Source organism: Sceloporus occidentalis, unplaced genomic scaffold, assembly GCF_023333645.1.
Source record: "Sceloporus occidentalis isolate IW3139 unplaced genomic scaffold, rSceOcc1.0.p SCAF_6, whole genome shotgun sequence".
Taxonomy (NCBI): domain Eukaryota; kingdom Metazoa; phylum Chordata; class Lepidosauria; order Squamata; family Phrynosomatidae; genus Sceloporus; species Sceloporus occidentalis.
Window position 1 is genome coordinate 92,149,116 of NW_028316986.1, and position 72,089 is coordinate 92,221,204.

At 39.6% G+C, this 72,089-nt stretch overlaps 1 protein-coding gene across 1 annotated transcript; it reads left to right on the top strand.

The window, feature by feature from the left end:
• Positions 1–1,542: 1,542 nt before the first annotated feature.
• LOC149311106 (DBH-like monooxygenase protein 1) lies at positions 1,543–58,258 on the top strand. Its single transcript, XM_089529481.1, has 12 exons — positions 1,543–1,833; positions 16,127–16,273; positions 18,382–18,549; positions 18,674–18,757; positions 40,986–41,165; positions 43,185–43,287; positions 45,288–45,454; positions 46,662–46,853; positions 50,820–50,879; positions 52,699–52,841; positions 56,299–56,467; positions 57,831–58,258. The coding sequence occupies exons 1-12, from the start codon at positions 1,543–1,545 to the stop codon at positions 57,993–57,995; spliced, it is 1,869 nt and encodes a 622-aa protein (XP_089385607.1). The 3' UTR covers positions 57,996–58,258.
• The last annotated feature ends 13,831 nt before the right edge of the window (positions 58,259–72,089 follow it).

The window sequence follows — 72,089 nt, forward strand, 5'->3', positions numbered from 1 at the left end:
CGGAAAAGGAAGACCACCACTGGTCACCCTGGGATAAAAACACTCATATAGAAATGTAAATCTATGCTTCTGAGTGGTGCTCTAAATGGAGAACCTTTGGGATTCCTTCTGGGAGGAAGAAAGTTGAAACTCCAGCCTGGAGGGAGTGAGAGGGTGGGTCCAACACCATCGGGACTGCCCTGAAGGGACAGAGCCCTCCCTCCACGGCCAACTGTCTTCGTCCAGCCTGGAGGGAGTGAGGGGGTGGGTAGGGGCTAATTTTGTATTGCAATTTTTATTGTACACCGCTATGATCATTGCGGAATAGCGGTCTATAAATAAAACATATTATTATTATTATTATTATTATTATTATTATTATTATTATTAAATGGAAGGACAGATCCTGGTCACCCTGAGGAGAAATGCTGTTTAGTTAGTCCTGCTCCTTTGGGGATTTCTCTTTGGACAGAAGAAGGTGGAAATGGATGATGTGACCTGGAAAAAGGAGGACCATCTCTGGTCACCCTGAGGTGAAAATTGTCAAAGCATGTTTCTGAGTGATGCCCCAGATGGAGGGTCTTTTGGAGTTTCTCCTGGACAAAAGAAGGTGGAAATGGAGGGACAGGTCCTGGAACAGGAGGACCACCTCTGGTCAGACTGATGTAAAAACACCCAAAAATGTCATCCAGGGCAGAAGCAGGTGGAAATGGAGGGACGGGTCTTGGAAAAAAAGAAGGAGCACTTCTGGTTACCCTGAGGAGAAAACACTCCTACTAGAAATGTCCATTCTCCTGGATTGGAGAAGGTGAAACTGAAGGGACAGGTCTTGGAAAAGGAGGACCAACCTCTGGTCACTCTGAGGAGAAATATAGGCATGGTGATGCTCCAAATGGGAGACCTTCTGGAGTTCCTCCTGGGCAGAAGAAGGTGGAAATGGAGGGGCAGGTTCTGGAAAAGGAAGGCCACCTCTGGTCACTCTGAGGTTAAAACCCCCCCAAAATGTCATTGCATGCTTCTTATTGATGCTTCAAATGGAGGGCCGTTTTGGAGTCTCTCCTGGACAGAAAGAGGTGGAAACGGAGGGACAGGAGGCCCATGTCTGGTCACCCTGAGGCCAAAACACTCCTCTAGCAATGTCCATCCTCCTGGATTGGAGAAGGGGTAATGGAGGGACAGGGCTTGGGGCAAAGGAGGGCCATGTCTGCTCAAAAGAAGAGCTCTCAAGGCCTGCTTCTGAGCGGTGCTCCAAATGGGGGGCCCTCTGGGAGCCCCTCCTGGGCGGAGGAAAGGGGAGAGGGAGGGAGACGAAGGGTGTCCCTGCCTCCTTTCCTGGAGGGCAGCCACGAAGGAGGGGCGGGAAGCAGCAGCAGCAGCAGGAGGAGGAGGAGGAGGAGGAGGAGGCCGTGTCCCGCCCCGAGGGCGACCCTCCTCAGCCGCCGCCGCCGCCTCTCCCTCCTGCTGCTGCTGCTGCTGCTGCTGCTCTGGCTGGCTGAGGCTCCCTGCCTGCCTCCCAGCCTCTCTGACTCGACGGCAGCCCTGCTGCTGCTCCGCGGGAGGAGGATGCGCCTAGTCTTCTTCTTCCCCCTCTGGCTCCTTCTCCCGCTCCTCCTTCTCCCGGGGCCGGGGCTGCTGCTGCTGCTGCTGGGGGCCCCGGAGTTCCCGCACAGCGCCGTCCTGGACGGGGCTTCCCGCTTCCGCCTCTCCTGGGCTCCCAGGGGCTCCGGCGCCCTGGCCTTCCGCCTGGAGGTCCGCACGGGCGGCTACGTGGGCCTGGGCTTCTCCCCGACGGGAGCCATGGCTTCGGCAGACCTGGTCCTCGGGGGCGTCGAGCGAGGGAAGCCCTACCTGCAGGTGAGCCCTCCTCCTCCTCCTCCGAGAGAGAGCCAGGCCGGCTGCTTCTTGGGCTCCCAGGGCAGCAGGACCTTCGGGAAAAAGAAAAGCTAGAAACGCCCCTGGAAGTCTCCATTTAGGCTTCTTGGTTAGGCTCCAAGTGGAGGACTTTGGGGGCAAATGGAGGACAGGAGCAGATCAAAGCTAGAAATACTCCTAGAGATATCGACCCAGGCTTCTTTTAGGCTCAAAGTAGAGGACTCTTTGGACAAATAGAGGACAGGACCAAAGAAAAGCTCCAAATCCAGGCTTCTTAGTCAGGCTCCGAGGGGAGGACCTTTGGGGATCAATGCTAAAAGCCCCGCTGCTAGAGATGCACGTCCAGGCTCCTTAGCAACGTCCCAAGTGGAGGACTTTGGGGCAAATGGAGGACAGGACCAAGGAAAGCTACAAATGTCAGTCCCGGCTTCTTAGTCAGGCTCCTAGCGGAGGACCTTTGGAAGAAATGGAAAAGCTAAAGAGGCTCCTAGAAATGCCAGTCCCGGCTTCTTAGTCAGGCTGCATTTGGAGGGCCTTTGGGGGATTCCTCGCGGACTGGAAAAGGAGGACGCCTGGTGGCCCTGGGCCAGGGGAGGCTGCTTTATGGGAGGAGCCGCACCAGGCGGAGATGCCCCTTGGGCAAGAAGTCACACTCTCTCAGCCTCAGAGGAGGGCGAGGGCAACCCCCCTGAAGACAGCTTGCCAAGGAAACCCTAGGATAGGCTCACCATAAGCCCAACATGACTTGGAGGAGGCCCATAACAACAAGAAACGATAAGTAAGCAGAGGGGGTGATTGTCTTTGCACATTAATTAAAAAAATGTGAGGGAACCCAAACCCCAAACCCTCCCCATTTAGGACGCTGGGCTGGAGTTGTTCACTGTGAGAGCCCTCTGTGCATGGTCAGAGATGCTCTTCTCTTCTCACGAAGGTCATTCCTTTGGTGGTGCTTAAATATTAGCAAGCACTGCTTTCCTGTAAGAGCTGTTCAACAGTGGAAGAGAGAGCCACAGAAGGGGCTGGATTCTCTCTCTCTCTCTCTTTTAGGGGTTTGTGTGATAAACAGAGGTGGGTCTTTCACTTGTGTGTGAGAATGTCAATTGAAACTTAAAACCTGGTAGGGATGGGGATGAGGTGACAAGTTCACTTTTAACGATAGTTGCTGGGGAACAACAAAGCAGAAGGAAGCCACCTTATGGCGGTTTGTGACAAGGAAGGATGGGGTATTAAGGTTTGATCCATGGCATCATGCTTGAGATGATTTCTCCAAGTGTGCCTCATTTCATCTCCTGGTGCTGATAGGCCTATTTCAGAAGAGGAAAGACCAAAGAAGTGTAAAGTGTACTGATACTTTTCATATATACATATACATATACATATACATATACATATATATATATATATATATTTGTGAGTTTTCTATCTTACCATTAAATAGAGGCAATATTTCTTATATGTTACTAGCATTAAAATATGCCATGGTGTTCAGGTGATCCCTGGTAGGTGTGACATTTTTAAGGGTTGGCACTCCCACACTGACAAAAGCAGAAGGGTTTAAATGGTTGTAAACATGTGAAATCTTTTATGTCCCTGGGCTGAATCCTGGGAGTATATAGGTCTGGGTGCTTCTGGACACAACCTGGAACCGTTTCAGTCCTACAGCAGGGATGGACAAAATGGCAGTCTTGTTGGACTCCAACCCTAGATCTTGTTGGATTGTAAACCCCCCCCCCCCCATCCCTCACTATTGGCTAGGCTGGCTAGAACTAGGCTGGCTAGTTTCAGTCCAACAACTTCTGGAGCACTGCATTTCATCCGGCCCTGCAGTAAAGAGGCAAACCTTCACATATGTGTATAGGTCCTACCTTTCTGTCTTCGTCTCACATTGACATAGCAATCCTGTGGTCCTTATTAAGTAAATGTGGCCGTGTTCAGGGGCACAGACTCCTGAAGTATGCATAAAATTGCAGCTCCCAATTTAGTCATTTTAATGATGACAGACAAGCTGCAGCATTCACTTGAATGCTGCACAAATTCTTCAAGCAGGAGCTCCATCAGGAATCAGTGTTGCCAACTATTTGTTGGTAGATAAGCACAATAATTACTGAAACAAGTGACATAGTAGAAGCAGCAACTCTGTGCTTGGAATTAGTCCACAGTTCATATTTTGTGCCACTATAAATCACACAGGTCCTGAGAACTGGTTCTGCAGTCCTTACATATTTTAAACTTGTCTGGGTCCTCAACACAAAAACGGTGTCTCTATTACATGATGTAGTACAGATACAACCTCAGAACAGTTTCTAATGTGTGCAGTGCACTCTGCAGGATTACTTATATATACTTATCCCTGCCCATTTCTTTTTATGTACAAAGGGGCTATATGATCAAGCACTCCCAAGATGGACTGTCTAAGAGAAATGTGATTCAAAGAACATTGGACAGTTCCTGAATATCTCAAAGCCTGGACTATATTCACCTAGTATTTATGCTTCCTTCCATTCACAACGATTTCATCTTACTTTTAACTGAGATAGGTTGCACTTACAAATTTAGAATTCTAGAGAAGTAAAATGTGAACTTGATTTAAAAACAACACAATCAGAATTTTCTATACCAAATAATTAGAAGATAGATGATTTTTTTAAAAAAACAAACAAATTGTAGGATTTTTGGCCTGACATTTTCTAGATATATTTACCATGTTAGTGGGGGGTGATGGGAGTTGTAATCTGTTAGCTGGAGGGCATCAGGTTCGTGAACACTGCTATACATTCTTTTGATGTTGTTAATTGCTGGCAAGTTGACTTTGACTGACGGCAACCTCATGAATGAGAGACATCCCAGTCACTCTGTTATTAACAGCCTTGCTCAGGTCTTGCAGAATCAAGGGGGTGGATTATTTGATTGAGCCTACCCATCTGTAATGTGGTCTTCCTCTTTTCCTACTGACCTCTACTTTGCTAAGCGTTGTTGTCTTTTCTTGGAAGTCATGTATTCTCATAATATGGCAAAGTACAATGGTCTCAGTTTAGTCATCTTGGTTTCCAGGGAGAGTTCAGGTTCGATTTGCTCTAGGATCCATTTCTTAGTCTTTTTAGCAATCCACAATATCTGCAGAACTCTTCTCCAGCACCACATCTCAAATGAGCTTATTTTCTTCCTGTCTGCTTTCCCCACTGTCCAGCTGTCACAACCATATGTAGTAATGGAAATAAATAAATAGCTGGATAAAGCTAACTTTAGTATTCAGTGATATATCTTTACACTTCAGGATATTGTCTAGTTCCTTTATAGATGCCCTTCCAAGTCCTAGTCTTCTGATTTCTTGACTGCAATCTCCATTCTGATTAATGACTCCGCCAAGGTACAGAATATCTTTCATTATTTCATTGTCTTCGTCATCTGCTTTAAATCAGCCATGGTCATTATTTTTAGAATAAAAAATATTTTCTTAATGCACAACCGTAAACCTGCCTTAGCACTCTCTTCTTTGACTTATTTCAGTCATTGTTCCAAGTCTTTGGTATTTTCTGCTCGCAGTATGGTGTCATCTGCATATCTTAAGTTCCTTCCTACAGTTTTCATGCCTCATTCCTCTGAGACTAATCTTGCTTTATATACAATATTTTTGGCATACAAATTAAACAAATGGATTGATAAGATCCAGCCTTGCCTGACCCTTTTGCCAATTGGAAAGGCAGTCAAGAGTCTAGGAAGCCAGGAGCCAGATCTACTTCTCCATATTCTGACCTGATCATAGCCTCTTGCCCTAAGTACAGGTTATGTATCAGAACAATCAAATGTAGTGTCACATCTATTTTTTAAAGAGTGATCCATAGTTTCTCATGCAAAACACAATCAAAGCCTTTGCTATAATGTATTGTTATTATTATTATTATTATTTAATGTTTATTTAGAAAGCGCTGTAAATTTACACAGCGCTGTACATACAATCTTTTTAATAAGACAGTATAAAGCACAGGCTAATTTTATTTTGAAATTCTTTGGTATGTTTTATTATTCAGCTTATGTTTGCAATATGATCCCCATTGCCTCCTCTTTTTCTGAATCTAGCTTGGATATCTTGGCATTTCTCACTCCATATATGGCAAAAGTCTTTGTCATAGAATTTTGAGCAGCATTTTGCTTTCATAATAATGCAGTGGTCCTCCTGAGGTCACTGCAATCTCTGGTATACTCTTTCTTGGGGATGTGGATATATATTGAGTATTTCCATTCTTAATTGGGACTAATTCCTACTGAACTCAGTGGAACTTATTTTTTTGAGTAGACGTGAGTAAGATTGATTGCTTAAGATTAGAAAAATAAATGATAGAAGAATAAGCTTTGGTGGAGGAAGAATTAGAAGGGCTCCTGCATAAGGAAATTGTCTTATCCACCTTAGATTCTTTGACAGTGTCAACAAGCATGTAAATCTAGAGGATTTAGCCCTCAGAAAAATTCCATGACAGTGTCTCCGCATAGAATGCTCATAAATGAAAGTAAAAGTTTACCACAGGATAGGAAGACTAGAAGTTTATACCAGATTAAAATTTTTGTCCACCTAGCTTTGTATGTTAATCTTGATCCAAAGCTGCATAAGAATACTAGGGCCTAAATCCAATTACTAGTCCAAACTAGAGTGCATTCGTTGAATGAAGTACTGAATGATAAGTCAGTAGAGCAAATCAAGCCAGAACTCTCCCTAGAAGCCAAGCTGTCAGATTGTCATACTTTGGACATATCACGAGCAGACATGACTCGTTAGAAAATACAATAATGTTTGGCAAGGTGGAAGGCAGTGTGAAAAGAGGAAGACCCCATTACAGGTGGATAGACTCAGGCCCTGTACAGACCTGCTTGAAGGCTGGCCTGGGGACAAAATCAGGGCATTGCATCCAGATGACACATACCGTGACTCTGCCCCTAGGGTGCCATGATGCCGTGCGCTGCTTCATACGGCATGTGGCATCATGGCGCTCCTCCTGTGTTGAATCCATACGACACAGTGCTGAAGGAGTGTCATATAGACACGCTGCTGCAGCTGTGATGCCTTTTTCAGGGTGCAAAAAGGAGCCACTTTTTGTGGCTCCTGTCATGGCCAGCCACGAGGAGAACTCGGAGGAGGACTCAGAGGACTCAGCTGCTCAGGTGCAGGAGGAACCTGAGGCTGTGCCAGGCCCCAGTTCTGCCCTGCCAGGCCCCAGGTCTGCTCTCCCAGCCCCAGTGGTTTGGGCTCAGACAGACCCTAGTTCTCTGGGGTCTTCTCCAGTGGAGCCTGTGGCTCAGCAGCCCTGCCTTGCCCCAGTAGAAGGGCCAGACTTGGGAGACACAAAGCAGCAGAGCATTGAGGTTCCTACCTTTAGCCAAAGGAGTTCAGAAAGGGCATGCCCTCGCCGTTCCAAGAGGCTTGCTGAGAAACGCTCATTAAGCAGTCAGCAGCTGTGATAAGGGAGCTAGATATAAGGCACCTGGCACACATTGAGCTCTCTTGCCAGAGACTAATAGTTATCATTAGGGAATGCTGCTTGATCTGGCTCCTGGCTTCCTAGACTCTTGCCTGCCTTTGAATCCTTGACCTCAGACCGGACACTTGACAACCCTCTGGTACTCTTGGCCTCAGACTGGACTGGTACTGTGGCTCTCTGTAATCCTGAACTTTGGACTGGCTAGTGGCTTATTCTATTGGACATTGTTTGACATTGAGGAGGAATTACTGCTGGCAGCTCGGCATGTTTATCTTGCCCAGCAGGCTCTTATCAGCTGTGTGAGTGTCTGTGTTGGCAGGCAGCATTCCCGGACAGCTCCTTTTTGTGCCCTCAAAATGCTGAATCAGGGCCGCAGCATGAGGTTGCCATGGCCCCAATCCAGCTAGGAAAGGGTCAGTATCCCACCGCCCCTTTGGGGCGGTCTGTCAAGCCCCTCAATCAAGGAAGTCATGGCCCTGAGTCTGCAAAATTTGAACAGGGCAGTTGATGACTGGATTTCTTAGAGGTCTTCTATTCATAGGTCCCCATAAGTCAATGTCAATTTGACAGGAATTAACAACAGTTGGTTTAATTGACTTACTCTAGTGGGACTAGTAAACTGAATTTAGACCAAAGTAGTATCAGTATCAAAGAAACTCTGTTTTTGCATAATCTTTGGTCTGCAAGAGATCACTGAACAAGTTGAAAGCAACACCAAAGAATTCAACAAGACTTATTCATAGGGAAATGGGTATAAGATGTAAGGTTGTTGCACAGAAACAAATATCTAAGGAAATGGATTGTGTTCCATAAAAGCTCCTGCTAAAACAAATCTGCTGCTCTTGAAAAAACCACAAGACGTCTTTTGTACTTTTTGTGCTGAAACAGACTTTGCACTGCTACAATACAAGCCTATGAGGCTCTTTTTCATAGTAGGGCCAGGGCTTACTGTGTGCTAAGTAGGTCTAGGATTCTAGCTTTAAGAAAGGTATTACACTTTACAAAGTGAGTTGGAGCAAGTGTATAATGGTGATTTTGCCACTGAAAATATGTTTGGGGGAGGGGGGGGAAGAGTTTTCAGATCTTTCAGTTTTACTCTTACTTTAGCTCTTACTATGTCCCACAAAAGCAGACTTAATGAGAAGAAATCTTATACAGTACTACACTGATATTACTGTGCCTAATTATAAAGATTAAAATAAGATGGTAAATGTTTTCAAGTCTTCTTGAAGAGCAGAAACAGATGGACCCATACAAATAGTGGATGCCCACATGAGAATGTTGTAAAATTGCCATTTTTTATATAGCTTGACTGCAATTGCTTAGTGAGCAGCATTGGTAAAATTGTGTTGGCATTAATATTCAAAAGTGACAATATTTACCTATGACATAGATACTACATTTTAGATCTTCTGAATGTTTGGCTTTAATTGTTGTGTAACTGGTATCTGAAAGTCATTGGCTACAGTGCAACACAGAATTAGATGGGTCTTAAGTGTGCATCAAGATATACCTCAGTGTGGCTGTTCACAATAAGATCCCAAATAACCTTATCAGGGCAGCCAATTAAATCATGTTTTCATTGAGTTATGCATGTGTGTCTGTTGTTCTAATATTAAATCAAGGAACATAAAATAATATCAGTAAAAAAATATCCCAATAGTTGTTTTTTTAGTGCCATGACAATACAGGCTTTATATAGTTTCATGCAAAAAAAAAGAAAAGAAAAGAAAAGATAGGAGCTTGCCATTTGTATGCATTGTGAAATAAATCTATTTTGCTTCTGTCAATGTGATGATAGATTAGCCTTGTTAAAAACAAACAAAATCCTTGTAAATAAAAAGTGAATTTAGCCTGCAGAATTTTTACAAGCTGAGCAAGAGGCTAGGTGTCTGTATTTCTATGCTGCCTTTGTTGGAAAAGATGTACAGGTTAGCCCCTCGGCACAAAAACAATGACTTCTAACCAGTGGACTAGCAAAGGTGGACAGATCACTCTGTTTCTCTTTGCCCTTCCCCTGAATATTCATGCTGTGAGATAGAGACTTTACTTCTTCTACAAGCATCACACAAATCAAGTGAGTTTATGCAGGAGGATGGAGGAAAGCAGACCTCCTTCATCAGCTTACTGACCCGCCTGCATTGAATTCCTAGTCACCTTTGGCAACTAGGTGTGTTGTTAAAAGCAAGGCTGATATTGACAAATGAAAAAGGCTGATACAAAATATTACACTGGAAGGGGTGAACTTTAGGTGAAAGAATATCTACATATTGCTATGAAAAACACACACATAAGTAAACACACACATTATTAGATCACAAACACTTCTTAAAAAACATCTGCTAAGATCATCTTTCTCTCTGGGACTCTTAAAGTGACCATTTGTGTTTTACCTGGGGCTTTTGCTTCAGTATCTGGCATGATGGAACACAACTTGAAAGACTATTTTATTACCTCCTTGTAAACAAATCAATCAGGTTGAAGGGTGCAATTATGTTAAGGAGACAGAAAGACAAAAAAGAACTTTACAAAGGGCTGACACATTCTTTAAAAGTGTGGCTGAAGGGAGAGTGAGCGGGGACTGATGCATTAGTGGCCAAGCATTCCAGGAGTTCAGAGATTAGAGTGGGAACCCAGCACTAACTATTTGGAAAGTGCAAGGCTCATATCTAAATAAGAGGGGTCTCTCAAGCATGCCTAATAGCTCTTCTGTGAGGGATGGGAAAAGAGAAAAGAGTGAGAGTGGAGCTAAGGGGGGGAAGCTTATATAGAACTGTGAAGTGCTGCTATATAGCTAATCACGGGCATATTTTTAGGCCACTGGTCACCATGTAGCTGCCGACTGGTGAGATTATTTTGAATAGGTTTAAGGCCAGGGAAAAAACCTGCACATACATCTCAGTGCAGTGAAGCAGAGATGCCTGATGGAGTAAGGGTGGGTGCTGCCTCAGAGAAATTGCTCAGTCTCTTCATGCCTGTGGTCAGATTGCCCTTGCAATATTGCCCAAGTAAGTTTTCCAACTCATTGCTTGCCATGAGAGTGCTCAAGGCAGCTCAAAGTTTTGCATCTTATTTTAAAATCCAGCAAACACTCTTTGTCTCTCTTTTGTGCTCATGAATTGACACAGCGTGAATTTTCCTGCCAAGTTGTAGGCCTTGATCTCTACCCCCATCTGGAATTGTGCATCCCCACCCACAGCAAGTAGTGGCTGAGAGATCCATTTTGCAGAGAGTAATCCTTCATTATGAATGCTTGTTTTGTGCAAGTTATACAAGAAGGTTGCATTGTAAAACCCTTCTGCTGAACTCTTACACAAAAATAGTCTTTACTTGGGGCATAAATCCTTTTGTGAATAGCTCTTCATTAGTACTTGAGAAGTCCTGTATGCTTTACAACCCTTGCTCATTAGCCAGTATCCTGAATAAAGAATATTGGTTAGTCAGATGTAACCCATGCAGTTAATTTAGGGATGCTTTAGAGAAAAGGCCAGGAAATAGTGAAGATAACCATAAATTACTTTTTCAAGGCACTCACCTCATCAGCAGAAAAGATATGTTTAGAAAACAAAGACAGCAAAGGAGAAGATGTCACTGTGGCACACATTTTATAGTTCAGCTGGTGCTTATCTGGAAGCTTTTCATGATTTTGGGTTACTTGGGGAAATAAGTGCATCTTTAAGTATCTGTTTGGGTGTTGGTCTTGGGCACATAGAGACATGGTCATATATTGTGTCTGATAGGAAGCCATTGTACTGTCTCAGCACTGACATTAGAATAGCAAATGGTCAAGAGGGCTGACGTTCTTGTATTTTAGCTATATCATGAGAAGAAAGGACTCACTAGAAAAGACTATAATGCTTGGTAAAGTTAAGGGCAATAGGAAAAGAGGAAGACTGCATTCCAGATGGATAAATTCAATCTGAGAAGCCACGACCATGATCAGGATGGTTGGTGATGGCGTGACCTGGAGGTTTCTCATTCATAGGTTCACCATAGATAGAAGTCAACTTGAAAGTAGTTAATGACAACAAAATATAAGCCAACAGTTCTCTCAAGTACACGAATAATCAGTGGGCCCTAAAGCTGATATTTGAATGTTAGTCAATCCCATCCCATCGCTTATTCCCTTGTAAAATGGTTACACCTTAACTTGGTAAGTGCGTCTGTGGAGAGATTTTCACAGGCAGGGATGTCACCACTGGAGGATCCTTTCCTATGTTACTGCCCTCTGAGGAAATGCTCAAAGAAAGATCTCAAGGAATGGGCAGATTAATGATGAGAAACGTGTCTGTCAAACACTGGGGTCCAGACCTGTAGAACGCTTTGAACATTAAAACTACTGCTTTCAATTAGCCTTGGAAATGCATCAGTGTTTAGAGCAACTGGGTCAGAAAAGTGCAACTAGGTCAGACATTATAGTCCCCATTATAAGTTTGGCTAGTGCATTCTCTACTAGATACATTTCTGTCTTCATATATGCCACAAATTTAAGTCTTTCTAGATGTGTGACTCATCACATTTTAACAGGATGTGATGATAGTTTGTGACTATATTAATTGTTAAGGACTACTCTAAAAATATAGGTCTATTAAAATGGAATGTTTTGAAGAATAATTCTCAGTTTTTCAAAGCTGGGTATTATATATTTGAGGCTGAATTCTCAAATACATTGTTTCAATTCTCAAATACATTGCTTTACCATGTTAGTGTTTCTGCAAAGACTGTAAATTATAAGTGGGAACATGACTATAAAGATGCTGTTGCCCTTATGTCCTGTTTGTCGCTTCCCATCAGCATTGTGAAAACAGGATGTGGGACCAGATTGGTTTTGGTCTGATCCAGCAAGGGTCTCAGTGTTGTGAGTATTGTTCATCCAATCCCAACATGTGCCCATAACAATCAGATTCTATGATATGAATGACAGCTGTCAGTGACAGCCTCTTACTTGTAATATAACAAATACCTAACAAGCATAATGGCCCACATGTACTGATTCAATTGTATAATCAGGCTACCAAATTATCTTGTGATTCTTTGTGGTTTACAGCCTAAATGAACATTTCTCATTTACTAAAGGGAAAAGGAAAATATCTTGTAGGTTGTCAAATGCCTGAGGAGCTCTTCTCCATATAAACACCTGTTCAAGCATACAATGACATCTGTGTTTCCCCACACTCAAGGTTTCTTGTGCAGCTGTGCTTACATTCTTTAAGGATAAAACAGGCTTTTTTACATCTTTTTTTCTACCTCCATAAGAAATTACTCCCCCTGCCATTTTGTATAGCACTCATCAGAAACTATATCATCTGCAAATGCCTTTTGAGAGAATGAGAGCAGGGTCAAGAGCTTGTGAGGAGCAATTCATCATTAATGCCTTCATCTGCAGGAAATTATACACCACATCTTTTATGATACATAAAATCAAATTACCATGTGTTGCTTCAATTTCTAAATGACTCCCAGCGACTGAAAGGCACATAACTGTTTGATTCCATCTACCCACTAATACTTGCTTGTGGTAATTTTTTTTTAAAAAAATGCTCACTTCAGTCATTGCCACCAAACATGTTAAGATTTGTTATAACACAGAGATCAGAAATCTATGACAAGTAGCACATCATTCACTCTGTGACCAGAAAGGATTTAAGGCCCTATTAACAAATTACTTTGAGCTCACATGTTTGTGTGTCATCACCATAGCTCTCCCACTCATATATATTTTACCAATGTTGTAGGAACAGATTGCAGGGTTTTATACAATGCTGTTATGATGTATAGCCACACAATCTGTTGTTCCTTTGCTAGGGGAAATCAGAGATGCACATAACCCACAGCAGCAAGTGAATACCTATAGCATGGGTGACAAATGTATCACTTAAACTAATGTAAACTGGAAAGGTGGGAAGGTGGCAGAAATAACTAAATATTAATGTCCCATTGATACTTTATCTAATGCTTCTCACAAGCTGGACAAGTTTTTCACTGAATTATACCTGTTTTGTTGTAGTTCCATATTGTTAATTGTCTTTCTGAGTTTTTGTGGTTGTTTATTTGGGCCATTCCCCCTGCCCACATTTACTTTATACCTTTATATGAATCATAATGATGTGTATGTGTGTGTGTGTATTAAAAAATAAATACTTGCTGGAAGAATGGGACTGTGTGGTACGTGATGTCAGTGTTGCATAGCGATTTCAGCAGAGATCCAGAATGTAGTCTTCCCTCCCCACTGAGACATTAAGTTTACTGGATGGCTTCACTCTCTTGGAGTCTGAACTGTATCATAGCACTATTACAGTATTGTGAAGATTAAATGGGAAAGGCATTTATATTGCCTTGAGATCAGCAGAGGGAAGGTAACATATAAGATGCAACCATTAAATGACACTTAGTTCAGTGGCTCAGATTATTAAGTCTGCAATTTTTTTGGTTGCTGTTGTTAACTGTCCACAAATTGACTTTGACCTCTGCAGACCCTGTGAACGAGGCATCTCCAAGATACTCTATCCTCCATGGTCCTGCTCAACTCCTGAAAACTTAGGGCCATGTCCTCTTTGACTGAGTCCATCCATCTAGCATGTGGTTTTCCTCTCTTCCTATTGACTTCTATCTTTCCAAGCATTATCATCTTTTCTAATTCATCATGTCTTCCCATGATGTGTCTAAAATATGAGAGCCTCAATTTAGCCAACCTGGCTTCTAGAGTTCAGATCTTATTTGTTCCTGGACCCATTTGTTGGTCTTTTTAGATATCCATGGTATCCGCAGAACTTTTCTCATGCACCACACCTTAAATTAGTTGCTCTTCTTTGTAATAGCTTTCTTCACCATCCAGCTCTCACACCCATACATGGTGATGGGAATTACAATGGCTTAGACAATCCTCACTTTAGTGTTTAGTTGCACATATTTGCATTTTAGGATCTTTCATAGCTGCCATTCCTAATCCTAATCTTCTCCTGATTTCTTGACTCCCATTGAATTCACTGTCAGTTTTAAGAATGCATGTATACTAGGGATGGTAAATATGTGGCCCTCTGTCTCTTGTCAGACTACAACTCCCCATTCTTCTGCACTGGTTATGCTGGCAAGGGCTGATGGGAGCTCAGTTGCAGTCCAACACCATCTGGAGGGCCACATGTTTTCCACCCTTGATATATAAGATGTCTGCATTAGGTACATAAACACAATCTCTGGGCCAGGAACTGGCAATCTTATTCTTAGCAAAATGGGAAACAAATGCATGAAGGACCTAGAAAGCTAATAGGACAAATTGTGTTGTTGGCTGATCTCTAATGTACTGTATTTTTGAATGATGATCAAAGTTGGTTTTAAGGTAATAAGTGGAGTTATGGGATGATCCAGAGAGCAAGGACAGAACCAGAAAGCCAGCTGCATGTTATGACAAAGAATTCAGAGGTGAAGAGGTTAATGACACTACATTACAGATGTATCTTATGCATTAAATCATACTTCTGCTATGGTGAGAACTAGGATAATCTTTCCTCAGAAAATCACTAAAACATTCCTGGGGTTTCCTCTGTGAAGAATATATACAACAATATCATGTTTCTGTTTAATATTTCTCTCAGAGAGTAAGTGAATTAGTGGTAGAAAAGCTGGCTCACTTGCTCCCTGGCGATTAAGCACACTGTGAAATAAGTTTCATGGGAACTAAGAAAAGAGATTTAGGATTGAGGTACAAATATGTCTTGATGGTTTTAGAAAATAGATCAAATTCAGGCATTTGAGAAATAGGTGTGCTTCTGGAAGTTGGTTAATGTATAGGTTAGAACATTCTCTGATTATTAGAGTTTAATGATTAATAGGATATTGCAGAACAAATTCAAAATAGGTCTCCTTTTAGCTCATGAATGCAAATATCATCTCTCCAATACCAACTACCAACTTAGCAGCTGCAGGGACAGTCCCAAGTAATCCTCTGCTGTCCCCCTTTTTTAACTGCTTTAAAGTGTTTATACTCTCCCCACTTTCTCCTTTTGTCCCCAGCTTGCTTTAGTTTCTGCAAAATAAGTTCAAAGTACAAAAATAGTTTGCATTTAGTGAATTCAGGACAGTGGAGGGGAGGGGAGAGCCATGACCTTTCCTGTAGACTCAGGCAAAAGGAAGCTACTGCAGCCTCTCCTGGCTTGTGCATTCTTCCTCATTAATAGCCTTTGCTACCTTGGCATAGCAACTCTGTTGTCCCAGTTTTCCTCTGTGGTATGTTAGAGGTAATGCAATATATTCTTAAGTTTGCTTTTATACGTGAAGCAGAATTTTGCTATCTATACTGAACCTGTGTGGTATAAAAGAGCTAGAGTGGTACTATATAATGGTTTTGAGTGTTGGAGACCCAGGTTTGAATCCAGGTTCATCCATGGAAACTCACTGGGTGACCTTGGCAAGTCACACTCAGCGTCAGAGGAAGGCAAAGGCAAACACTTTTTGAGCAAATATTGCAAGGAAAATCCTATGATAGGGTCACTTTAAGGTTGTCATAAATCAAAAACGACTTGAAGACTCAGAACAACTGTATTCCCACTAATGCTATTGTGGTTATATAATTTTATTAGTCCTTTCTCACATCTCACTGACTTTTTAGAAGGTAATCAGATAAGTACTATACAAACAGTGAAGAAAATTGTGCCTAAATTTCAGATTTCTTACTGATAATTACTAAAAATTGCTTAAAATATTGCGACATATTTTTACATTTCTTTCCAGGAAAATGCAAAGGCTTAGAGTTCAGAACATTTAAAAGAAACCCAGCAGGATAATGTTTTGGTTTCTGTCTTCAACAGGATTATTTTACAAATGCTGACAGAACACTGAAAAAAGACTCACAGCAGGATTACCATCTGGAGTATGCCATGGAAAATAGTACCCATACGATTCTAGTATTCAGTCGGAAGCTTCACACTTGTGATCCCAATGACAAGAGTATAACGGTAAAGTGGCTAATTATAAGTCATTGATTTACAAATTGTATAACAGTAAGGTAGTTAACTTGGTTTGGAAAGAAAGGGAGAGAAATTAGAATTGAATAAAATAGTTTGTGAAAAATAAAGTTATTTGTGACTCTCTCATTCTCAGATTAATTGTTAATCCATTGTGCTAATTACACTGTATTGCATGATCCGCGCTACATTGGTACATCTGATCACTTGCAATTCATCGAGTGTTACGTCCAGTGGTTCTTCCTAAGGAAGAAACACTACGGGTAATGTGGTTTCCCCATTCCATTTGAAATTCCCAATACAATCTCTAAATCTGTTACACATGATTTACGGATCCCCTAGAATAGATTTTGATGATATGGAGGGCATGAAGGGAAAGAATGGTAGGTGTTTTGGTCAAGCTTAATCTCTTTCACCTTCAAGTCTGTTCTCTCATTTTTCTGTAAGTGCCTGTTTTCCTGTACACAAATGCACAACTATTTTATATGCATTTTTCTAATGCATTCTTGTATGCCTGCACTCACTGACTAAATTGTATTTCCATGTATTTTAGAACTGTACACTGTGTATTCTTGTTCACATGGTGGTAAACTCATTGCTAGTTCAGAAATGTATGGGCATCTTAGTGCATTTGTTTCTGTGTTTGAGTCTAGGAGGTGCACTTTAGGTAAAGCAGTTAAAAAAATCTGACACAATCTTACCTATGGCTAGAAGAGAGTAAGGAGAAATTTTCATGCAAAAGTAAAATTCTTTTCATTTGATAATTGGATGATGCCAGAGGGTCAGATTACATGTTGTGCTTTTTCCATCTTTTTTTCTTTAAATACTTATGTTGAGTGCCAGCTAGATGATTTCAGAAACAGCAAAGTGTTTGGAGCATGAAGGCTTTATTCTTTTGTCTCTTTGACAGTTTCTTGCTGAAAATCCCTGATCCCACTGCTGTTTTCCCTGAAGATATGGTAAATTGTGCCTTCAAGGGCAAACAACAGCTGAGGAAATTATAGGGGGTGGGGGTGGGGGAGAAGAAAAGGTTAAGACCATCCTCTGCAGACATGGCATTTTATCCAGTCTCAGTCATGTAGCAGAACCATGAAAGTCAGTGGGACACAGGTTAGCCTGGATCCAACTCTATGAATTTTTGTTTATAGTCTTACACAGCCAATGTGTCTGAAATAGATAAAATAGCTTGTATCAAGCATACTTTAAGTGTGCTTAACATAATGCTTAATTCAAGCCCTAATAGCAACTGTGAATGAAGATGCAATGTAGGTATGGTGCTGCTTCTTTGGGCTCTTTTATACTTCCTCACTATATTGTCCTCACTACATTTTAAAATTATTATATGACAGTTATGCTGTAGATATGTTTGGAGACCATTTTAAATATTGAGAATTTATAATGCAAATAGCTGGTTTATGTTATTTATTTATTTATTTATTTATTGATTGATTGCCTTTGGGTTACTTAACCATTCAATCAATCGGCCATTCAGTCAACAAAATGGAGAATATCATAGATATATTAAAACTTTATCAAATGATGTACTCTAAAAATGTAATATAAATCAAAGCTTTAAAGTAACAAAATTAATCAAGTTCCCCCACCGTCAACCCCCCACCCAGAGAAGGAGCACCCTATTGTGGGATGAGGTGCTTTATCACAGAACTCAGAATAGGCAAAGGAGGGTGCCTGAATGATTTTGTCTGACAATGAAAGTGGAGGATATGTAGAAAAGTGGTGTGTGAGTTAGAAGGAACACCTACAACTTCTTACCTCACAGCAAGGCCTATTGAAATGTTAACATCTGGAAATATAGACATGTATAAGATTTCAATGTAGAGTAATTTGGGGCTTTAAGATATGCTTTGGCAGAGAACCTGTTATGTATAATTTTAGCACTGCTAATATAATAATAGGATAAACCTCCTACTGTACATGCTACTTGGAGCCTGGAAACATCATTGAAAGTATTTTCAGAATCTTAACAATGATCTTGTAGAAATACAGATACATACAGAAGGAAAATTTCCTCTGATGAGCAGTGATGATAAGTTTATAGTCCTTCTTACGTGCCTCATCAGCAAGTTTCTCTTTTCTAGGAGAGCACAGTGAGGGTGATATGGGCATACCATGACAAAGACTTCAGAGAAGGAAGTCAAAATTACCATGGTGCAACTCGAGGGACAAAGAGTCTTCGTTTACTGAACCCTGAGAAAAATGCTATTATCTCTCCATTTCTGCCATATTTTGACTTGACGAACCAAGACGTAAGTTACTTTGGGTTTTGCTTTTCTTGTCAAAATTGGTAAATTTTTTTTTACTGAATATACAAGGAACAAAAATGAGACTTTTATATTATATTTGCCTCCTCTTTTCCTTTTATTAAGACAGGTGCCTATACCAGACAAAGACACAACATATTGGTGCCAAATGTTTAAGATACCGTCACTGCATGGGAAGCATCATGTGATAAAGGTATGTCATATAGCTTTTAAACAATCTAGTTTCAAATATGGACATTTGAGAATTTGCTATTTTTTTCTCCTAAGCATAATGCTTTTTGTTATGGATTTCTTTCTTTATACATGAGATCTTAGAAATAGCAAATATATTTGAACTACAGGACATTGATATTTTCCAAACTTCAGCAATATATTATTAGCTTTAGTTCTGTTTCACATAGTGCCAAAGTTCTGTTCATAACCTTACTCCTAGAGAGGTCAAACAAGAGTATAAAAAGAATTAGATTTAACATTTTTAGGGGGAAATATTAACTGCCTATAGTTTTTGCTTGTTCTTGTATAATTTTTGAGAGGTGAAAGTTTCCATTGAAATGGGAAATCCATTTTCCCCTGGACTCTATAGCTCAGTCACTTCCCAAAATATGTTAAAACCAACACACACACCCCGTGTTATTATTATCATCATTTTTATTCCTTCCTCTATTGGTAATCATCTGTTTCTCAGTTTAATAGAAAATTAGATTTATCATGTATAATACAGTGTTTTGCATTTGGGGTATATTCCACTGGTAAACAGAAGTAGAGTAAATATAAACATATATATGAAAAATCCCATTAATATGTCACTGTGTGCCTCCATGATGTAGGAATTTCTTAGGGTACTGAAATAAAATATTACAGACAATATTAAGCATTGTCTGACAGAAGAAGAAGAAGATAGGGATGCACTATGAATTACAGATATAGGAATTCCTGACTTTGCTATTGACATTTGCTTGAAGGGGCACACATTGCAGTTCAACCACAGCTGTTTTTAAATTCCAGTTTTCTCCAAAGTTTTCATGTAGTACTTGGATCTGGTTTCAGCTGCAAATCAGCATTACGAAAATATTAGTTTTGCACTCCCCTGGGCTTTGTCTAGAGCACATGTGATATCTCTTAAGAGGATGGGAAATACACAGATCCATGAAATCATCAACTGATACCATAACATCACATCCACAAAACTGATGTATGGGTAAAGCTCACATTTTATCTTAGCTGATTATTGCATTAATAAGGGAAACATCTTTAAATAATCATTTCAGAGTCATAGGCAAACACCATAGAAATTGTGTTTTTAGAAATACCTTTCAATGTTGGCATGCTGGAGACTTAGATGTAGGTAGCCCTGGTGGTACAGTGGTTAAATGCCAGTATCGCAGCCACATGTTGTAAGTGCGATCTTAGAGAAGGGCTCCAAGGTCTACTCGGCCTTCCATCCTTTCATAGGTCAGTAAAATTAGTACCCAGCTTGTAGGAGGCAATTGGCTTACACGTTGTAAACCCCTTAGGGAGTGCTAGTTCACTAATAAGTGGTATAGAAGTGTACTTGCTATTGCTATTGCTAGATGTATACTGAAAAATGCATTGCTAGAAAAATGAAGGATTCCTATTATGGACTGTGAGTGCTGGGACTGTTGAAACATTATTCCATGTCTTCCCTGCCTTCCAGAAAGAGCCATTTAGACAATTTAAAATGTGTAAAAAATATTACAAATATGACTTTTTTGGTTACTGTTGTTGTATTTCTTCCTTCTTCATTAAGTAGAATGGAATAAGAAAGCAGGGGTTAATAGTCCAGTCCTAAGATTTGCTGAATGAGAATTTTATCCAATGGTATTCCTTCTCTGATACAAGGTTCTTTGATTCAACAGAGGTTTGGATCTGTCAGTGGGATTTGAAGGGATTTTTGCCAGTTCTCTTCCAGCTCTCCTTATAGCATCTCCTGCACTGCTTCCAGGTTCCCTAGTCTTCTGGAACAGTTGGGTGACTGTAGAGGAGTTGGAGGATCACAAAAAACCTGTGTCCCTACACATTCAGCTAGTGGCTAATCAGAGGAGGGACACTACTGAGTACTTCTCTAACTCAACAAGACTTTGGGACGGGGCATTTAGTCATGGCTTTCAGATTCTTTTCCATTTACTGTAGAAGTAGAAACTATTGAGTACAACTCATAGTGGTACTTAGATTTTCATGATACTGGGTGCCAATAATTATGACAGGATAGCAGCCTGAGGTACAGATAAAGTTGTGTGTGATCTGAGCAGTCCGGTTGGTATAATATTAGATGTAAATATAACAAGATGTAATTTTGTAGTTTTCATCAGAATTGAACATTCCCATAGTTTATCAAGCCATATTTTCTCCCTTGATATGCTTTTCCCAGTATGCTTTGGCTTTCATGCTTTGATGTTTATGTTTTTAAACCACAGTTCTGTGATACATTTGAGACTGGGAATTGCAATTAAATATTAAGCAGGGCCTTAAATGAGGGTCATACTGTGGTTTAAGATCTTTCTTAGTAAAATAGCTTTAACCCAGTCTCCCATTTCAAATAGGGGGTGATTGAAATATACAAGGATCTAGGGGTAAAGCCACTTTGCAAAAGTAGGAGAGATGATGGATGTGGGAGGGGCATTGGGCTTCAATGTTAATTTCTTTCTCCCTAAACCACGGTTCTGAAAACAAGGACTTACATCTAAAAATGCTCACTAGGTTTCATTCTGATGTTCTTAATTTGCTACCTCTAATTTAAAGTGAATGCATGTTCAAAAACTATGATACTGTTCTCTAAATCAACAATAATTTATGGATTATAAAATTTCACAAATCTTACCTAAATCAACAATAACTTATGCAATTTGATGAATCTTGAGATCTGACAGATAGTTTTCAGAGGGGAGACAATAATAGTTTTTCATTTCTACAACCATTTCTTATGGCTAGATGTGCACTTGCATCATGCCTTGGTTTGCTTAAGTTGCAGGACACCACTGATGCCAGAGGCATAATTCCATGCATATGAATTTTTGCCTATATATAGTACTAATGCCCTGAGTGTTTTAAAATACAAGGAATCAGCCTATGCATTATGTATACCACTCAAGGCTTTCTAAAATACTTGCTCCTGTCTACTGAAAATTCCTAAGTCGTTTTGTGCAATTGTTAAATCGCCACTCTTGCAAATATGGTAATTGCTTTTGCTATAATTTTTTGGTTGTCAGCTTGATGAAATGAATACATGAAGAGTAAAACTTTTAGAGATGTTGAAGAAGGGAATCCATCCTATAAAAGCACCTCTGAACCATTTCACAGTGGTATATATGCTGATGACCAAGGAATGTGTAACAGCCTTGTATGGTCAGCACTGAAAAGGTGTGCACTTGAAAGAAGCTTGGCATTTTTACACTCAGGGATGTTCTTTTCTTTTGAATCTGATCAGATGCCCCCAAAATAAACTAATATAAAGCATAAATCTTAACAAGCTTCACTATATATCACAACAGATGCAGTACAGCAATTCAAAATCAATTCACAAGGTCAACTTTTTAAAACATTTGAAACCCTCATAAATTAATTTTGTACTGATTTCCTATAGTTATAACAATCGAAAGATTTTTTTCTTTTAAAAGTAACCATTACAATATAACTAAGTTTGTCAGTTTATATCAACCTATTGAGGTTTCATCTTTTAGCTGTAGTGTGTTTACATAATACTCTATGAAACAACATCTTCCAAGAAAGATAAGAAAGCTCTTTCAAGATAGATATGTGAGACAACAGTGATAGTATAGTTTTAATCCCTTAGCTGACATAAAATATAAATAGGAATAAGATTTCAAGAAAATGTTTTTTCTTAGTTATATCTCTTATCAGTCTTGTTCTGATGTGTCTGTCTTTTCAGCCAACAATAGATGCCAGGCTTACAAAATGCAACACTTAATGCCTGAAGCCATTTTCTAGTCTACAGCTATTTCCATTTGTGCTACCGGTAAACATACAGCTAATATCTTGTAATGCATGAAAACTTTAATATGCAACTATACACAGACTAAAGCATGCAGTGTGTTTTGCTTGGCCATTTGTTTTGTACTCTCTGAAATTCCCATAAAGGATTATGTGACCACCTTGAAAGACCATTATACACAAAAGAGGAATCTCATTCTTCAAATTCTTTCCAAGAGAGACTATTGATTTATTATAATGTAACTTTATAGTAATATAATCAAACCTAGGAATAAGTGAGAGTCAGCATGATGTAGTGATTTCAGCACTGGACTAAGACTCTGGAGACCAGGGTTCTAATTCCCGCTTGGCCATGGAAATCACTGGGTGACCCTGGGCAAGTCATATTCTCTAAGCCTCGGAGGAAGAGAAAGGCAAAACTTTGCAAGATTTGCCTTAGGATTGCCACAAGTTAAAATGACTTGAAGCCATATAACAACATGAATTATTATTATAATTATTATTATGTTTATTTATATCCTGCTCTTCTTCCAAGGCTGGGAATCAGGGCGGTTTACAACATTAAAAAAAACACCATGCAGTTAAAAACATAGAACAATAGTATATTAAAATAGAATTAAATTGCTATGATAATTAAAACAAATGCAATACTAAAATCCAGTTTAAAAGATTAAAATGCTTTAAATACATTTTAAAAATATAACAGCACCCATCACCTGCCTTAAGACCTTTCTGTTTTAAAAGCCTGTTTAAACAAGTAGGTCTTAGCCTGCTTTAAAAGCCTGTTTAAACAAGTAGGTCTTAGCCTGCTGGCAGAAGGATAACAAAGAAGGGGCCATCCTGGCCTCCCTGGGCAGGGAGTGTAGGGGCAGCCACAGAAAAGGCCCTCTCTTGTGTCCCCACCAGTCGTACCTGTGATGGTGGTGGGATGGAAAGAAATGCCTCCTCTGAGGATCTCAGAGCCCGGGCTGGCTCATATAGGGAGTTAGAGTTTGCCAAATAGCTTGGACCTGAGCCATATAGGGCTTTATAGGTCATCACCATAATTTCAATGAATAAGCTAAATTAAGTTTCTTGTACCCTTGCTGACATCATTTTTTGGATGTCCTATAGCATAGACAGTGTTCTAAATAGCTTCAGCGCATATCTAACATTTCTCTGTGGAAGTGTGTGTGTGTGTGTGTGTGTGTATTTGATAATTTGATTATTTAAGTATAGTTCACTTGCTCAGACTTGAGTTATAATGAAAAGGATTAAAATTACTGTAAATCAGGAGTGGGCAACTATGGCAAGTTTAGGGACTGATTTTCTGCCTGAAATCTGGGTGTGTCATGGGCTGCCAAAAATGCTAGCAAACAAACAAAAAACCCAGAAGCATTTGGGAGTCCACCTATGTATGAATTGAAAAACAGTATTTTAAAATGCTAAATAGTGTGGCATGTATGCCCAGCCTGTTTGAAAAGTTAATTGCTGCACCTTGAGGCTTCTAAAAGGCTGTTCAACCTATTTTCAGCAAGAAAAAAACACCAGATAGTATAATGAAGTTTCTTTATTTTATTCATTTATATTCTCCCTCCTCCCAAGGTAGCTAACAAATTATTAAAACCAGTACAGATTAAAAACCATACAAAAACATCTTTTAAAAAAAAACTGCAGAGTTAAAACTATTTTTTCATTGAAAACAATATTAAAAAATCAACACAACACAGCACCTCATTGAAAACCCATCACAATGAATTACTAAAAGCTTGTTTTAGAATTGGAAAGCTTTTACTTGCAGAAGAAAAGCGTGGACAGTGCCACCCTAGCCTCCCTATGAAAGCAGTTCCAAAATCTGGGAGCAGACATCAAAAGTATCATCTCACTTGTTTCCACCAAAAAAAGCCTAAGAAGGCAGTGGGGCAGAGAAAAGGGTCTTACTTGAAGATCTTAGAGCTTGAGTGTGCTCATGCAGGGAGATGCAATCATTGAAATGGTCCTGAACTGTATAGGGGTTTATTGGTCATAATCAACATTCATAGGCTTAAAGAAAGTCACTGATGTAAATGATAATATAAATTTATTTAAATTTATTCATACAGATTCCACTTAATCAAGAAACAAACTGTTGGCAGTGTTGAAGGTAGAGAAAAGAAGTCATACTCAACAAGGCATTATGAATCAAGGACTTAACTTGATTTTAACTGTAATATGTTGTCATGGCTGAAAAATCTGATCTCAGGCTTAAAAATTACAAAATTTTGTTCCTTCTGATATAATTTAGAATGATTTATTTCTACCTAATTGTAGTATGTTTCCTAAATCAACAAATGCCATGAGTGTGCTTTCACTTATGGGTTGATTGCAACTATACAGATGGATATGACAGATGTTTACCTTTTGGTAATCTCCTAAATATCCCTTGGATACTTAATTTATTTCAACCTTCTATTATGTGTTTCTGCCTTGAATCTCATTTGGGAGAAAGGCAGGGATATAAATCCAATAAATAAATAAATAAATAAATAAATAAATAAATAAATAAATAAATAAATAAATAACTCTAAGATCAGTTCACACCATCTTGTAGGAAAGTACATAAATATATACTACCAAAGAGTACATGACTATATAGTTGGCTGATATTAACATGTGTGATTCTAGTAGCACTTCTAAGAACATGGTATGCAGTTGAAATTGCTCTAGTGATCAGTTTTATATTTGCAGTAATTTAAATCCTCATGACATTAATCACTCAAAACAAGTATTGAAACTTGTCATATTGAGGAGGGAGCAAGCTTGTTTTCTGCTGCTCCAGAGAACAGGACCCGGAGCAATGGATGCAAGCTCCAGGAAAAGAGATTCCACCTCAACATTAGGAGGAACTTTCTGGGATGCTTTGATGGAGGGTTCCTGCATGGCAGGGGGTTGGACTGGATGGCCCTTGTGGTCTCTTCCAACTCTACTCTTCTATGATTCTATGACAGTAAAGGCTGTTCGACAGTGGAACAAACTCCCTCAGAGTGTAGTGGAGTCTCTTTCCTTGGAGGTCTTTAAACAGAGGCTGGATGACTATCTGTCGGGGACGCTTTGATTGAGAGTTCCTGCATGGCAGAATGGGGTTGGACTGGATGGCCCTTGCGGTCTCTTCCAACTCTATGATTCTATGATTCTATAAAAAGTATTTCCTATTTTGTACCATCACTGGTCCTTTTGAATGACTCACTTTTGCTTCTCTTTCCATTCTACCATCCATTTCTTCTCTGTATACAACAGCATATTGTTTTCTCACTCCCTCTCCCTTACACCATCTTTGTTCTGCATTCTCAGCTGCCTTCTTTTTTGAATCCACAAATCCCTCTGCTTCCTTCAGTTTTGTATCCCCATACCTTTGTCACCCATATCTGCAATGTTGTTGGATGAGTTTGGTAGCAATAGCTCAGTAGGTTTGCTCTTGTCCAGCAGTTCACTTTGAGTAACACACAGGATTACACAATGGTTCTGCTGCACATCCAGTTAGATGTTACTCTTGAAGAACTGACATCAGAACTGCAGATAGAATGATGCAGACCTTTTCTCTTAGCCATGCCCTTACATTGATGATCGTGGGTGGGCCTTATACAGAAGTGGAAAGGGTTGTAAACATTGGCTGTTTGGGATTCCCACAGTGGCTTATGCATAAACAGGGACAGGGCTTATGTTGTACAAGCCTTTAGATATAAATCATGGGCTGTATCATGAAGTTATGTATGGTATAATTTTGGCAGGGTGGATTTCCTCAGATGTATATGCAGCTCAAATACGGAGCATTTTAGATGTTATCCTTGTGGAAAACGTTTTTCTGTGAATGGCTTCGGTGAAATGTTTGCATGAATCTTACCTTTTATACTTATTACTCTCACTTTCTAGTTTTGTTGCTAGGATCACATATAACTGGTCCTTTTGTATGATTTTATATCATTTGTATCATTTTTGGAAGCCAGTAGAATTCTAAAGCAAGCTTGATGTATTTTGCACATTTTGTTTGTCGTAATAATGGTATCATGGAGAGCCAGTGTTATGTAGTGTTTTAGGTGTTGGACTTCAGGAGACCAAGTTCAAATCCAGGGTTCTCTCATCATTTTGGGGTGGGATGGGATGGCATTACCCCACCCAAGTTGGTTGAAAATGTTTGTGAGTTGACCCCTTTTCTTCCACAAATGACTTGGAGATTGCTTTTGTAGAACCAGAAGAGGCATTGTTTTCCTTCCTTTGAGAAAAATAAATATTTACAACTATATCCAATATATACCTAATTCAAATATATATGAAAAGTAGACAAATAAATTTTAAAGCAGGAGCCAAAGCTCATTTTCTATATAGTTCCAGTGATTCCTCATACATATAGGTTCTTTTCTGCCTACTATTATTTAGATGGTCTGGCTGTAGGTACATTTATCTTTTCTTGGCAGTGACAGATAGGAACCACCCAGTGTTGTCACCAATGGGTCACGTGGAGGTCCAGTGCAAGGCACATGTTGGCACATGCAAACAGCAAAAATGACCCGAGACTAGTAAACAGCAAGACTTATAGCATTTGAGAGTAGAAAAATCATAGCCTCTGTCTAAAGCAACACTGAGGGAGTGAGAAGTTGAATCTGTTAGCTCGGAAGATAAGTGACAAGTAGGAATGGTCTGTTGAGTTGTACACCCTTTATTTCAGGGGAACCAGCTGGGACTTGAAACTAGCCATAGACATAATATCTCTCCCCACCCTCCCCCCCCCCCCAAAAAAAATAGAAAATGGTGCTGCAGGGAGGTCAGAGCACTGGTGATAATGTTTGGCAAGGATGATCAAGGCTGAACCTAAACTATCAGTTTGCCTCAACAGTTGACCATCCCTCATAATTCATCCACAGCTTATTCTTTAAGGCTGGGATAATTAAGTATTAGAATCTCTTACTATTCACTGCTGGAGTAAATGAGTTACAGAATTCATGCTATCTTACCTGCATATTACACATCCAAGACTGTTTGTCTCATCTCACTAGCCACAAGCTATTATCGTTGCTCATTATTTTCATGCTGTTTTTATATGTTGTAGTGCTGACCTCTTTTATTGCATATATATATATTTGCTTTGCAAGCTGTCCTGTAAAGTATGGTGACATACAAAACCTTCAGTCGATAAAGGCAGATAGGCACAGAATGGCATGTGGTGTGAGGTTCTGCGCCTTTTATTAAAGCCAAGAACAACTTGCCAAAATACTTTATCTGCCCTGAAACAGGCTGGCAGATGCTATTTAAACATAATTTTTAGATTCATAGTCGCCTCTCATTAAAAGTAGAGTCCCTTAAAATCTTGTTGCCATGGGTAACTAAGCTTTTTGACATAGGAACGTATTTGTAGTGCCAAAACCCACAGTGTGAAAAACACAAAGAGGCTCCAGTTCAAGCAAATGATTGATCGAAAGCCTAAGAGGCAACCACAGCATTTGATACTTAATGGGGGCACTGTTTCTTATCTTCAGAGATAGACAGTAGCTGCTTATTATTCCATGACTTACTTGTCCTTTTGCTTGATGCAAATTGCATCACATTTTTTTCTGTAAGGGAGAGAAGCAACAAGTAGTTTTTGTATTCTGGGTGTGTGCTACCTGTGCAAAGTACTTTCCATAAAATAAAGTTTCTCTGTAAAATTCTCAGCTTCATATCATGAAACATCATGCTATGGTTCCTTTGATCTAAGATTGTCTCATAATTGTAGTGTTTGGCAGTGCCTATTAAACTTACAAGACTATTTATTTGTATTTAGACTGCTCACTTCATCTGTAAAACCATACAGTTGGTAACAACACAGAAAATCGCTTACAGGTGGCTGTCTTAAGAATATTTTGTACTAATGACTAGTAATCAATTCTGCTTTTTTTTTTAAAAAAAAATTCAACTTATACAAACAACATATAGTTGTTTAATTCCCATTTGCAAAGTTTTTGGAATGGAAATTCCTCGTATTGTAAGTACCTCTACTTTAGAAGCTCTTTCTTTAGATCTGTAACAACAATGGCATTCAGTTTCCAAGAAACCTGAGAAATTATCTGTAAAGTGACCTTATCTCATTGACTATTTGTCAGAAGCAGCCATGATCCAGGAATCATAAGAAAAGATGTAACATTTCTGGAAATTCTGAAGTTTTTTGGGGGGAAATTTTCCTCTGTTTTTCCCAGACCCCCCCCCCCCAAAAAAAAAAAAAGGTTTGGGGGGGAATGAAAAATAAAATAATATTATCATCCTTTACAGATTGCATAGTGCATTATTATTTCAGGAACATAAAATGAATTGTACACATATAATACCATTGTATAATTATGTTTGGTATGAAATTATCATGTTTGGTATATTAAAAGTATATTTTGTTCAAATAAGATTTACAAATGGAATTTCCCTTTTAAATTTTTAGTTTTATTTTACAAACTGAACTTCTAAGTTATGAACTGTAAGTAATCTCTTTGATTTTGCCACTCCTTTTGGAGCAGGCAAAAATCAATACAAAGCATTAGTAAATCAGAGAAAATTATTTGGTCTCCTCTAGTCTACTATAATGACAAACAGATACAGTGTGTTCTTGCCTATAGAAGGAATTGAAAAAAAAAAGGATACCAAAACCAGGAATTTCAATGGCCAAATAGTGTATGTTGTTTTACGTAGAGAGTATGTTGTTTTATTTCTCTTAATTATATCTATCAGAAATAATTTGTGGTGGGGGGAGTAAATTTTTGGAGAACTTACTTTAAACATAGCATTCCTAACTGCAAAATGAACTTTCCATAAGCCAAGAGTTTTTTTTTTATTATTATTTCTGAATTTTTTTCAAGAAAAAAGGCTTCAGAATAAAAGGGGTTGACTTCTCCCCCTGAAATTTTCTTTTTTTTTCCTCCTGGGCCTTTACATTTTTTGCCAATCCTCACCAGTGAAGTTGTGAAAAGGTGGAATTTGTGGGTAGTGGAGGTCATACAAGATAGGAGGTGAGTATGAACATATGGGGAAAGATTAATGACTGAAAGATGACCTGATGAAGGTTTTAGAGAGACCAAAGTTCCACTATTCTTAGTGTAAGCATGGTTCTCATAGACATTTGCACTAATAAATTAGTTTGGATATACTTCTTGCCTCTCTGTTTTATTTCTAAAACAACCAAGGCATCCAAACATCAAATGTTAAAATAAGGAAAAACAATATAACATAGTATTTGGATTTCATTTACTGAATTCTGCTGTTTCTTATTTGTATTAATATTTAATTACATGATTATTTTATGTTTTGCTTTTGTACATCACTTTGACTGTTTTAGGAGTAAATCAGAAGGGAATAAAATATTAATTCAACCAATGGCCTACTGAAACAATAAGTTTTTAAAATAATGTCTAAATACCATTAAATATTGAGTTTATATTTTGGGTAGGACTCCTAATAGTTTGAAAAGCTGCAGAGAGTGCTATTAGGACCAACAAGGATGCATGTCACATGCCTAGATCTAGTCTAGATTGTTCAGTAAATGTTGTTTCAGTCCCCAAGGTAAGATGTAAAGCAAATTAAAATGGTTCCACAAATCAGGTTCTTTCAGAAACTCTTGGTACTTCTTAGGGTGCAAAATATGTTAGTACAAAGATGCTGTAGCAAAACAATAGTTTCTTGGAGGGCTCTCCCCTGTGTCTCATCAATGGAGTCACTCCATTTTTGGTAGTGGGCATTAGACTCTTGCTACTCACACTGAAGTGCAGCACTGGCTATAAGGCAGACTAGGGCTAAGGTGTGTGCTCACCACAGCCCAGTCCTTTTTTGGAAGGGGCAGCTTCAAGCCACCTCTTCAGGGCTGTCTGTTTTGGCCCTTAGCCATTTTTTGAAAAGACAAATTAGTGCAGTACCAGGATGAGAAAAAAGCTCAAACTGGAAAAATGAGAAATGGAGAGAACTTGAAACTGCAGATTTGCCCATCCCTTCTGAGTCCCTGTTATTGTAAATCTTTTGAAAGTGTTAGAAATATAGCAGCCTGATTTATTTTGCAAGAGCCTCATGGGGAGAGGCTGAAGGGACATTTTTGCTTGCCTGGACTGTTTGCCATGACAGATCTAAGATGCTAGCATAAGTCTGCTCTTATTACAGGTTGTTATGCTCATATATCTTTTCAGGAGTCATAACCTGTCATGAATGGTCTCCATGGACTCTAATTACACTTTTCAAAACGTTTAATTACTTAATAAGAACAAGCAATACTTGTGAAGTCAAAGACTTTCACGGTGACATCCATAGATTTTTGTTGTTCTTCTTGTCCCAGTGTTTATGCATTTCAATGGCTTCCCTGTACATTTTGACCTGATAGTTGTTGGCTTGGTCCAGAATTTCAGTGTTTTCAAATAGCATTTTATGCCCAGGTTGGTTTATAACATGTTCTGCTACTGCTGATTTTTCTGACTCACCCAGTCTGCAGTGTCTCTCATGTTCTTTGATTTGTGTTTGACCACTATGTTTGGTGATCCCTATGTGGACTTGCCCACAGCTGCTTATTGTTATTTTATTAAAAGGCTTGTTTTTTTCACCCAGGGTTATTACTGTGGATCATGAAAGTAAAAAGGTTCAGTGATTATCAAATACCTCACATTTTATGTGGCTCACAAGATTTGTAATATCAAATTTGCAATGAACTTAATTATCAATGAAAGTATTATTACTTCAAGTGTTGATATTAAATATAAGTATTGGAATAGATACAAGGAAAAATGACTTGGTAAACAGAAAAAACACCTTCTACTTATATTTTAGGTTTCCATAAGCACTATAGTCATTATGGAATTTTGTCACAATTTATTTTATTTCTGATTCAGACGTTGTAGATCAGCTTTCATCACATGCTTTGTTGAGCTGTGAACTTTAGGAGACAGTCAAGTCTTTTCCTCCCAACTTTAAGAAATTGTCTCATAAAATGGCACTCAGTTTGCATGATTTCCTGTGTGAATGGCTCACCACAGTTGTATCCATGATGACCCAATGAACTTCAATTCTCTGTAAAGATGAGCTCTTCAGCTGTCATGGGTCAGTTAGGTTCCTGTGTCTCAAACATAGTTGTGTAGCTTTATCCAAAACACATTTCTAACTATTTCTGGGGCCCTTAACTAATTGTTTTGTGCTGTCTGAAATATAGATGTTAAGCTACACATTTTTGGCCTTTCCTTGCCCTAGGAAAGAACAGTGGGAGACCTTCATTTGGCCCTGAGAGTTGATCTGTTCATAGTATCCATTTCAGACTGCAGATGGGGAAATGGATATGCCTCTTCATTTTTCCCATATACTTACCAATTCCATTACTACCCCCCCCCCCCCATTTTAAGATATATTGCTTTGCACATCCATTCATTTCCCACCTCCCTATTCAACTTTCTGTTTCCTGATTTTTTTTTCTTCAACACAAGTATTCACTGCTGGATTAGATGTTTGCTGCTGTTACAAAATATTGTTTGACTTTTCTCATTTATAGTTGCCATTATTTATTGCTCTCATTACAGAATCACTCTTTATACCTGCCAGACTGTCTGTGGTGTATTAAGTTCATAAAAGCTTCTAGATTATTATTATTATTATTATTATTATTATTATTATTATTATTATTATTATTATTCCTCCTCCTCCTCCTCCTCCTCCTCCTCCTCCTCCTCCTCCTTCCAGAAATTGATTTTCCTGTTGGCTAGTCTCTTTTGCCTATAGTAAAGTACTGTAAATACTAGGAATTTTGGTGGTTTCTCCCTGAAAAGTGAGTTAATTTACTCAGTGTCTAAACTACCATGACTTAAAAATGAAAACATGGCTATTACAAAAGTAAATATGCTCAAAAGCTTTTCTGAGGAAAAAACATTTCATCAAGTTAGCAAACATCGACTGCTATATTGCTCACTAGCATTCATTGTATGTGATTTGGCCAGCCTATTTAGATTAGATACTTTTGCTAATATTTTCTAGAAGTACACAAGATAATTCAATTCATTTATGTAAAAGATATATAAGCTGCCTTTTTCAAGAAGCTGTCCCAAGGCATGCAACAAAATGTAAAAGCACAAGACATACACAAATACGTAATAATAGCAACAATAAAGGCACTGATAATGTAAGGATTAACAGTTAAGACCTGCAGTTCATTCACACTAAAGAATTATAGTGCTTTTATTCCACTTTAATTACTATAGTTCGGTCCTATTCTTGGATTTTCCATTTGGGAAGGACATTTAGAATTCTTATCCTGAGTGTTTTAATGTGTCACCAAACTACCAGTTCCACGATCCCTTTGGATGGAACTATGACAATTAAAGTGAAACAAAAACACTTTAATTACGTATTATGAATGGACCCCTAGCAGTGGTGCATGGGTTTGTGTAAGGGGTGTGCATCACACTGGGTGACGCCATCAGAGGAGGAGCACTGCTGCGGAGATGGCATCAAGCCTCGAGCCACAAAGAAGCCTCATCCTGATCCTAAGGACCAGTGGTGGGTGCTGAGGTGCCTCTAAACTGGCTTCCACTGCTTTTGTCCCACCAGCACCCGCCATTGCTTGCAAGGGAGCTTCTCTGAGTGGACTCCCCAAGTCCCATGATGGCTGCCCCCATCACCATGGGGGAGGCTATGGGGGTGACACCATGAGTTACCACACTGAGGAGATACCAGCCCTAGTGATGCCACTGGCTCCCAGGTTGTACCAGTCACACCATATTGCCAGCAAAATCCTAACTTGGGTGTAGGCCACGATAAGCCAGAAACAACACCATCATTATTGACTGGGCTTGGCAGATGGAAGAGAGTGTCCACAGACTGCTAGCTGAATACTCATTTAAATAAGATATGGGTATGAAGATCAAGATATAGATATGAAGATTAAAGGGATCAGTTAATGGAGCAAAATCAGTTCAGAGTGGCTGGAGTTACAATGCCAATGTTGTCAGATTCCAACTGTTGATTTTATATATTTTGAGTGGGGCTTGGAGCTGTATTTTTAAAAATAAATAAATAAATAAAATCACCTTTGCAAACTTTGGCATGTAGTACATAAAGTCCAGTGGGCTCTGGCAGGTCATAAGGAAACGTTACTGGCAAAATCTTTCTCTCTGATCTTGTGCATACAGGCAGAAAGTGTGGATTAATCCTGTATTTTGTTGTTGTTTTTTAAAGACACTGGGGAGTCTTGTAAGAAAGACGGCATTAAACCAATTCCCACAGCTGTCATTCCACTACTTCCTACCTTTACTTCTAGCCTTTACCTAGGGTTGAATCCTCATGTGAAGATTACGAGGGAACTGCATGTATATATATGGCATTCTCTCACACAGTGGGACATAAAACAGTGCGTTAAAACTTACTTTAATGATCTCGTGCCTTACTGCCCTAATACAGATATAAAAGTCTTGGTCCAATAAGATGAGGTCAAGAAGGAGTCCTTCCTTCCTTCATTCCCTTGTGTGCCTGATTTAACAATACAGTGGTTTATTTAAACCAAGAGTAGGTAAAATGCAACATGTAAGCTGCAGGCTTGCCCCAACCATACTTTTGTGAGCCCCAGCCAGTCTCCTGAAGCCCTCTGAGCCCTGCAATTTCTATATAAACATTTTAATGATCTGAAAAATCACACCAATCTCCCCTTCCCGAACTATGTGAAGGTCGACTTTTCTCTCCAATATGTATTTTATTTTCACCATATGCTAGAACCAAATGATGACAGGAAGTGATGTGTGAGTGTGGCACATGGGAGTTGTCTTTTGTTTTAACCCTTAGTTTCCCTTGACATTAACACTAGAAAATTACAGTTTAATCTCTGTTTGCAAATCAGGTTTTGCCTTAATAGTCTCATTTGATAACCTGATGTAATGCTGAAACCACAGTTTTGTAAACAATGAAATAACCATGTTAATTTCTTTTAGTATAAGAAGGAAATGGATGGGGGAAGGACTCTTGCAGTACCTTTAAAACTGATATATTAAAACATAAGCTTTCATGAACTCCCTATAAAAACTGTTGTTGTTGACATGCAAATCACTTTGCTGCTGTGATATGGTGACAAAGTATGTCTCAACAGTGGTCATAAAGAGCATTTAACAAACTAAGGGAAGGAGTCAGTTTTTGCATAAAAGCATAGATAACCAGGGGAACACAAGCATTGTGGAGAAAAGTGTTTGTCCAGGGCATTGGTATAGGTATAGAAAAGAGAATACTGCTACAAAGCAGGTAAGAGGAGAATCTTTTTGTTAAATGTGTAGCAATAAAAACATATAGCTTTTAATATGTATAGTGTGCCAAGAAATCTCTGTGTCTCCTCAAACTGTTACTAATAGAGTAGAATTTGTGGATATATCCAAATTCGGTTATTTCTGTTTCCAGTTTTCCTTTATTTATTTTAAATCAAGAATTATTGTTTGGAGGTCTGAAACTGAATACTGAGCAAGGTGAAGTGTCCTATAGGTGGTATTTCCATTTCTAATTTCAGATTTGTGTTCATATATCATCTTTTATAGAGACTAGTCCTGTTTGTCCTGTTGGAAGAAACAGCAGCTTCTGCACTTGTTCTTGCTACTCTCGTGTCCACTAGTGGTAAGATGGCTTAGGCAAAGAGGGATTAGGATCTGTTCTCTTCCTTTCCTGCATGCTTTCCCTTCCTCTGTCAGCCAGCTATCCCAAAAGTGTTTGGGAAAATAACAATTTCTGTTTCAGTCAAGGTTAATTATATGACTGTCCGCTGTTGTAAAAGAAAAGGAATTGGCCCAGGTTGAACCCCCTCTGCTTCTCTTCCCATCTACTCTTTAATGAGGGATAACAAGGGGGAACGTGCATCCCACACGCTCTTTTCTCTTTTAGATTAGTTTAGAAAGGGTCACACTGTTGCTATCCAAGAATGTATTTCCTTCATAAATATTCCTCCCCTTGAGGATTCTAAACTTTTTTTTTTTCTGCTTGTGATTTGGTTCTTTCAAATTCATCTTCCTGACATGGGCACCTCGTCTGTGAATGGGGTAAAGGCTTTAACATGCTTTTCATTCAAATAATAATCTCTCATGATCCATCCCCTCTAAGATGTCCAATATAGAGTGCTGGAGGTTGACAGAAAATGATATATATAACAATAGATGATGATCAAGGAAAAGCATCCCTTACGTTGTGGGTGATATTTTTAGGCCCTGTAATGTTGCTGCCAGAGAAGATATTTCCTGAAGAGTAACTCATTTAGGTCCAATGTGTATTAATGTTATTGGTAATCTCTGCTTAAAATACCCTGGCTTTTATGCAGGATCTTCAGCTAAAGCCTCCCAGCAGGTAGATGTCCAGTCTCTTTTGGAAGATGTCCAACGAAGGGGACCTCATCACCTCTTTAGGCAATTGGTTCCATTGCTGAACCACTATTACTATTAAGAAATTCCTTCTCATGTTCAGTTAAAATCCATTTTTCTGTAACTTCAAACCATTAAACCTGATCCTAACCTCTGGGTAAACAGAGAGCAGGCCCCCTCTCTCTGTCACAGCCCTCGAGATACAATCATGGCATCCTGCAGTCTTCTGTCCACCAAGCTTAACATGCCCAGCTCCATCAATCTTTCCTCATATGTGAAGTCGAAGGCTTTCATGGCTGGCATCCATAATTTTTTGTGGGTTTTTCAGGCTATGAGGCATTGTTCTCGAAGAGTTTATTCGTGAAGTTTTGCCTTCCATTCCAGCTTTCTCTGAAGATACCAGCCACAGCTGCTGACAAAACGTTAGGAATAAACTCTTCTAGAATATGGCTTCATAGCCTAAAAAACCCACAAAAAACTTTCCTCATATGTTTTGTTCTCCACACCCCATTGCCCTTCTCTGAACCTGATTCAGCTTGACAATTTTCTTCTTAAAATGAAGCATCTAGAACTGAACCCAGTATTCCAAATGAGGCTTGACCAGTGCAGAATATAGCCGGACTATTACTTTCCGTTGGCTTTGAAACTATGCTCTTATTAATGCAAGCTAAAATATTATTTGCCTTCTTTGCTGCAGCTTCACACTGCTGGCTCTTGTTCAGTTTATTATCAACAATAATCCCAAGATCCTTTTCAAAGCACTGCTGAGCCATGGATCTCCCATCCTATACTTGTGTATTTAGTTCTTGTGGCCTATATGTAGAAATTTGCATTTGTCTCTGCTGCATTTCATTTTATTAATTTCTGTCCAATTCTCTAGTTTATCTAGATCCTTGGAATTCTGTTCCTGTCTTCCAATGTGTTAGCCACCCCTCTCAGTTATGTGTCTGCTGCAAATTTGATATGGACTCTCTCTACCTGTCATTTAAATCATTGTTGAAAATGTTGAAGAGGAATGTCCCTAGGATAGAATCCTGAGGCACTCCACTTGTGACCGCTTTCCTATTTGAAGCACTTTTGACCATTTTTTGAGCACAGTTTCACAACCAATTATGGATCCATCTGACAGTGTTCCCATGTATTCCACATTTAATCAGTTTGCTAATCAAAACATTATGGGGGACCTTATCAAATGCTTTGCAGATTAATGACATCCACAGCATTCCCACCATCTAACAAATTAGTGACCTGATTGAAAAAGATATAAGATTAGTTTGGCAGGATTTGTCCTTGACAAACACATGCTGGCTGCTATTGATCACTGTATTGTCATCAAGATACAGACTCCTGTATAGTCCATTCTAATATTTTTTCTGACAATGAGGTTAGGCTGATTGCTCTATAGTTTCCTAGGTCTTCCTTTTTACTTTTTTTTTTAAAGAGAGAGACAACAATATTTTCCCTTCTCCAGTCCTTTGGCACCTCAACTCTTTTCCACGATTTCTCACATATAATGGCATTATATAGTCATTTTCCCCTAAAGTACTGACTGCTTTGATTCCAGTGACCAACTCTTCCCTATTGGTTAGCATCAAATTTAGGATTGCCAAACCTCTACCTTTTGAAATAAGAATTTATCTGCAAAGCACATCAGGAACTTCTTGGAGAGCCTATGCTTTGCAGAATTAGTCCTCCAGCAGATATTAGGATAATTGAAATTAGATTTGTTTCTGAACCACATAATCCATTTCCCATCACTTCTTGGTTTGGTGACCTGTAGTAACTTCCTACCACAGTGTTGCATTTATTTATTACTCTGTTTTTATGCACATAGAATCATAGAGTTGGAAGAGACCGCAAAGACCATCCAGTCCAACGCCCTGCTATGCAGGAAATCTAAATCAAAGCATTCCCGACAGATGGCCATCCAGCCTCGGTTTGAAGACCTCTAAGGAAGGAGACTCTACTACCCTCAGAGGAAAAGTGTTCCATTGTCGATCAGCCCTTACTGTCAGGAAGTTCCTCCTAATGTTGAGGTGGAATCTCTTTTCCTTTAGCTTGCATCCATTGCTCCGGGTCCAGGAAACAAGCTTGCTCCCTCCTCAATATGACATCCCTTCAAATATTTAAACAGGGCTATCATATCACTTCTTAACCTTCTTTTCTCCAGGTTAAACATCCCCAGCTCCCTAAGTCGTTTCTCATAGGGCATGGTTTCCAGACCCTTCACCATTTTAGTCGCCCTCCTTTGGACATACTCCAGTTTTTCCACATCCTTTTTAAATTGTTGTGCCCAGAATTGGACACGATATTCCAGGTGGGGCCTAACCAGAGCAGAATAGAGTGGCACTCTTACTTCCCTTGATCTAGACACTATACTCCTATTTATGCAGCCTAAAATTACATTGGCCTTTTCAGCTGCCGCATCGCATTGTTGACTCATGTTCAGCTTTTGGTCTACTTGGACTCCTAGATCCCTTTCACACGTAGTTTCATTCAGCCAGGTGTCGCCTGGCCATCCTATATCTGCATTTCATTTTTCCGCTCTAAGTGCAGTACCTTACATTTCTCCATGTTGAAATTCATTTTGTTAGCTATGGCCCAGCTTTCTAACCTTTTAAGATCATTTTGAATTTTGATCCTGTCCTCTGGGGTATTAGCTACTCCTCCTAGTTTGGTGTCATCTGCAAATTTGATAAGTATGCCCCCAATTCTGTCATCCAAGTTATTGATAAAGATGTTGAATAGCACTGGGCCCAGGACAGAGCCCTGTGGGACCCCACTGGTCACTTCTCTCCAGGATGAAAAGGAGCCATTGTTGAGCACCCTTTGGGTTCAGCTGGTCAGCCAATTACAAATCCATGTAACAGTTATGTTGTCTAGCCCACATTTTACAAGCTTGTTTGCAAGAATGCAATGGGCCTCAGACCCCTTCAGCTTCCTGGCCAGAGTTTCATAGGCAGAGGTGATCTGCTTAAAGCTGTTCTTGGCCATGTATTCACATGAATCAGGAGAAAAGGCTACTGATCTGTGTTATTAATGAGTTTTTGCAAGTTCTCAGTGACATTGTGGATATGTGTAGCAGCACACTTCCCAGTTCATCTTGTCAGGCTAACACAAAGGTACTTCTATACCCATGAGCAATGAGTCCCCAACTACAAGTGGCATCACTAGGGGTGTGTGGATCGCAACTGGTGACACCCTAACGGTCTTCAAACATCTGCCATTGGGCAGAAATAGACTGTGGCATTCATATGCTTCCCTTTAAAATGCTTTAAGAGATGGTGTGAGTGGGGTGAAGCTATGTGGAAGGAGAAAGGAGAGGCCCCAGAATTTTTTAAAATTAAAATTTCAAATTTTTAAAATTTTTGTTGAATTTAAACTTTTTTTAATTCTTTTAAAATTTTCTTTTAAAACATCACAAATCTTCACTATGTATATGTAAATACATTTAGGTTGTGTGTACTGTTGTGTGTACCATATTACAATTTGAAGGTATAATTTTAATTTTGCTAGTTGTTTATGTCAAAACTATTAGCTTTACATTCAGTGGTATATGGGAATTACAATTTATGAGTAACATTAGTGCAAAAAGCGTTACTAAGGATTCTGTATGGTGTGAAATGGGAGGAGGTCAATGGGAGGGTCACACCATGAGTTACTGCACCGGGTGACACCAACCTTAGTGTCACTGCCAACTACCAGCACTTTCCTTTTTTCTCTTCCCCTTGATCCAAGTCAAGAGGATAAATGGATAAAGAAGATAAATGGTTCCCCACTTCATTGAATTATTCTCACTGAGTCATCATGAGTGTTTACAAATTTTGCTTTTCTATTAAACTACAAAGCCTCCCACACAATGCATTTGGAAAGACAGAATGGAGTTATTCATAAACTGTTTGTTTTTAGAAGATTTTCTATTTTCACATTTTTTTAACAGTAGGAGAGATGAACAAAAAGGCTACTTGTTGGAAATAATGTCAGTGTTTATAAAACTGACAATGAGAGCATATGGATTGCTAATTTAGGTGATGGCCTGTTGCTTTGAAGGGGGAAGTTATTGTTTTTTTGAAGTTGTGAATAGAAGCACAGCAGGTCTTGGTGTCCTAGAGAGGCAGGTGGGTACATCACATGTTTAGACAAGTACTGCATTTTTCAAGCAGAGATAAGGAGAACATTCCCACAACCTTTTTGCTGAATCCCTCCTTATTTTACTTAGAAGTTTTGAGTTCTGTGGGATTCTTACCCTTTAAAGATTCTCATATGTGTGTGGGAGAGTTCTTGTTTACATTTGGTACACTGTAGAAATCAGTTACAAAACTCCCATTGGTTTTAGGGTACCATGATTACAGTTTTCATATTTATTTCTGCTTTAGTAGAAAGAGCTAGTTTAGAGCTAGCTATCCTTCATGCTACTTTGAAATAAAATCAACAGCACTTAAAATCTAGTTGGAGTGCTTTTTTTTTTTTTTTTGCAAAGCAAGCATTTCTGGTACCAGAAAATAATGGTGTTAGATAGGTGCACGCCACCATTGGAGTCTATAGGAACTCCAATATCAGCGATTTTCCATTTTGGCATGTGTGTGTGTTCATGTGTGTGTCCAAAATGGATCCCTTGTGAAAACAGAGGGGCTACTGTGTTGTCAGCAGCTCTCCATAATCTGAGGCCATGGTATTTCATATCACATACGACCTGATCCTTTGAACTCAAGATGTCAGAGATTAAACCTATATACAAATCATGTACTCTTTACGAAAGCACACTTACTTATCCCTCCCAAAGTTTGAAGCAGCCAAAAACCCTACAAGACAGGGACCATGACAGTACATGATACCACCACCCAAGTGTATTTTAGAGATATCCCCCTGAGCCTCTGAAAACCTGTTGTTTATGTCATGGTTCCTCATGCTAGTTTCAATGGAATCATTTTACTACCTGTTTTAATTAATTGTATTGGTTTAGGAGGGATATGCTGTTTTATGTTAGGCATCTTTATTGAATCATTCAAACATTTTGACTATGGTTGAAAGCAGTTAACATACAGTATTTTAGCTGGTGTCTGATATCAAGCAGATGTTTTAAATTTGCTAAGATTTAAGAGGATTAAATTAATAAACTTTTTATTTTATTAACAGGTTGAACCACTGATACAGAAGGGCCATGAAAATATAGTGCATCACATTCTACTTTATCAATGTAGCAGCAGCCTCAATGATAGTGTATTGGATTACGGACATGAGTGCTATCATCCAAACATGCCAGATTCATTCCTCACCTGTGAAACTGTCATTTTTGCTTGGGCCATTGGAGGAGAGGTAGGATTAATATTTGCTATAACTGATTTCCCAAATTAATGCTATGGATTGGATCTGGGATTTTTATTGCATTAGATGAAATGCGTTGGGGTGATGGGACAGGTGACCTGCTGATTGGGGTGGGGAACAGGTGACTTTTTGACAATTCCTCCACCTCTGCATTTCCTGTCACCATTGCTAACGCTATCATTTGAGAAAGTATAGCAAAGAAGATGTCTTTTAATAGCAACGTGTAGGTAATGTTTCTACATATTGGTGAATTTGGTATCAGAAGAAGGCAGGTGTTATCTGTCTTGAACAAGGTGAAGACTAAGGCCCATCTAAAATACAGTGGGACCTCTAAATTTGCTGGGGTTAGGGGCACAGAACACCCATGAAAATGGAAAAACCACAAATAAAAAACACTTTTTTAAAATCTGAGAGAACATCTCTCTAGGAGTCTCTAGGTCCTCCTGAGCAACTCTATGGTCAGCATCTGCCAGACATGGACCATATAATTGTGCTAGAGGACCTATAAATATCTAGAAAAGTGTTCTTTTTAAATATCTGTGTCTTCCACTGCGACTTCTGGTGGATGTTGACCATACAATCTCACTGGATGACCTAGAGATTCCTAAAGAGAACATATTAATGAAATTTGTGAATAATCAAAGCTGCAAAAGTCAAAGCTACAAAAGCAGAGGGACAACTGTCTGTATATGGCACAGAGATCTTGAGCTTTCAAATCTTGGATAATGTTAGATTTTATTCAGCTGACTGTATTGTCATGAAGCACTGTACTAGTGACTCCAGGCACTATATTTGAAATTGGATACAGGGCTTGTCTTTCAAAGATATAGCCATGTTAGTCTGTACAGTCAGTATGTGGAGAGATCTTGTAGCACCTTTGAGTCTACTTCCTCAGATGCAGAGCTTCTCTTTGTAAATGCATCACTGGAACTTTAATTATTACACAAAACTTACCAATTCAGGGTTAATACATACAGTAAAACTTGGTATACAGAACAATGAATTTTGATCCAGTTGAAAAAATGTGTATACTGGTGAAAATTGTGTTTGTATGTTCTTAATCTATATTCCACCAGCCTCCCATGACTCACAACATGGTTAAAAGTAATTTTCCCAAATTGTGGGCTTAGGCACAGCTTTAGATAAGGTCTAATAGTAAAACACAATTAAACAAATTATCCTATTTAGAAAAGCCATCAAATTAAAAGCAATTCTAAAAGACTTGCTTGTTCTTGTTCTTGTGTGCCTTCAAGTTGTTTCCAACTTAAGGCAAACTCATCATTGGGTTTTCTTGGCAAGATTTGCTCTTGAAAGAGACTTTCTTTAAATATTTGAAGGCTCTCAGACAGAAGATAAAGTGAACTGGTTTTTGCTATTGGGGGGATGGGTGCAGAAGAATGGATTCAAAACACAACAACAGAAACTCTGACTAATTATGAGGAATTTCTTCATAGTAAGAGGTGTTTGGGAGAGCCAGCATGATGTAGTGGTTTGACCACTGACTACAAATCTGGAGATTGGGGTGTCTGAATCTCTGCTGGCCATGGAAACTCACGGGGCAAGTCACACTCTCTCAGCCTCAGAGGAAGCAAAGGCAAAGCCCCTCTGAACAAATCTTGCCAATCTCAAACTTCTGGAAGGATGTTTTTTGGTGATACCTCTGCTGTCTCATTTTAAGCATATGCTTCTAACATATTTTTCACTCTTATACATTTTCTGAATGTTTTGTTATGGCTAGGAATAATAATATGAAATTGAACTGGACTTTTTTACTCCATATTATCTCTTTAAAAATCTAGATTAATAAACTGAAATGTTTTCACTGTTCAGGAATACTGTGGGAATATCTGCTCCAGTAGCAATTTCTGATATGTGTCAGTCTTGGTGGATCTGTGGTTTTCTAGGGCTGACATATCACCATACTAATGAAGATATGCTCTAGACTAGGACTAAACATTAGAAAAATAGGTCAGTTCTGGTTTACATATGTTTCCGTACCTTAAATTCTAGGGCTTTACATATCCTCCCCATGTTGGCTTATCCATTGGGACAGCACTGGACCCACAGTATGTGCTTATGGAAGTCCATTATGATAATCCATCATATAGAGAAGGTATGTTTCTTCATTCTTCATTCTTCTTAGAATCAGTTAATAGAAGATGACATTCCATATTTTCTGAGGGTGATAATGTTAATAAAAATCTTGGATCTGAAGACTCTTCAGACTAGAATGTGTAAACGCCATTGCTCAGATTATTGTGGAGAAAGTGGGGATGAAGTTCTTCACTAATTTTACTTTCAAAGGAAGCAACAAGTAATTTTAGCATTTTGGGATCCATTCTAGAACCCATTTATTTTCTTGATTGTCCAGGGTATCCTCAGCACTCTTCATCAGCACCACATCTCAAATAAATAGGGAATATTAAAAGTAAAGCTGGAGATTGAGTAATGAGGGGAAAGTGGAGGTTGTATTCTGGACTGGGTGCCTGCTTGTCTCTTACATACTGGAGCCAAGAGATCAATATCTCCTCAAAGGCACCTCACAGTATCATAAATGGGGAAAAATACAATTAACTGGTTTAAAACATCATCTTGTAAAGTCTGGGATTTATAAATAAAAAGTCCACCTTAAATTCTAGGGCTTTACATATCCTCCCCATGTTGGCCTATCCATTGGGGAAAAGGGCTGCCAGAGCCATGAGAGATAACAGATTATATAAGAGATCCTCTTTATCTGAGGGAGAGAAGTGCTAAAGGTCAAACTGATAGCCATCTATAACTTACTGTCTGCCTAGTTAAACCATCATAGTGGAAAAACACTGCAGTTCCTTCTTCATTAAGTTGTAAAACTGACTGCTTTCTTCTGTACCTGGCACAGTCCAGGAAAGCTTATTAACAATTAGATCAGTAGTATTGGAGGTATAATTCTACAAATGCATACATGTGAATAAATATTAATGAACAGATTTGGACCTATTCAGATCCTATAGGCAAACCTATAGGAACCAACTATATGACTGTATATAGTCTATATAAACTGTATGATTAGATTATGTCCACTTTAGTATTTACTTTGTAAAGCACTGTACAGTTTAGGTTGCAAGTGTGTGTATCTGTATATTTATCTGGGAGTAAGCCTATATTTCAGAGGAAGGAACTGGCAAAACCACCTCTGACTATTACTTGCGTAAGAAAACACTAGGAAATTCATGGGGTTGACATAAGTCAACAGGTGACTTGAAGTCACATACAAACAAAAGAGATTATCGCACTTCATTTTTCATCCAATGTGGGCACAGGTTGAGAACAAGCTTGAATGATTGAAAATGGATATTATCACACAGCAAAATGTTGCTGATGCTACCAGGAGACTACAAGCCATCTCCCAGCTGTGCTTAGCCCGCCGATTTTGCAAGGACAGAAAGTTTCTGTATTTCAGAACTGGCAAGCTAAGCACAGCTGGGAAATGGCTTGTAGTCTCCCGGTGACATCGGTGGCGTTTTGCTATGTAATGACACCCATTTTCACCTGTTCAAGCCTGTGCCCAGCCCATGCCCAGATCAGTTAAAAAATGAAGTGCGATAATCTCCAAAGACACGAGCCTCATTGGACTGGACATTTGAATGAAATTCTAGCTGTAGAGTTATGTATCTGTTCACTGCTTCTTTAAACAAATACAGCCCTGGTATATAAATCCACAGGGGTATAAATCCATCCCACAGAATCATGGATAAAGGGAATTTCGAATAAAGAATTGATTTGAAATGTAATAATATTGATAAATTGTATACAATACCCACAACTACTGTATAAGAATTGTATGTGTATTATGGTACAAAATTGCCCTCCATGCCTTGAAGGGGCATAAACATGTGCGACTTCTCAGTACAGGTTAGAATAGTATAGAAATCAGCCAACTCTGCTTAGCCATCCCCTTGTGACTATATTTTATTTACAACTTTCTCAGTTTCTGTAACCCATTTAACCCATCTTAAATACAATTTCTCCCCTCTGTTATTTTTCTCGCACACAACTGCCAGATGCTGCTCAATACCGACAGGATATTGTATGCTGGTTTGTAGCTGATGTTGACAGTTGCTCTTTTGTTTTCAGGCATGATAGATAACTCTGGATTGAGGCTATTTTATACTCCAGATTTAAGGAGATACGATGCTGGTGTTATCGAAGCGGGTCTTTGGGTCAGCCTCTTCCACAACATCCCACCAGGCATGCCTGAATTTACATCAGAGGGTCATTGCACCCAGGAATGCCTGAAAGAAGTATGTGTCTCCTGCTTTGTGCAATTTATTATGATTCCCTGCATTAACTGAAAGCTCATTTAACCGGCTTCCTTCTGAAGGAAGTAATGAGTATTTGCATCACAGTAGGCCCTGGATCAAATATAGGGGCATGTAGTAGAACTTCACATATAACTGGCCCTTTCATTTTACTTATCTCTATAGAATTTGCTTCATGGACAAGCCCCTGTACACTTTTTCTTTAATTTCTCATGTCATCCACTGTGAGAACCATTGAAGAAAAAGTTGAAGTTACACTCTGAGATTCAGTTAACTCCCAAGCCTATAAGTGTGCAAGGTCTTGTTTATTATCAACTGATGAAAATCAAATTCTTTAGTTTTAAAAACTGGGAGCAGGAACAAAGAAAGGGTGAACAGTAAAAATGCTGCTTATGGCTACCATGTGGCCTTGCAGTGGTTTTTTTTTTTGTTACATCTATATTGTTGGTGAGCCCATACTAAAAACTGAAGAATTTCTTTTTTAGGCTGACTACAAGATCAGATTAATTTGGAAATATTTTTAAAATGCTCTGGGAATATGCTGTGATATTTCAGGCATTAAGAATCTAATCACATGAGAAAAGAAAATGAAATGGGAGAGTAGTGGCTTTCTCCATGCCTCTCCACATGATGTTGTAGGACTTCGGTTCTCCTTTCTGAGGGAGATGGTTGTAAAAATGAGCCTTTTGCAAAACAAATTTTCCCAACAATAGACATGTTTCTACCACTGTCTCCTTTGAGAAGAAAATGGAAGTGCTGCAACAGCATATGGAGAGACACAGAGAAAGTCACTACCCTCCCACTCCACTTTGGCTTTCTTTTCTCATGTAATAGGATGGTAAGTCATAGTGTGGTATTATATATTGACCAAATCATCAGTCCATGTACTGCTAACTCCACTTGAGTTGTAGGTTTTTGCAATGTTATTTCTCTTTTCTCTGAGAGACTTCTACACCTTAAATTCTGTATAATTTAATAATCCCAGCAGTTGTCACAAGTCTTGAATCAACTGCATACATATAGTATCTCTTTTAATAACATATCTGCACACTGTATTTCTGTGAAGGGAGGTGCATATATGCATCTTGCATGCATATAAATTAAACATTGAGTATGTGTGCTGTCATGTTAAATGAAGTCCTTTACACATTGTGGCAAGTTGACAAATTTCACTGTTGTTTTTTTTCAGGCACTTGATGCTGAGAAACCAAGTGGGATCCATGTCTTTGCAGTTCTCCTCCATGCACACCTTGCTGGTAGAGCTATAAGAATGCGCCATTTCCGTAATGGTGATGAACAGCAGCTGCTGGCCTATGATGATGAATTTGACTTCAACTTCCAAGAATTCCAGTATCTAAAAGAAGAAAGGACCATCTTACCTGTATGAATCCCCTCTGCATTTCAATCATGTATTTGTCATTTTGCCAGTTTTCCAGGGCAGTTTTCCCCCCTTTCATGTGGAATTCTGCTTTGGGAGAATTCATATGTCTCATTTTGTCATTACAAGACTCTCATCTTGATACATGCTGGGTTTTGATGCTACAGAATTAAAGCAGTTGACACCACTTTAACTGTCATGGCACCATCCTGTGGAATCCTGGGATATGCAGCTTGGGAATTTAGCACACAGCTAAATAATCTGGTTTATCTTGCCCAGTTTGAGTCCTCTTCCAGGAGGCAGCTGGATATTTTCATGTGCTTTTGACTGCTGATGCTGCCGATGCAGCCTCCCGCCTAAATCCCACCTAAATCCTGGCTAGAATCCGAGCTCAGCTGGGATGCTCCCAACTTTGCAAATTGGTCAGCTGAGTATGGCTGGGAGCCCGGTTTTACACAGGAGGCGGCATCAGTGGCAAAATGCATATGGTAATATCCGGCTGCATCCTGGAAAAGGATTCAAACCGGGCAAGATAAACCGGATTATTTAGCTGTGCGCTAAACTCCTTAGTGAGGTATTCAACCTAAGCTCTGGTGTCTCACCAAGCGACAAATCTCAGGATTCCACAATATGAAGCCATGACAGTTAAAGTGGTATGAAACTGCTTTATGTCTGCCATGTGGCTAGATCTGAAAAAGGAAAAGCATTAGGAGAAGAAACTGGTATAGAAGAATGACAGACAGAATAAATCTAATCTCAGTCTCCACCTCGTAAAGCAGGTTTTTCTTGCATTGAAAAGTTTCTGATCTTATATATTTCCATATAATGTTTGATTTATTTAGAATGCTGATGTACGCATTGTTAGGGATATAAGAACAATTTCTTTTATTAATTTTAAGTAATCTTACCTAATTTAACATGGTGCACTGAACAGTTGAAGTGAAACACAGTTATCCTTCAACATGTACACCTCTAATATATGATATAGTTGTCTGGTTTAAAAAACATCCCCCCCCCCCCCCCACACACACACACTAATAAAAATAAAATACAAAATGCACTGTATTTTGTAAAATTAATTGTGAATATTAGAAATGAGCCTGAAAATACATACAAATTTTGTGCAGCCGTTTAAAAAATGACTATGATGCAGAAATGGGATGTCCTGAATTAAGACTAGAAAAATATGCTTTAGTAAAGCTGAAACTGACACATCTTTTCAATTTATTGATTCATATTCTGCTGTTTATTTAAAGTTATTCTCCCCATCATTCTAGCACTTTTTCTGTTTGCCTCTTAATATTTTCTGTTCACAGCATTTTTTTAAATTTGATTTTCTTTGTAGAATAAAATTTTCCTTCAAGGAATTGATCTTTTTTTTCCTGACAAAAAGTTTAGGTTGCTAAATGAGTAAAATGTGGGTTGCACAAACTGGAGACTGAAAGGCTGTTCCCCACATATATCTGTCAGCATCAGTCAGTTGCAGCCAGGCTTATTATCAGCCCCAGGCCTCAGAAGATGGCTAGTCATGTCATGCATTTGCAAGATGGATAATTTATTGCCTATAGCTATAGCTATTAAGTATTAATTTAAAGAGCTTGTTTTTAACTCCTAATTAGACTACTAAATTTTTGTGCTTTTTTTTTTTTTAATAATCGGATACACAGTTGTGGTGATGCTGGAATTATTGCTATGTGTCAACATTATCATCTCAAAGTAAGCCTGATTTACATGACCAGTAGGCATGTGGCAATCACTTCATTGTCTTCTAAAAGTTAACTTATTGAAATGGGACAGTTGTTTTTATGCCAAAACTGCCACTGTAAGCAGCATGAAACCTTTTCTTTACTATTGCAAATATGTTTTTAAAAGTGTTTGTTGGATATCCAAATTGCTCTAAGTAGTGGTGACTTGGCTATAGGCTATTGTTGAAGTGGTGCTGCGCATCTGCCATTTTCCACAAGTGCCTCACAGTCTCAGTCTCTATGTAAGCATTTGATATTCCAGCCCCTCCACATACCTTTTCCCATTCATGAATCAACAATAGTATAGAGAAGGACTGGACTGGAATAAAAAATGTTCATTGAATGTAAGTGGCGGACAAGTATACATCCTTGACCAGACGATAGAATGTCCTATCTCTACTCACACTGAAGTACAGTTGTGCCTCTGTATTCATGGAGGTTAGGGCTGAAGGATCCTCATGAATGTGAAAATGTCACAAATAACCTTTCCTCCCAGTTACAGAATGGCAGGGAGGAGTTGGAGAGGAGCGCAAGCGCTTGCTTCTCCTTCCTCTCCTTGTCGCTCTGTAGCTGGCTCAGCTGGGCAAGTTACAGGGCATCAGGGAGGGGTTGGAGAGGAAGGGGATTGCACGAGCAGGTGACCATGATCAAAATCACAAGTGCCAAAGTCACGAATACGGAGGGATAACTGTATTCTTACAGAGCTCTTGGGTCAAAGGTAGTGTATGTCTTATTTATAACATGATCCTCCATATGTATACTAAGACTGAGGGTGGAAAATGTTTGGCCCTCCAGATGTTGTTGAAGTGGAACTTCCATAAGCTAATGGGGAATCCAGAATCGGGTTGTGAAACAAGCCAGAACCAATTCAGGGTTTTGGCCCTGTGTTGTGTAGGTAGAATGCAGTGAGCTGGGGGGGGGGGGGTCGGGGAAAAACACTCATGTTAACAAGACCTCAGTTTAATGAAATTTAATCCTTGATAGAAATTCATAACACCACCTCTGAGTAATCTATGTCCTTATTCAGAACTAAGTCCCTCTACATTCAATAGAATCTCCTCCCAAGGATATGAAATACATGAACTTCACTGTGTAGTTTTGGGCCAGTCATATCTCATTCTAGCCTACCTCACAAAATTGTTGTGAAGATAGTGACAGGGAGGACCACTGAGCTCCTTGGAAGAAGAGTGAGATATAAATAAATACAATAAATGTAGGGTTGCAGATTTAGTCACTTACAGCATAAAAATATTTTTCTTTCTGTCTTTGTCCAGAAATGATTAGGAGATTCTTCTTCCAGACAAATTCCAATAATAGATACACTATATTAAGAAGCAGATATTTGATTTCTTGGGACATCAGAAGCATGCACCTCAAGAGTCAGTACCTCTTTTCCATACAACTCAAAACCCATCATAATTGTATGGGGTATGCTCCACAACTTGTGGGTGACTTAAGAGATTTATAACATGACAGGCAATCCTTAGACTGCAAGTCCAAAAGCTTTAAAGCTCCAAGATCAAAGACATAATTATTTATTATTATTATTATTATTATTATTATTATTATAAATATAAAACTCTCATGTTCGTCTTCATTGTCATTCCAGCATAACATACACTCCTGCCACAAATAAGCAGGTGAAAGCAAAATGTTCAATATTCAATAGACAAAAGCTGAATATACAGTCTTCCCTTCATTCTTCTTTACAAATTGTACAAATGTTCTCCAGTCTTTCACAAAATTATCAAGTGATTTTAATCAAAGTAGATAATGTATCAGTTCCTGCCATTTCAAATGCAGATCTTACAGTTTTAGTATAATCTGATCTTGATATAGTGTACATTCATTAGCAGACCAGCTGCCACAGTTTTCACCAATAGAAGAATTCTGGACAGCATTCAAGGGTAGTCCTACATGGAACATACAGTAATTTAAGCCTGACATAGCCAAGCTATAAACAACTGTTGCCAAATCAGACTAGCCAGAAAAGGAGATAGATTGAATTCTAAATATAATTGTGCAATCATACGGTTTATCACCAACCATACCTAAAATCTAGACACAGCATTGGATCAGACAGTACTTTTCTTCTTCAAAAACTAAATTCTCAAATTATTGTTTATTTTTTAAATAAATATTTTTTTAAAAATAAATTACAAGCCACATAATGAATCAAATATTACAATTTGTAACACTGAAATTCTTGAACTTTGTTTTTCAGGGAGATAATTTAGTCACTGAATGTCACTATAGTACCCTGGATCGACAACAAATGACTTGGGTAAGAAACTTATGGCACGACTTCGTATGGATTGAAGATATCTTCAAATAAATATGTTTAGATGAAAAGTGGGAATTGGAAACACTTAGCCTTTTCAGATGCTACACCCAACACTATGGAAGGACCTTCTACTTGTGCTATAGGATTTCCAGCCCTGGCCCCAGCTAGAGAACCCTTCAACGTTCTGGCCCAGATTTTGATGTGTACGGAAGGAGGCAAGCAGAGGAGGAATTTCTTCTCACTATGCTATCTGTTCTTCTGACAGATGAAAACAGTAGGATGTAGTTCTGAATATTCAAAAAGTTATGAGATGGTGTGTGTGGCCATTTATTGATAATGCATCTTTCCAGCCCATTATTTGGTGCAAAGTAGATCATACAAAGCTAAGGATGATCCTGAAGCTGTATAGGTTCATATGCTTGTACAGTTGGATGGAATTGCACCTGGGAATTTCACTTCTTTTTCAAAATATGGGTCAAGGCAATTCATAATGTGACTAGACAGAAAATGAGGCTAAAGGAAAAAGCTTAATCTTTGACAATCCTTTTCACTGTTTATGTGTGATTTTATGGCAGCTGTAAACTATTGAGTAGATATTCAAAGATGTTAATTTCCCTTTAGCCTCTTTTGGGGTATTTTAATTCACATATGCATTTGAATCTGTGGAATCAAAGTCCCATTTTTAAGACTCAAGGTTAACAAACAAAGGAACTTCCGTTTGTTTGGCAATTATCATAATAGCTGTCAGAGGGGTGGTCTTAGCAAGTTTCCTTCCTAGTTTGTGGTCTCTGTTTCTCAAGTCCTCTCTGCCTCTTTTTGCTCAGTTCTGTTTGTTTTGTATCATCTCCAGGCTTATCTCCATAGATTATTTCCCCTGACATTCTGTCTTCTTTGATGCTGCTTAATATGTGCCAGCTCTTAAAAGACACATTTCAAGATTCTTGAACACATATTCCTCTTTATTTCAACCTTTGTTCTTTGAGCTGCTTCCTGTAAAATATAACCCGTTGGTGGGTGGGCTGCTGTATAGTGCAGTCATAGGTCTTAGGACCATCTAAACACAAAATTGCTGCAATGAGAAAATTTCACCAGCAAGATTTGACTATACAAACAGAGGGGGGTTTATTATAGTGGGGATAGACGTCATGCTGTATGTAAAGGTAAATATTCAGGTTTGGATCTGGGCATTGAAGGAAATCATTACCCACCATGACACAAGTTTTCTATGTCATAATCACTATTACAAGCAGCCTTCATGCCATTGTCCAAATACTATGCCAAATTTCCTTAATGACTACTTGTTGCTACCACCATTTTGATTTTTCTACGTCCAGGATCACAGTAGCAGCAACTACAATAGTGGCTACATAAAGCCAGCACAGGGGGGCAGCAGTGGGCAGATTTGGGACCAAGTACAGATGCCTGGATCCAAGAACTGAATTGTCTGGCTAGAGTATCCCTTACCAAAATTTGCATGCACCGCACAAGTTAGGAGAGTGACACAATGAGAACTTCTTAGAAAAGGATAAATATTAAATATGTTTTCTTGCCACGTGGTCTCAAGAGTAACATGTCAGCACCTGTTATTTTATAATGTTACTTCAGCTTTGGTAAAAAAAGAATCACTACTGCAAACAAAATCGCAATTACTTTTTAGTCATTCATGTCACTTATGGATGTGTTGGCTACTTCAGCTTTGTGCATTTAGTGTCTTAAGTTTCTTGTCTCTATTGATAGTATTATCTTTCTGGAGATCATCACCTAAATTAAGACCTAAGAAATCCTGAGGCCTACATTGTTGGTCTGTTTAAATTTTCAGGGTGGTCTTAGCACCAGAAATGAAATGTGCCTCTCTTACCTTCTGTATTACCCAAGAATAAATCTCACCCGCTGTGCAAGTATTCCAGACATAATGGAGCAACTTGAATTTATTGGAGTTAAAGAAATTTACAGACCAGTAAGGTAAGTTAAGGTGAATTGCTTTGTGGCCTCTGGTGCTGGAGAACCAGTGTTTCGTTGGTTGTCATTTGGTCAAACTTGTCTGAAACATTGCTAAATGCTGCTCTTCTTGATGCTACCTTCTGGTTCAGTTTTGTTGTGCTTTTTAAAGCACCATTTGTTATCCAAGACTACAAACATCAGCAAGGAAGGTTAGAAACAGATCCCCGCTGATGGGAACAGTCCACTGTAGTAACCAGATCCAACACTGCATCTCAAATCAGATGAAACTGGGTATAGGAGGCTGATGGTATACTGAACATTCACGGTAGGATGGAGTTAAGGATCTATTGCTTCTGATAGCCGAGGAAGAATCTCACAAGCAATACAAATTACATTCCCCATGATTCTTGATGCCTGCTATGCTCTCATAACAGCAGTGAAGTCATAAGAGAAACTCTGATGTGATTCTTCCTCACTGTAAGATCTTGTTAGTATTACCAAGGAAGAGTTAGTGAAGGCAAAAAGTAGGTAGTGATTGCCCGGAAAGCAGAGAGGCAACTGGGATGATTGGGACAGGTAAGCATCTGGGTTCCATTGTGTTGCTGTTGATACAATGAGCACAACTGGATCTGAATGCAGTTCAGAGTGTAGTGCTTGAAAAGTTACATTTAGTGAATGAATGAATGAACTTCCAAGTTTTGCTGGGGGGAGGGCACATATTTTATTTCTAGAGCTGGGGTAGAGATTGTTTTTGGAAACAGTCGTCTTTTTCCCTGAGCCTGTTTTGAATTGAGCCAAGGAAAGTTCACTCATCACATTTTGTCCAGAAAATAACTGTTGGTGGACAATGTACTAAAATATAAATAAACTGCATTGTGTCATTTTGTGTGGTCAAGTTGATTTTGGACAACACATTACATAACTTGAAATGTACTGATTTAGATATGATTTCCTTTGTTACAAATAACTGTGTACAAGCTTTAAGTATAGGTGCATTATGCTACAACCCACTTTTTGTCTCTCATGCCAGAAGAGAAAATGGGATAGATGAGAGAGAGGAGGTGAAACAGTGTGTAGATGGTAATAGAATGCTGTTATCATCAGCCCTCAGTGTCCACAGATTCTACATTCATTCTGCTTTCAAACACCCAAGGCCTGTAAATGTTTTTTTTTTAAATTTCCAAAAAGAAAACCTTGATTTTGCCATTTTCTATAAGGGGCACCATTTTACTATGCCATTGTATGTAAAGGGACTTGAGCATCCACAGATTTTGGTATCCAGAGGGTTCCTGGAACAAAATCTTAGCAGATATCAAGGACCCAGTGCATATCAGTATGTGATAGAAGAATACTTGCATAGATGCCTGTGGATGTACTTCCTATGTATCATTGGCCATGTTTCAGCAACGTTCCTCACCATAGTGTGGTCCTCAGACTGAAATATGTGATGAAATGTGGCACCTGATGTGGGAAACCTCCCCCATCCTAGATGTGTCTCTCATGATCTAGATTTGCTTGATTTCCCCACTGTAGAAAAAATGCAGTTTGCCTTCACTTTAACTGCCATGGTTCCATCTAATAAAATTCTGGAATTTGTAGTTTTTTGAGGCACCAGCACTTTTTATCAGACAACTTGTAAAACTACAAATCCCAGAATTCCATAGACTGGAGCTGCAGCACTTAAAGTGGTGTCAAACTGCATTATTTTTACAATGTAATAATAATAATAATAATAATAATAATAATAATAATAATTATTTTTATTTATAGACTGCTATTCCGCATTGATCATAGCGGTGTACATTAAAATTGCAATACAATACAAAAAAAAAAATTGCAAGGCCTCTCTCCCCCTCAAGATGGTGGTTGGAGGAGGGCTCTTTTTCTTCCAGGCCAGGCCTCTCTCCCCCTCAAGATGGTGGTTGGAGGAGGGCTCTTTTTCTTCCAGGCCAGGCCTCTCTCCCCCTCAAGATGGTGGTTGGAAGGAGGGCTCTTTGTCTTTCCAGGCCAGGCCTCTCTCCCCCTCAAGATGGTGGTTGGAAGGAGGGCTCTTTGTCTTTCCAGGCCAGGCCTCTCTCCCCCTCAAGATGGTGGTTGGGAGGAGGGCTCTTTGTCTTTCCACGCCAGGCCTCTCTCCCCCTCAAGATGGTGGTTGGAAGGAGGGCTCTTTGTCTTTCCAGGCCAGGCCTCTCTCCCCCTCAAGATGGTGGTTGGGAGGAGGGCTCTTTGTCTTTCCAGGCCAGGCCTCTCTCCCCCTCAAGATGGTGGTTGGAAGGAGGGCTCTTTGTCTTTCCAGGCCAGGCCTCTCTCCCCCTCAAGATGGTGGTTGGAAGGAGGGCTCTTTGTCTTTCCAGGCCAGGCCTCTCTCCCCCTCAAGATGGTGGTTGGGAGGAGGGCTCTTTGTCTTTCCAGGCCAGGCCTCTCTCCCCCTCAAGATGGTGGTTGGGAGGAGGGCTCTTTGTCTTTCCAGGCCAGGCCTCTCTCCCCCTCAAGATGGTGGTTGGAAGGAGGGCTCTTTGTCTTTCCAGGCCAGGCCTCTCTCCCCCTCAAGATGGTGGTTGGAAGGAGGGCTCTTTGTCTTCCAGGCCAGGCCTCTCTCCCCCTCAAGATGGTGGTTGGAAGGAGGGCTCTTTGTCTTTCCAGGCCAGGCCAATCTCCCCCTCAAGATGGTGGTTGGAAGGAGGGCTCTTTGTCTTCCAGGCCAGGCCTCTCTCCCCCTCAAGATGGTGGTTGGAAGGAGGGCTCTTTGTCTTTCCAGGCCAGGCCAATCTCCCCCTCAAGATGGTGGTTGGAAGGAGGGCTCTTTGTCTTTCCAGGCCAGGCCTCTCTCCCCCTCAAGATGGTGGTTGGAAGGAGGGCTCTTTGTCTTTCCAGGCCAGGCCTCTCTCCCCCTCAAGAAGGTGGTTGGAAGGAGGGCTCTTTGTCTTTCCAGGCCAGGCCTCTCTCCCCCTCAAGAAGGTGGTTGGAGGTGGAGGGCTCTTTGTCTTTCCAGGCCAGGCCTCTCTCCCCCTCAAGAAGGTGGTTGGAGGTGGAGGGCTCTTTTTCTTCCAGGCCTATGTAGATGCACTCATAGTCACTGTGCCTCTGATTCATTATAGGTAATTGCACAAATGTGTGTGCTTGTCTTTTGTTATTGTTGGTGATGGTGGTAGTATTGCTGATATTAATGTGTGTGTGTATTCACCTTAGAATCACCATAAGTTGGAAACAATTTGAATGCACACAGCAACAAATCTGCTTTCAAGTCACCTGTCAACTTAGGTGACCCCATGAATTTCATTGGGTTTTTAAAGGAAATGAATACTTAGAGATGGTTTTACCAGTTCCTTCCTCTGAAATTTAGCCTGCAGCACCTAATATTCATTGGTGGTCTCCCATACAACTTGTTAAAAATATGTTTTTCTTTCTAGGAACAATTTTCTGTTTCGGTAAAGATTTCAATGATAGTAGAAAAGTTTGTGCTTATCTTTATGTACAGGACTTGGCCGTTCATTATCAAGAGCCCAAAACAATACAAAAACCTATCTTTTATGGATGCAATGAACAAATTTAAATGGTCCAGAGAACATGGTGTTTCCTACAATGACTATGTTCTTAGGTTGCCAGTGAATGTAAGATGTACCAAGACTGACAATGCAGAATGGACAGTAAGTTTAATTCCTTTTTAAAACTCTGCTTCGGGCAACATTTGTACAGATTGTAAAATTTGTGTAGTTTATGGAGCCTTATAGTTGCAAGTTAAAAATTTTAATTGTATTATCCTTTAAAATTGTGTTACTTTATTTATCACAATAAATAATCATTATGAAGAGTGGTAGCTCACTAGTCAAAATGCTCACATAAGAACTGTCTTGCAGGATCAGAGTCAGGCAGCTTTCTGTTAAATACCACTCATCCACATTTTTCAGCAGGAAGGACATGATCATAAAACCTGTCTATTATTGTTAGCTGATGATCAGAAAAATAGGATTCTATGGTCCCATACAGACAGGCCAAAATAAAGCTGCTTTGGGTCACTTTGGAAGTATGCTGCTTAAATCGTGCATGCGTCCTAAGAGTCCGGAAGCCACGCCAAAGCCACAATCCAGTTCTAAGGACTGGATCACAGCTTGGCGCAGCTTCCAAACTCTTAGGATGTATTTAAACAGCATACCTCCAAAGTGACCCGAAGCTGCTTTATTTTGGCAGTCTGTATGGGGCCTATATAATGAAATAGTAGAATAGTGCCCTTATTCATATATATTAGTGTCCTTGTTCAGGATATTCCATTCTGTTTTCCTTTCCCCTCTCCCATTACTGTTCCATGAATACTGAGTTGCATGCAAACAAAAATATCCAACATTGTCCACAGTCTTGATGTATATTGAGTAAGATCCATATGAAATCACCCAATAGATAGTCAGCATAATTGGCTTTGATGGAGTCACTCATGTTTGAAAATCCTTCTCCCATTTACTCCTTTCTGCCCCAGTAAAAGGTGGTTGTTTGGGCTGGCTATTTCTTGATGGTGATACACTAATCACTTATTAATCATAGCATTATTAAAGGATTGTACTGGTTGCCTCAGTCCTTTATTGTACATGCTGATTTGAATAACCAGAAGTTCCTATAAAGTGGAGAGCAATTAACAAACCATTGTTGTAAGGTATATAAGCAATATATCATACTTCTAGCAGGTAGGAAGTTCAGCTAGCAGGGATTCAGACCACAGCTTCTAAATGTGTGGAATGTATTATGCTGGGAAAGTAGCTTAGTGTTTGTTAATCCCATCAGGTTCATCTGGCACAAGGAAACCTGTTTAAGTAAGTATAAATGCTAGTACTAATATATACTGTCATGTTATATAATACATATTGATGTTGGTGTCTATCTTTAGATGGTAATATATAAATAATGCAGACTAGTTGGCACACATGAAATGATGCCAGCTAAACTCAGATAAGCTGCTAGATGCATTATGGTGTCCTGTAGTATATGCAGGAAATAATTTTATTTCATTTTAAATTTCAGATACAAGGAATGATGGCTTTCCCACCTGAAATAGAGAGGCCATACAGGACAGAGGAAGTTATATGTAGTTCGTCTCCCTCATTAAACTACAGTCTATTTTTAATCCTCCTCCTTTTTCTGTACATCTCAACTACTGCTCTAAGGAATAATGGGCTTGTTGTATAATAATTATGATTGTACTCACTTATGATTTCTGTGCCATGCAAGTCTTGAAATGTTTGCACTTTTGCTCCTCTAGATTTATTTTTTTACATATTAATAAACTAAGTTTGTTTCAAAAATAATGTTCACCTCATTTGAAAGAAAGATTACTGTTTTTAAAGGTAAAATTACAATGTATTGTGTATATAAAATTCACTGATTTGCAAATTGTTATCTAAACTGATTCATATAATTTCATTTGATTTTTCCTTGCACATCACTTTATGACTCCCAAAAGCTGCTCTGTATTTGGATACCAACATAATAAACTAAACTTTGTCTAGGTAACCTTAATTATGCTGAAGTCTGCTGAGTTATTTTACCTTTGCTCTTAAGACCAGAATGTACACATAAAGCTTAATTGTTCTATTGCTGCCAGTCTCCATTAGTCATGTTAGCTGTCTCATGCTCCTTCAAGTAAAGCTATGGCAAGATTTTTAAATCATTGCCTGAACGTAGTGGAATCCCAGACTTCTTTTTTTATTGCTGCTCTCTTCCTGTCCAAATTGGAGTTTCTTCTCTCTAAGTTCCCCTTCCTCAGATTACCAATATGTCACTGTCCTGGCCTGCAATTGTAACATTATTTGTGCTGCTCATCATAACTGTGACTATACTAGAAATGTTGTTCACCAGCTTTATACTAGAACTTGGAAATGTAACATTTTTGAACTACAATGTCCAGAATCACTCAGCAATAATAGACATATTCTGAGAGTTGTACTCTCATAGAATCATAGAATCATAGAATCGTAGAGTTGGAAGAGACCACTAGGGCCATCCAGTCCAACCCCCTGCCATGCAGGAAATCCAAATCAAAGCATCCCTGACAGATGGCCATCCAGCCTCTGTTTAAAGACCTCCAAGGAAGGAGACTCTATCACCCTCTGAGGGAGTGCATTCCACTGTCGAACAGCCCTTACTGTCAGGAAGTTCCTCCTAATGTTCAGGTGGAATCTCTTTTCCTGTAGCTTGCATCCATTGTTCCGGGTCCTGTTCTCTGGAGCAGCAGAAAACAAGCTTGCTCCCTCTTCAACATGACATCCTTTCAAATATTTAAACAGGGCTATCATATCACCTCTTAACCTTCTTTTCTCCAGGCTAAACATCCCCAGCTCCCTAAGTCGTTCCTCATAGGACATGGTTTCCAGACCCTTCACCATTTTTGTCACCCTCCTTTGGACACGCTCCAGTTTCTCAATGTCCTTTCTGAATTGTGGCGCCCAGAACTGGACACAATATTCTAGGTGGGGCCTGACCAAAGCAGAATACAGTGGCAATATTACTTCTCTTGATCTAGACACTATACTTTTATTGATGCAGCCTAAAATTGCATTGGCCTTTTTAGCTGCCGCATCACACTGTTCACTCATGTTCAACTTGTGGTCTACTTGGACTCCTAGATCCCTTTCACACGTAGTTTCATTCAGCCAGGTGTCCCCCATCCTATATCTGTGCATTTCATTTTTCCGCCCTAAGTGCAATACCTTACATTTCTCCGTGTTGAATTTCATTTTGTTAGCTTTGGCCCAGCTTTCTAGTCTATTCAGGTCATTTTGAATCTTGATCCTGCCCTCTGGGGTATTAGCTATTCCTCCTAATTCGGTGTCATCTGCAAATTTGATAAAGTATGCTCCCAATTCTGTCATCCAGGTCATTGATAAAGATGTTGAATAGCACTGGGCCCAGGACAGAGCCCTGTGGGACCCCACTGGTCACTTCTCTCCAGGATGAAAAGGTGCCATTGTTGAGCACCCTTTGGGTTCAGCTGGTCAGCCAATTACAAATCCATGTAACAGTTATGTTGTCTAGCCCACATTTTACAAGCTTGTTTGCAAGAATGTCATGGGAAACCTTGTCAAAGGCCTTACTGAAATCAAGATATACTATATCCACAGCTTTCCCTTCATCTACCAAGCTGGTAATTCTATCAAAGAAAGAGATTAGATTTGTCTGGCATGACTTGTTTCTCTGAAACCCATGTTGAGTTTTTGTGATTATGGAATTGCCATCTAGATGTTCACAGACTCTGTTTAATTATCTGCTCTAGAATCTTTCCTGGTATTGATGTCAGACTAACTGGACAATAATTGTTGGGATCCTCTTTTTTCCCCTTTTTGAAGATGGGGATAACGTTTGCCCTCCACCAGTCTGCTGGGATCTCTCCTGTTTTCCAGGAGTTTTCAAATATTATTGCCAATGGCTCCGATATTACATTTGCCAGTTCTTTTAATACCTTTGGATGGAGTTCATCTGGTCCCGGAGACTTAAATTCATTTAGATTAACAAGGTGTTCCTCTACTATCTCTTTACTTATTCTGTGCAGAAATTCCCCTATTCTGTCCTCTGCTCCATTATCCTCAGGTTGAGCACCCTTTTCTTTTTCTGAGAAGACTGAGGCAAAGAAGGTGTTGAGTAATTCTGCCTTTTCTCTGCCCCCTGTTAACATTTTGCCATCCTCTCGACGCAGTGGCCCTACCATTTGCTTCTTACTTTTGCTGCAGACATATCCAAAAAAGCCCTTTTTGTTGTCTTTAACCTCTCTAGCAAGTCTGAGTTCATTCTGCGCTTTAGCTTTTCTGACTTTACCCCTACACATGCCTGCTATTTCTTTGAATTCCTTTTTCATGATTTACCCCTTTTTCCATTTCTTATCCATGTTCCATTTCAAACTTAGCTCGGTTGAAAGTTCCTTAGTCATCCATCCTGGTTTCTTGAGACACCTCCCATTTTTCTTTTTCACTGGAACTGTTTGAAATTGTGCCTTCAGTATCTCTCTTTTGAGAAACTCCCATCCGGTCTGAACTCCCTTCTCTTTTAGTATTTCTGACCATGGAATCGCCCTCAACACTTCTCTAAGTTTACTGAAATCCGCTCTCCTAAAGTCTAGAATGTGTGTTTGACTATGCCTGGCTTCTCCTTTCCACTGTATTACAAACTCCAGGAAAACATGGTCACTTCCACCTAATGATCCCACCACTTGCACCCCATTAACCAAGTCATCCTTGTTGGTTAGGATCAGATCTAAAATAGCTGACCCCCTTGTTGCTTCTTCCACCTTTTGGACAATGAAATTGTCTTCCAGGCAAGTGAGGAATTTGCTAGACCTTGAGGATTTTGCTGAGTTTGACTTCCAGCAAATATCAGGATAGTTGAAGTCACCCATCACTACTACATCTCTCCTTTCTGACTGTGTGGTCATCTGTTCTAGAAAGATATCATCCAATTCCTCAGTCTGACTTGGGGGTCTGTAGTAGACTCCCACCATAACATCCTTGTTGTTTCCCTCCCCTTTGATTCTTATCCAGATGCTCTCCACCTGGCTTCCATGATTGATGTCCAGGACCTCTTCACTGGTGTAAATATCTCTGACATATAGTGCTATTCCTCCTCCTTTCCTGTTTGGCCTATTTCTCTTAAAAAGGTTATACCCCTCTATTTCCACATTCCAATCATGAGACTCATCCCACCAGGTTTCAGTGATGCCTATTATATCATATTTGTTTTGTTGTACTATGAGTTCGAGTTCATCTTGCTTATTTCCCATGCTCTGTGCATTAGTGTAGAGACATCGCAGACCATGGGTCCCATTTACTTGCTGCCTGTGCATGTTTTTTTGCCTCCCACTGTTGGGTCCTTGCATTTTTTTTCTTGTTTCCTCTATGTCAGTTTGACTATTTTCACCATCCCTTTCGCCTTCCTTAATATTGTCTCCCTTCCCCTCGAAACTCAGTTTAAAGCCCTCCTGATCAAGTTCTTGAGACTGTTGGCAAAAACATTTCTTCCAACTTGCGTGAGATGCAACCCGTCTGTTGCAAGAAGTCCCTCCTCATGGAACCGCAGCCCATGATCAAAGAATCCAAATCCTTCTCAGTGGCACCATCTGTGGAGCCAGTTGTTCACATCTGCTATTTTCCTCTCCCTTCCTGGACCATGCCCTTCAACTGGCAGAAGAGACGAGATGACAACCTGTACATCCATTCCTTTCAGCTTCCCACCAAGCGCCTCGTAATCCCTTTTGATGTCCTGAAGGCTGTGTCTTGCAGTATCATTAGTTCCCACGTGGACCAAAAGGAAGGGGTATTTTGTCATGGCCAGCCAAGATGAGCTCTCAGAGGATGAGGAGGAGGATGAGCCTCCTCCAGAGCAAGGGCTGATTGAGGCTACGCCAGGTGTTAGTTCTACTCTGCCAGGTCCCAGCTGTGCTTTCCCAGCCCCAGAGCAGGAGGTCCAACCAGGTCCTAGTGCTGAGGAGAGGCCTCCTATGGTGCCACAGCCTAGTGGTGACTCTGGAGACAAGGCTTGCCTGCAGGTGCCTTCCTATCAAGAGAGGAGGGCCGAGAGTGCTTGCAGGAGCAGATCTAGAAGGATTGCAAAAAGACAATTAGCAAACCAGCCTCAGGTGGCTCGAGGGAGAGTTTCCCTGATTTAAGTGGGAGAGAGGCTTGAGTTTATTGCATGATCCCTCGGTGTGATTGCTGGTAGCACTAGCTCCTAGTATCTGGATTCTTGTTACCTTGACCTTGGACCAGACCTGTGTTATCTCTTGGCTGTTTTGACCTAGGACTGTTTGACCACGCTGTCTCCTGGTATCCTGACTTTGGCTTGACTCTCGGCATGGTGAATCTCTGGAATCCTGATCTCGGCTTGTCTTCCTGAACTGCATTCAGACTACTTCTGTGTTAGTTCTGCTTTACTGTCACTGGGCTAAAGACTCTGTTATCAGCATATGTGTGTTTGCTGGCAGCAATTCCTGACATATTTGTCAGTAGGCTTGACCAGTCTTGTCAGTCTCTCAGTCACATCATGGATCTTTGCACCTGGAAGACAACACACCTCTCAAGACATCCTGTCAGGCCTACAAATCACTGCTTCTGTACCCCTCAGCAAGGAGTCCCCCACTACGACCACACGCCTCCTCCGAGGCTTAGCAGTGACTGTTCCCTCGGTTGGGACTCTCAGGCTCCCCTGCTCTGTCGCTGAAGTCTGTCCATGCTGCTCTTCTTCATCCTCCTTGATAAGGGAAAGAGCTTCGAATTGATTCTCTAGCTGCAAGCTCCCAGAACAATTCCTTCTTGGCTTACTTCTCTTTGTGACATTCCTCCAGCTGTCTGCCTCCTGTGTATGGCAAGTGACCTCTTCCACCCTAGCATCTTCCTCTGCGTGGTACTCATCCAAGATCGTTAGTTCTGCTGTGTCCAGGAAATCCTCTTGTTCCCTAATATGCTGAAGTGTAGCTACTCTGGACTCCAGCTGCTGCACTTTCTCCTTCAAGAGTGCTACCAACTTGCACTTGGTGCATGTGAAGTTCTCCACTTCTGTAGGCATGAAGAGAAACATCCCACAAGAGTTGCAGGTGATTGCGGCAGATCCCTCGTTGTCCATATTGCAAAGTCTTTAGTAATGACTATAACAGTCAATCTACTGGGAGTACTACTTTAAAGGAACGTCCTGGCTGCTGTCTTACACTTAAAGGCAAGGTTCTGTTTCAATATCTGATTCTAGCCCGATGCCACTTAAGTTGAATTGTTGAGTTAAAGAAAATTACAATTTTTTTATTTATTGGCCGGACTGTTCTGGAAGGCTCTGGAAGGTGGTATATAAGCTAGTCTTCTAGCTCCGCCCCCTTGTGACTCACAGATGTGACTCACAGAATCTCCGCCCTTTCAGCAACAAGCACATGGTCTCAATATGGCTGCCCAGCTGCTCCTCTCCTTCTCCTCTCTCTGGCCGGACTCTCAAAAAGTAACATTTCCAAGTTCTGCTTTCTGTGATAAGAACTGCTCAGTTCTTAAACAGATTGTGTAAAATGTTTGGTTTTAAGGAAAACACTATTTTATATAGCTTTTATCAACACTGTGTTAATCCTGTACAAAGCTAACTGTAACAAATGGATCTTGCTAGTAACAATAGTTACAATAGTCAGAATCCTGTATCAGCCTATATTTAGCTAAGTAACTTTTTCTTGGCCCGAGTCCCTAAAATCTGATGGAAACATCATTCAACTGTGCTGTGATCATTGACAGTATGGCCCATGATAGTGACAACAGTGTTAAAATCATAACTAAGCAGAGATTGTGAGAATGAAATAGTCACAATGAAATAGAAGATAGAAGAAATGAAATAGAAGATAACTTTTTAATATTCTGCTGATGGTCAGATTACTGTTGAATCTGAAGTGAGATGGCACTCATATAGTATAGGTGGCAGTCCATCTCCCCCTTTCCTTTTGAATCCTGTCCTTGAGTCTCACTCCGTTGTAACTCCCCAGTTGATAATTGCATCCAAACATATACTGACAGAAGATGATGTAAAGAGTTCTTTAGGTTCATGATTCAGGCCAAAAGGCCAACACTCCTAAAACTGAAGAGAGATTAGATTTGTTGATTTAACTTCTATTTGGATTTTGTCATTCTCTCTCTTGTTAACAAATGACACGTGTTGAACATTGAAATATAAGGGTTCAATCTGGTGTGCACAGATGCAGTTCTATTATGTTTCTGATCTCAACACTAAATTGACATCTGCCCTGGCTTTTATAAGTAGAGGAAGGAAGGGAAATGTAATCATAATGCAATCTGTCATGAAGAAAAACTTGATGTACACATTCAGAATACAATTCGCTATTTAAGATGTCAGCACCAACTTGACCTCTGCAACAATTTTCAGGGAGCCAGGAAGGGGTTATCTTTCTTTGACCATTGCTACATAGTGTGTCTATGCCCATTTTTACAAGCTAGAAAAATATTCAAAATATTTAAATTTATACTTTAAACAGTGTGCTTTCCATTGCATATATAATCTTACTACTAAAATCCTGTAAATGCTCCAGTGGAAGGCTCAGGTTTAGAACAGAAACGTTAAGAAATTCTAAATTAAAAGCACAAATGGCATTTGACCTAATTCTTGCCAGTGTTAATGCTGTCAGGATTATAGATAGCATGAATAAAAACAGAGGAATCTGGTAAACCTTTCAGATCCTGACAAAATTGTAAGCAGTGGCAAAATAATACAAGAAGAAGTTAATCTGGAGAGTTATTGTCAGAGGTTTAATATTGTTCATGTTTAGCTTCTTTTATCAGGAAAGATTTCATTCTGCATTATGTGGAAATTACAAAGGGATCAGACAGTTTTATATAAGTCTCATTACACCCTTTTTTGGTTAGCATATAAATAAAAACACCAAGTGCCAAGCGAACTCCAACAACTTTGGCATTTTGGATGTTTACATAATACACTTCAGGGCTTGGAGGTGAAGAATCACAATATATAGTATTGTAAAAAGATTCTTTCAGCAGGAACCACCACCCATGTTTTAGCCTTCTAATGAATTTAGCTATCATTAAGGACTTGAGATCTCAGGACACTCCTTTCAGACTACAACAAGATGTTACTCATTGTGAGGAATGTTCCCCACAGCTAACCTCTGCTTATTTCTTTTCTACCAAAGCCACATGGAACACACACAGACCAATTGTTTTTTAGGAAGCCTCCTCACTCATTAATGGTGTAATTTCTGGGAGTGCCATGGAAAGTACAGAGATATAGTGCTGATGTTTTCAACTACTCTGTAACTATTGCTCTATAAAAGGGTTGGGGAACTGGCAGGCATTAATTTCAGCCCTTGCACAGTGGCAGAACACTACATTACCCAACTTTTTTGGCCAAAAATGACAACTGAAAGCGACTTTTGCTTGCAATTCCTGCATTGGACATTTTGAAAAGAGGGGTATTTCAAGTGAATCCATCATATCTGGAATCTTGCTTTTGTTCTAGCATTTTCCCCTCTGGCATTTGGGGGTGCATCTAGGATACTGAAGCAAAGAAAGCAAGAAGAAGAGAGTAGTGTGGCAAAAGTATAATTAGCTACAGCCTCATTTAGCATGTATGTGTCCTTTATGGTGGCCTTTCCAAAGCTAAAAAACTAGAAAATGTAGATGCCCATGTACCATCAGCATGCAAGACAGTGAGTTATGAATTGAGCAAAACTAACAGTAATGCCTCTGTCACTTTGCATGAGGAAGCAATTAGTTCTTCTTTAAAAGTAATATAGATCATATGAATCATAACCTTTAACTACCCTAAATTGTATACTTGGAAAACCATTGCTATGATTGCAATCACTCTGTGTGTGCACATGACTTTTCAAGAGGGCTCCAGCGTTTCCTCCCTTGTAGAACTCCGTGTATGTCCTCATGTAGAACATCAGGCTTTGGGAAACTGCCATTGGAATAAAAGAAGGCTTATAAAAATCAAAACCCATGAGGATGGGGGCAAGGAAAGTCTCTTATCTCCAATCAGTTGCCGAACACAGATAAAAAGTTTTTCTATGTTGAGAGGGAGGACTGAAGAAAGTGGATGGGTCCTGGAGAAAATGCTGGCAGGCTGAATGGGAACTCATTGTTCTGCTAGAGGCTAGAGCAGGACTGATGAAATTTTAAAAGCTTATAACATAGTCTTCTGCATTTACAGCACCCAGCCTGGTAGACATGTTAAAATGCAATATAAATAAATCAAACAACCAACAACAAAAAATAGCCATTGCAAACAACTAGCAGATAAGACCATAGCCGAAGAAAAAGGTGTGCATAGAATCTCTTCTTTTACAGTTTAAATGCCTTCTTGCTTGCTAATTAGCTTACTTGCTGTTCACCGCTATGATAAATAATAATAATAATAAAATTTTTATTTATATCCCGCCCTTCTAAAAATCAGGGCGGCTTACAACATGAGTTAAAATACAATCAATATACACATCAAGACAAAAGTTAAAATACAATACAATAATCATACAAAAAAAAAATATAACCAACAAAAGCCCCATAGCCCAACCTCTTGGCCACGGAAGAGGAGGGAGGCCCACAGGATTTTATTCGGGGAATGCCTGTTGGAACAGGAAGGTCTTTAAATCCTTCCTGAATTGGGCCAGGGTGGTAGACGAGCGGAGCTCGGTGGGCAGCGTATTCCAAAGGGCTGGGGCAGCTGTGGAGAATGACCTCCGTGTGGTGGAGGCCAACCTAGCCCCAGGCACCTTCAGTAATTGCTGCCCAGACGTTCTGAGGGTGCGAGGCGGAATGTACGGGGAGAGGCGGTCCTTCAGGTATCCTGGGCCCAAGCCATTTAGGGCTTTATAGGTGATTACCAACGCCTTATATTGGGCTCGGAAGCGAATGGGCAGCCAATGGAGGTCTTTCAGAACCGGTGTTATATGGCTGGTCCTGGGAGCACCAGTGACCAGCCGGGCTGCCATGTTCTGCACCATTTGCAGCTTCCGAGTTTGGTATAAGGGTTGCCCCATGTAGAGTACATTGCAGAAATCCAGTCTCGAAGTTACCAGAGCATGTACAACAGTTTCTAGGTCCCTCTGGGCCAGGTATGGGCGCAGCTGGCGAATCAGCCGAAGCTGATAACAGGTGCTCTTGACCGTCGCATTCACCTGAGCAGTCAGGTGAAGCGACGAGTCAAGAAGCACCCCTAGACTGCGCACGGAGTCCTTCACAGGGAGCGTGACCCCGTTCAGGACAGGTGGAACCACCGCCATTCCTGGACCAGGGGAACCTATCACTAGTACCTCCGTTTTCTCTGGATTCAATTTGAGTCGGTTTTCCCTCATCCAGCCCATTACTGACTCTAGACAGGCCACGAGAGGAGAGACGCCATCCCCGGTCACTGCATCAGTCGGAGACATAGAGAAAATAATTTGGGTGTCATCAGCGTACTGATCTTTGGAATAGCGGTATATAAATAAAACAAATTAATTAATTATTAATTCTGCAATAGAAAAGTCTTTGCCAGGCAGTAGCATTCGAGAAGAAAAGGAACAAATTTTCTTGTGATGTGGTGGGGATTCCCATCCTTTAAGTGTGGCCACAGAGGATCTCCCTATAGCTGTGCCTTTGGGCATAAGGGACTGTTTGCTCAGCAAAAGTTGAGGATGTTGCTTCCATATCAGCTCACCCACTCCTTATCTCCTAAGTAACACTGGGCTCTTAACAGCTTTGTATATCCAAGAGATGCAGGACAATTATCACACTACTACAGCATCACACTTTCTCCCATCAGTGAAAAGGGATGTGATAACTGTGCTTTGGGCATGCAGCAGCTATGGGTTGGAGGCCTTGTAATGTGATAAGTATAGCCAAAGCCACTTTTTTCCAGGTGTAATCATGGTTTAAAAAACACATGTAATAAAGGTCTATATGTAAAATTGGCCCTGCCCAGATATTGGTTAGGTTCCACTCTCTGTTGTCATGAAGCTCGCAAGTAAATATCACCATTGGACTGAAAAAGGTTGCCTGCCCTGGATTTAGTAAGCAGGCCTATTGTAACATTTAAGAACCTCTTCACTGCAGTATATTCCTTTCAACTTTTCAAAAACCACTTTTCCAGATGTAAGGTCCATTACTGTTTTCCCTCCCTCTCAGGCACACATCATATATATGTACATGGCTCATTTATTCTGGTCAATTTGCTAGTTGGCCATTTGACCTTGATGGATGTCTGTAGCAGCAGCTCTCCCAGATTTAAGTGCTATCGAGCTCTGGGTGACTAACCAGAACAACCAGCCTTTGTCTAAAATAGTACACTTATTTCTGTCACACAAATGGTCTGTCAGAGATATTTTTATAAAGCAATGTGACATAATCTGTCTCCCGTGCACTTAGACTGATGAAACCAGAACTTCCATTGTTGTCTCTAAATGGAAAGGCAAATCTGTTAATTGGCTTAGTGGACTGAAAAGAGAAACAATTCCTCATAGTTTAACTCTCTCTTTCCTGATAATGATTATTTGGTGGTTTTTAAAACATCAAGGGTACCAGTAAAAGAGCTTAATGAATTCTTCCTGAGGCATTGGAGGCAGAAAATAAAGAGAGAAACTTATTTCTTCAGCTATACCTCCTGTTCAGGCCAGGAAAGTTATATAATTCTTTTATGAATATGAAGAATGCTGAGCACGGAGTGCTAACAGGACACAAAATATCTAACTTCTGTCTCTTGCTAAATAATGCATCACTGAATGGCAATAAGGTTATATGATGCAACTTGCTTCTGAATGCTACCTTTTTGTAGCACTAATGAGAAAGGAATCAGGAACCTGGAATGTTTTTATACATTTGTTATCTGCTGTCTATGGACGGGCATAACTGAATACTTAATACATTTTAAATATAAGAAGAAAGTTCCTGCAATTTTTAGATATTTTAAAAATTAATTTCTTTCTTCCCTCTGGCTTCCTTGATAACTATAATGGTTTTGTAGGCCTTCAAAAAATTGTCCACCAACTTGTAAAAGGTTAATACATGTGAATTTTTGTATTGTTTCTGTCTTCCAAAGCCTTATTCAATTATTACTTATCAGAAGGTGCATCTACACTGTAGAAATAAAGCAGTTTGACACCACTTTAAGTGTTGTGGCTCCATCTTATGGAATCCTGACATTTGCAGTGTTACAAGGTCTTTATCATCCTCTGCCAAAGAGTGTTCATGCCTCACAAAATTACAAATTCTAAGATTCTGTAAGATGGAGCCATAATTGTCCAACTGCATTATTTCCACAGTGTAGATCCAAAGTTGCCTTCCACATACAGTAATCCTGAGAGCAGAAACGAGATAGAGATAGGGCATTCTTCTTTGTCATGCATGTAGTAATTCTAGATGAATAACACCTGAGATTGTCTTTGGCCTTTTATTGTTGTGTGTTTTCAAGTCGTTTCTGACTTATGGCAACCCTAAAGTGAAACTACCATGGGGTTTCCTTGGCAACATTTTTCAAAGAGGGGTTGCCATTGCCATCTTCTGACTGAGACTGAGAGAATGTGCATTAGGAGTTTATCGTACTAGGGAGATCCTGAAGAAAAACAGGATTTAAAAGAGATTTAGGTTTAAAGAAAACTTGCAAATGCGGGACGTTTATCAAATGAAATGACCCCCAAAGTGAAATAACGCGAAGTTAAACTGAACATAAAGAGGAGAAAACTAGCAGCTTTTTACTTTCGGGAAGTTCCAAAGTAAAAAGCTGCCGGTTTTCTCCACTTTGTGTTCAGTTTAACTTCCCATTATTTCACTTTAACAGAGACGTCGTCTGATAAACTTCGGACATTTGTGGTTGTTTTTTATTATGATGATTTATATCTGTCTAAATCCCATTTTTCTTCAGGATCTCTCTAGAGTGATAAACTCCTTACTCAAAGTCACCCAGTGGGTTTTCATAACTGATCACATTAAAACCCTGTTTTCCCAGTCCCAGTCCAATATTCAAACTGCTATACCACATTAGTGTACAGTAAGTTTACTAGAGAAGACCTATTGAACCAATAGAACATATATGAATGTTGATTTACCAAGTTGCCATTGATTACTGGTTCTTCTTTAGTTGGGACTACTACCTCTACTCTATAACAGCAAGGGCAATTTTGTCCACTAGTCATTCTCTTCCAACAGTAGCCTGAGAAATGTGCTAATAAGCAAATTTGCCAGTGCCTGAAAATTGTGGATAAATTTCTTCTGCATATAGAATTTCCATTTTGTTGTCAGGGTTGAGAGCACTCTTATTTTCAGCTTGATCTCCACATGTAGTCAGCTTGTGTCATGGAGCAATTGACTGAAAATCACAATCTGTGCATAAGAGGAAAGGGCTCCATTCATTAAAAAAAAGTTGTTATACAGTGAAGAAAATCAGAAAGTTTAAAATGTGAGAGGGCTCTCTCTTACAGTCAAGGTCTATACAGTTGCTAAGGAAGACGGTCACTTTTCTTATTGCATGCATACAGCAATGTAGAGCTTTCCTCTGAGCCACTGATTTCACACTGATCCACAAAGAATCTGCTACTGTATCTTACAGCATTCTGCAGCAAGCTTCAGAATCAGCTATCCATTACATTTACATGCATAAGTTAAGTTACTAGAATCAAGTCTTTTAAAAAGCTAAATAATAAAACAGCAAGTTTTAAAATTACCTTTATTAATCTCTGCTTGAGCATTTTTACATCAAACCTGCAGCTATTAAATGTAGTTATTAACTTATAGAATACTTCTGTCAATGTAGTAAAGAGACGGGAATCATGTAGCCATCCATATGTTGGACTTCAAGTTCCATCAATTTTAGCCAGCACAATCAATGGTGGGGAATGCTGGGAGTCACATCTGGAGGTCTGCATGATCCTCACTGCAACGTAAGAACTAGATGCTATTTTAGCAAAGTTGTATCTTGTTTATGCTTTTTTTCTATGCACAGACTTCATTTAGACAGTTTTGTTTCGACTTCTAACTTCCCTAGAGAGCACTCTTAATATCCTGTTTGCTTGTTTCTTGAGACATCAGGTTTGGAATCTAAGAGGGTTGCTGCTACACTCCACAATTAATACCAGTTGAAACTGCTTTAACTGTCATGGCTCCATCCTATGGAATCCTGGGATTTCTAGTTTGTTGTGACACCAGAGCTCTAATATATATTAAAAACCCTACAAAGCCCAGAATTCCATAGCATTGACCCATGGCAGTTAAAGCAGTGTCAAACTGCATTATTTCTGCAGTGCAGATTAGATCTTAGGTGCATCTGAGGTGAACCAATTAGGCTTTCCATATGTCATCCAAGAAAGAGAAGCCTGATCACATACCAGGCAATATAATCTGAAGGTTTTTAATCCCTGTTTTTCTTCTTGAGTGCAAGCAAAACTTAATCAGGCTTTATCTCCATCATAACAGCCAACTTTTAGCTTCTAATATGTACCTTCCAATATTTCTACTTTCTTAGTATAGCTACATCTCATTATCTAACCAAAGTATTAACTTGTAGTAGCATTCAACATTTGAAACACAACTTTTTTTCTTAAAGAAAATAACTATTTCAAATGTCATCAATTCATTCCAGAGTCTCCTACTGAAGTTCCTTCATTAAAAAAGTTGGATTTCTGTTTTGCATAACTGCTCACTCCCACACTACACCTCAAACTTTCATTCAGCAAAGTTTTCCAAACAAGATAGTAAACCTAAACACCTTACAGAGTTGCTAGGAAAGGGGCGAGAGCTTTATACAACTGTACTTTGTGAGTAGATGCTGCCA

What these genes read in the sequence shown, in the direction of transcription:
- LOC149311106 (XM_089529481.1), top strand. Translation starts at nt 1,543, where the DNA reads ATGCGCCTAGTCTTCTTCTTCCCCCTCTGGCTCCTTCTCCCGCTCCTC. An exon ending in CTTGGGCCATTGGAGGAGAG is followed by an intron (nt 41,166 to 43,184) that starts GTAGGATTAATA and finishes CTTAAATTCTAG; the next exon opens with GGCTTTACATATCCTCCCCA. An exon ending in CCCAGGAATGCCTGAAAGAA is followed by an intron (nt 45,455 to 46,661) that starts GTATGTGTCTCC and finishes GTTTTTTTTCAG; the next exon opens with GCACTTGATGCTGAGAAACC.